The 72,089-nt window shown below is 38.4% G+C and overlaps 1 protein-coding gene across 1 annotated transcript; it reads left to right on the top strand.

The window, feature by feature from the left end:
• The first annotated feature begins 12,946 nt into the window (after positions 1 to 12,946).
• Positions 12,947 to 60,200, top strand: Cad74A (cadherin-74A). Its single transcript, XM_065219519.1, has 7 exons — positions 12,947 to 13,339; positions 49,810 to 49,953; positions 50,194 to 52,186; positions 52,248 to 53,614; positions 57,768 to 58,009; positions 58,228 to 59,654; positions 59,714 to 60,200. Exons 1-7 carry the CDS (start codon positions 13,129 to 13,131, stop codon positions 59,823 to 59,825), a joined length of 5,496 nt encoding a protein of 1,831 aa, XP_065075591.1. The 5' UTR covers positions 12,947 to 13,128; the 3' UTR covers positions 59,826 to 60,200.
• Positions 60,201 to 72,089: the final 11,889 nt, after the last annotated feature.

Consider the following 72,089-nt stretch of genomic DNA (forward strand, 5'->3'; position numbering starts at 1 on the left):
CCCATAATGACCATCAAGATTAATTTTTCTCCCACACATTTCGCACGTCGCCATCGCCACTGGACGACTAGATTAGTGGGCTCGGATTTACTGTGCATTTTACGCGATTATGCTAAAGAGCACACCAAATGGATTTCTCATAATGCAACAACTGTGTTAATTTTAATAACAAATCAAAACGCTCTATTTTTCTGGCTGTCACCGTCTACAGAAATGCAACTCTGTCAGTCGATTTGTTTCCCTCAGGAATGCATCCGATAATTCCGGGCTATGGAAAACCTTGGTTTAAATATGAGTGTAAGTGTAATTATTTTAACTCTTCTGTTTGAAGATATGAACTCTACCCAAGCAAAGTCGGTTAATAATATGAAAGCACATCAATATTGAAGTTCGATGTTCCTATCATATATGAAATCACATTTTGATTTCAATTGTTGCAAAATAAGTCTGACATCACATTAAGCTTAAATTATGCAGGCCGAGTTTCTCAAATGAAAGCAACTTTTGATCAAGTGGAGCAAAAAAAAAGTTACATCGTAACAGCAAATATAGATTTCAGTTTGATTTCCAGCATTGCTCGGGAATGCAAGTATTTGGTATCCAATCAATTATTCTTCTTCAACTTTGAAATGATCCAATCAAAAGACAGAATCAATAATCATTTCTATCTTTGTAATTGAAATTAAATGATACTTTTTTTCTAATACTGTGGAGCTAGTTGATTGAAAATAAAACGTTAAAAAATCAACAATCGCCTTTTCCGAGCAATCACTACTCATTAGCAAGTCATTAATTTGATTGAGCAAGTAGCTATGCTTTGCTCGAATCAGCTTATTTTCAAGTGACAACAGGAAATTATATATCAACATCCATACTACAAACAAATATTACTTCAAACGATGACACATCGAAACAATCTCTCCCGGCTGGTGAATTTTCACTTAAATTCGACAGATGGAACATTTTCAAATAACCCTGCTCTTCTAGACAGACAAGGAATCAATGTTGACGAGCATGTACTTGAAAATCTTCTAATCAAGTATGTAGGGATTTTCACACATTTTAATTTATTTTCGAAGCGCCAGTTTTCTGTGAAAATTTGTAGAATTGAACACAGCTTCCGAAGTCAAATAATTCTGCAGCAAGTCGTTTCGTATGTCAAGTGCTTAAGATCCCATGCGCCTACCGACCAGGCAGTTAATCTATCAACCCATGTTCGAAAGCTATGTGTATTGTGTTGCATAAGCAAAGGCGAAAACTTATCGAATTCGATGTGCATCTCTTGTTTGCTACTTTCCCACCGAAGCATGTTTTACAGAGCAAAGTTGATAGATACATTCAGTGCCAACATTTCATGTGAGCGAAACTATTTTGTGAACAATGACTTCAACCACCGATTTATCGCAAATAAAAGCTCACTTCTGCAAGTTCACGATGCCAGAGGAAACATTCCGTTACCTGAGAGTGTCATTAAATGATTTATTCAATAAAAATGGCACACCGAAAATCTTCTATAACTTGAACCGTATGAGTAAAAAACCTGAACATTTGAGTAAATATTGCTGGCGCCGGTGGTGTAGTGGTAAGCGTGACTGCTTTCTAACACCCCAATGGGCCTGGGTTCAATCCCAGTCGAGGTCGGTGGGATTTTTCTGAGGCATAAAAATCTCTGGTCACGTCTTCCTTCGGAAGGGAAGTAAAGCCGTTGGTCCCGGCCCATGTGTGTTGAATGGGTGCGATATCCTACGCAGGTGTGGAAGCTGCCTTCCTGCACATTCGATTGCCATCAATGGATGGCAATCGATGTCCGTCGGTGATTGGCACTAGATTGCGGAACAGAGACCGACGTTAAATAAAGGAAAGAATTTGAGTAAATATTATTCATAGTATATTGTTTAAATCTGTCAAGTTTCATAGTTATTCAAACAGTAGTTCCAGAAAAGTCGTCGAAACAATAAATTATCCGTGAAAAAAAAATTGTGCACTTTACATTTATAATCCAGAGGCGTCCCACCGATGGATCGCTAAAAAATTTGGAATTGCAAATACAACTGTGTCTTGTGTGATAAGAACCTTCGAGGATCATCAAGGAGTGTCCGAAGGAAGAAAGGGACTGGTCGTAAAAGTGTACGATGGCCAGTAAAGTGGTACAACAATTCATGAACCGTCCAAACATGTCAATTCGAGATGTCGCTAAAAAGTCCAAGGTGTCAGTCGGTTTTGTGCAGAAAACCAAAAAGCCCCAATCCGGAATGAAAAGCAAAACATCACTGCGAAAACCCGCGCCCGGTAACTTTACACGAAGTTGCTCACCAAATCGTGTTGCATCGTGATGGATGACGAAACTTACGTAACGACCGACTTCCGTCAACTTCCTGGGCAAGAATATTTCGTAGCCAAGTCTAAGTTCGATGTTCCGGAGGATGTTCAAGAGAAGAAATTATCGAAATTTGCAGAGAAATTGCTGATCTGGCAGGTGATTTGCAGATCTAGCATCCTGCTACTACGCTCGAAACGTGTTGGAGTGGTACCGAGCCAACGGAGTCAATTTTGTGCCATAAGATATGAACCCCCGCATAAATGCGAACCATTACTTGACCATACCAAAAATGGTTAAAAATTGTGTATAATCCCTGCTAAAGTTTAATTGAAATGGTTATGAAGCTTTACATGAACGTTTGTGTGATAAAGTTTTAACCGTATGTATTGTGGTTTATTGGAAGTGAACCTTACAAATGATGGGCTGTTAAGAACCATTATCATTCCAAATTCTTGTTTTCTCCATACATTTTTGGGAAAAGAATTATATTGGAACCATTTTAATTTATGATTAGAGAACTTTAATGGTAATGATTATGGACCATAATTTATGGTAATCGGTAAGGTCCATAGATAGTTTTGTAACATCGATCAACTTTATGTGGAATATATCGCGAACTGGTAATTAGTTATTTACCGGCAAACAATTCGCGATATATTCCACATAAAGTTGATCGATGTTAGAAAACTATCTATGGACTTTACCGACTACCATAACCATTACCATTAAAGTTCTCAAACCATAAGTTAAAAGGTTCTAATATAGTCCTCTCTCCGAAAATGTATGGAGAAAACAACTATTTTGAATGGTAATGGTTCTTAACAACCCATTATTGGTAGCAGTTTAGCAGGGATTATAAACATGTTTTAACCATTTTCGGCATGGTTCGCGTTCATGCAGGCCCCTCAAATTCAACTTCACTCAGTTGAAAAATTCTGGGCAATTATGAAGACGGAACTTCACAAACATTCCAAAACTATTAAAACAGAGCTGGAGTTGAAAAAAATTTGGGTAAAAACAACAAAAACACTGGGAAAATCGGTTGTTCAAAATTTGATAGGTGGAGTCAAAAGAAAGGTGCGGGCATTCGGGATGCGAGACGAAATTGAAGAAAACAATTTTTTTAATCATAACTCATTAGTAGTTTTTCATTCTCTAAAAAATTTCAAGAAAATCCGATATTTGGTTTAATTTTGGTGAGTAAATATGTGTGTGCCATTTTTATCAAAAACACCCTCTATTTTACATGCGAGAAATCGACGACTAAAGCCATTGGATGTAATCACTGTTACTAACTACCAACCGTTTGAGAGCGAAAGTGGTACATTGATGTGAGTTAATTTTTTTTTATTATTCGAAATACTTGTAAATTTCTTTATCCAAAGTGCACCAATGTGTTGCAAAGGATTTGCTTAAATGTGCTAAAAAGAAGAAAAAATAATGGAACTATGTTCCAAAACTGCGAAATTATCTAAACTTAAAGGAAATGTTCTACTTTGGATGTAAACAAAATGCTGTTGTATCTAGCATCTATCTAACGCTAGTCTACTATACAAAATGAATCACCCCTTTTTGGCATTAGACGCTTACCGTTTTAGCACATTATGGCACTATCTTTGCAAACATTTACTTCACAAAAAGTAGAGCTTCATGATCCAGCTGTCAATTTTCTGATTTCTGAAGTGGGTATATAGTAAATATGAGTTATTTTTTTAGCTCCAGCAAAGGATGACAGATATTGCTTTTCTTTATTATAACTACCCAAATCCGTGCAAGCACTTTGGACTCAATTCATTCACAAATTGCAGTAAATTGCTGCTCGCATTAATTATAGTTTTTCACTTTTCAATAAATAGGCGAAGACAGTTCTGTAGCCAGGGGTGAAATAGTAGCGCACAGTTTTCAAAGTTTAAGAAGGTGTGACAGTGAGATTATCTAATAAAATCTTTCAATGCATGTCAATCCATGTCCCTCGGTGTGATTTTCGATCCTGTCTAGGTTTTATGCATCAATAATATTCCACTGGAGGCAATCAAATGAAGGGGATTGCATCTTTGAGACCAATCTATGTGCATCGAAAAGGATCTGCGAGCTGATGACAGGTTCCAGAACCCTTATCCACCGTTCAACAGATAACACCAGATGCCGCCGTCGAATTATAGAAACCCTTAATTAAACCACCGTCAGACCACCTAGACTTCTAGTAGCACAACATCACCGATTATAGCTGCTGGAAGACAGATCCGGCGAGCAAGAAACATAAACCACGTAGCTTTAGCCAATTTATGGAAAACCTCCCGTCTAATAGAGCACCAACACATGAGTAAATTTGCCTCATGTTTTCCTGTGGAAAACCTCAAAAATCTTTTTAATTCTACTACTGTTGTATCACTTTCACTCACTATCGCTTAAAACACTCGTCGTAGGCTGTTATTGGTGTTAATGTAGTCAATGATCTTTTGTATTCGTTGTTTCTGTGTTTTTCAATTATAACCTGGCTGGTTTTTCTTGGGAATCCGTTTAGTGTAGCTGTCTCAAATATTTAGGCTAACTCTTTTTTCTATGGAGTCTATGGATCATATTATGAAAAAAAGAAGCTGCTTAATGTTCGTGAGAATGGTTTGTATAACTCGTTTCGTATTTGTAGGTTTTCTGTAGATTTCAAATTTCAGTGAAGTAGACTCCCTAATACTAGAACATCCAAGAATATTAACACTTAATATCCCTATGGGTACTGTTAGAGACCTATAGAATGATTGGCAAATATTCTCGCTTAACAATGCTGAAGATATCGTCTACATATCTCCACCATCGTTTTGGAAGCAATCCCATCTCTTTGAGATCACTCTTTAGTTTAGCCATGAACAGTTCACACAAGAAAGGAGATAGAGAGTTACCCATTGGTCGCTTCTTTTTAATTACTGTAGCGCCTCTAGTTGTCGTAGCAAAAAACTATTGACAGCGTTTTGATCCGGAAGGATTGATATTTAGTAGTGAAAATGTCATCATGATTCACATACTTGTTAAAAAGTTATTGAAGATGGAACTTGACCGACGTGAAAAAAAATTCTGCACACTCACGTGCAAAATCCAACGTGGTCAGGAGGAATGATTGCAAAGGCTCTCAAATTTCCAAAATCGACTGTAAATACCGTACTTAATCGTTACCGGGAAACACTAACGTTGGATCTTGCAAAACAAAACAAAACAAACGTAGAAGTGGAACATATGACCGAAAACTACGAGCGAAGGTCGTAAGGGCAGTCCAAAAGAATCCTGGGATCTAAGGTCGTGATTTGGCGAAAAGGTTCAGTGCGGCACACAGTACAGTTCGACGAATCTGTATGCGAGAAGGTTTCCGGTCGTACCATGCCAAAAAACATCCCAACAGGACGCTGAAACAAAACCTGGTTGCCAAAAACCGTGCAAGGAAGCTGTACGAGTAAGTTCTGACCAAGTATGACGGATGTATTTTGATAGACGATGAAACTTTCGTAAAAATTGACTTTGGACAAATCCCGGGCGAACATTTTTACTTAAGGGTTGACAGTACTACCATAGAGGTAACTCTAAGACCACTGGGTCCCGAAGAAAGTCATTATTATTTTTGGCTCACTCAGTACCAGAACAACGGTCCCTAGCAGTCCCAAGCTATTTCACTCACCCCTGCATGTTCTGCATGAATCCACACACCCCTGATGTTATCTGTCAAACTTTCATAGCGAATCAAAACAAACATAGTGTAATAAATAATAGAATTTCAACTAGAATAGGGTACGTTAATCGTTTGCTTGGGACCAATAGGCTACTAAAGTGGTGAGCCAATTTAAAATCGTTAGTTTCGTATTGATTGTTGGTTATACTTCCTCTTCGATGCCTCCGTTCGAAGTTTACAAAATATCTTCAAGGCAGCTCGTTTGGATTACTTCAGTCGCTTGAGTCGGTGGTTGTACCAAGGAGGGCTACTAGATATGGGTGGAGTTTTCATGGGTAAAAACTGATCGATTGCATAGACGACAATATTCGAGAAAACAGAAGTGGCAGCTTTCGTGCCACGATGTTTTCAAAAAAGGTTGCCTTTCCTTCGAATTCAGTCCTTCGGTAGTCATACGAAACGCTGTCCACGGTAACCCGAAAAGTGCAAGTCTGATATAACTGCAGAGGTGAATGGTGTCTATAACATTTAACTAGTGGTTCAGGTGCCTCTTGGACAGAGCAATTAGAGGCGAATTCACGGCAAAGGAAACATAGATCAAGCAGTCTATATTTTTCATTGGAGATCCCGTTCCGTTGCAGAAAATTAGCAGTATTATTGCAATCTAGGAGAGATGCTACTAGAGGTGTACCATATGAGCCATTAGAGCGAGGATGAAAGAACGCTGCTTCATTCAATGACCAGGTGACTGAAGCAATATTGAAATCACCAACAAAAAAGGATCTCGTCAGTCACATTCATCTTCGATACAACCCAAAAAAAAAGTGAATCAATGTGTTGATCGATAAACTCAGAATCGCCACGTCGATCTTGGGGTAAATACAACACGCAAATGAAGACCACTTTTAATGGTAGGGTAACAGCCACCTACACCTGGATAGGTGGATGAAGAAACCGAAAGTTAAAAGTAGAACGAACTGCTAGTCAAACTTCACCGCCGGAAACTTTGGGGCTAGTAGCTCGAGCACGATCAGTGCGGTAGATCGCAAAATCTGAACTAAATATTTGCTTATAAAGTGTGTTGCTGTTCAACCAAGCTTCGATGAAGGCGTACATATCGTAACAAGCATTCGAGCAGACCAATTTGTACTCAGCTACTAACCTACCTACATCCAACGTTTTAGTAATACAGCAATATTTCATCTCCTTGTATCCTGGATGCGTTACGGTTGTTGTCATTAGAGTCATCATGGCGGGGAATGACTGAAATTGTCGAGGGACTATCTACGGATGTGTAGTGATCATTTCCCGCTTTGGCAGGGCATATACTGTTCGTGCAATTACCTGAAAAACCAAGCTCAGTGACTTGAGCATTGCAATTAGAGTCATCCTGGTTCGAAGCGGCTGAAAGTGCGAAAGAACTTTTTACAGCCGTGTAGTGATCATATCCTGCTTCAGCTGAACATATGCAATTTGTGCAATTACCTGAGAAAACAAGCTCAGTACCTGTTTGCTACTTTCGAAGGCGAGGCTCGAATGTGGCAACGCTGATAAAACTGGTCCAGAATCCATTTTTGGTGATGATGTTAGTGAAAATTGAATTATCCAAAACTAGTACTATGAAAGATACAAAGCTCAAAGGACGTCCCTTTCATTTAGCGGGAGTTAGCGGTTGACAAAGGAACGAAGTTTTACTCCAGCCGGTTTTGCTACACATGTAATTTGATAGATGCTCAGCGGTCGTTGAAGGCTCGAATGGTGTTATAAAAACTGTTTAAACTTCTCGACTGACTCGTTGGTGTCAGATAGGGCTGTAGGAGCAACTAGTTTTTGACTAGCTCCAGCATTAGCAGGAGGATGCAAGACCGACATCGTATTTACGTGTGTCGAATGGGTAGCAGCTGGCGAGAAAAAAATAGGAGGCTTGGCATGCGATGCGGTACTAAAACCGTTCGTAGAATCAGTAGCAAAAACAAAAACATTGTACGATGGCGGTAACACGTGCTGAGAAACGTGTGAAACCACATAGCTCGTATACAGGATCGATGATGTAGGAGGTGGTAGATACCACCGACATGTACACTACATTACATCTTCAATTAGAGCTTACCATTTTACACTATCCAAAAATGAAACACGAAGAAGAAGAAGCAGCACTATGGACAAACTTTCGCGTTTATATTACATAGATAGATAGATAGATAGATAGATAGATAGATAGATAGATAGATAGATAGATAGATAGATAGATAGATAGATAGATAGATAGATAGATAGATAGATAGATAGATAGATAGATAGATAGATAGATAGATAGATAGATAGATAGATAGATAGATAGATAGATAGATAGATAGATAGATAGATAGATAGATAGATAGATAGATAGATAGATAGATAGATAGATAGATAGATAGATAGATAGATAGATAGATAGATAGATAGATAGATAGATAGATAGATAGATAGATAGATAGATAGATAGATAGATAGATAGATAGATAGATAGATAGATAGATAGATAGATAGATAGATAGATAGATAGATAGATAGATAGATAGATAGATAGATAGATAGATAGATAGATAGATAGATAGATAGATAGATAGATAGATAGATAGATAGATAGATAGATAGATAGATAGATAGATAGATAGATAGATAGATAGATAGATAGATAGATAGATAGATAGATAGATAGATAGATAGATAGATAGATAGATAGATAGATAGATAGATAGATAAATAGATAGATACAAATATTCATTTGTTCACTTGCGCTGCATAGAAAATAAGTTCTCAACTTGTCTCGATACCATCCCAACGGTTTTGCTCAAATGAACAAGTTTACCGAAGACAGCAATTTTCTAGGTGGCCAAGATATAGCTTTTACAAATATTCACTTGTACACTAGCGCTACGTAGTCAATGAATTCTCAACAAATCCGCCCACCGTCCGTAAGGTCTTGGTCACCTAAACAGCTTTTCTGAATACAAAAACATTCTAGATGGCCAGGATCTCAAGATATGGTTTAATACATATCCACACTAGTGCCACGTTGTTCGGGACCCCAAGGTTTGTTCTCGCTTGATGAAGTCAAGTTTGCGTTTTTTCATATAACGGTGACCCACCCTCCATATGCGTACACACTTGAAAAATTTCATGTAAATTTAAATCTTTTTAGATGTACTCAAAAGAAGCGGCTTAATCGACCTAAATTTACGTCTTTTCTTCAATTTACTCGAACCACAAACTGAAGACATATTTTTACATTTCGTGAGGTAAATTTCTGTCACTGGTGCTCATTTTTACTGATTTTGATAATTTTTCAAAATCCTGTAATTTTACATCTTTTAGACATAATTTAGTGTGGATTCTCAAGTTGTTTGGTGTTGCGAATTGTTTGGTTCTCCGGCAATTCAACGGGCAAAAAATAGGCTCTCCTGTGGATATGTGGTGCATTGCATGCTTAGTGATTGATTTAAAATCGTTTGTTTTGACGCTACAGGATATTATCGGGCATTCGTATAAAATTTCACTTTGCCATTCAATATGGCGCTACCTCAAGTGCTGTCGATATGCCACAAATGACTTAAATATCACTTCACATCCGAACGCGCACTTAAAGACTTGTGAATTCCTATGCAGCCGGATATGTTGTTTTATAAAATGTGGAATTCGCGCAGTCCAAGCCACATATATTGCACCGGGGACTCATTTTTTTCAATACCGTACGTGCGTTACCGATGACGATCGAAGCTTTACTTACTGCTTTCAGGTGCGTTGTCACCGAGGTTAGGCATCATGTAATTTTACATCTATTCGGACATAAAAATCTGCCACGAATTTACTTTTCAGTTTCGGTCATGTAATTTTAGGTTTTTTGACACCTAATTTTAAAAGCATGACATATTTTCTCAGAAGTTGATGTGATATTCAATCATAAGACGCTATTTCACATCTAGATGTGTTTATTATTAAATGTCGACCTTTATTTTTTGAAGTGCGTCTATGTGCACATACAATTAAGTCGTTTGTCGAATTACATGACAAGAAAATTAGATCATACGTCAATTCAAGCTCGTGTAATTTCCAGTTTTTTTTAGAGTGTACACCCACCGCTGTTTCTCGGTTGACCTTGAACCAATTACGTTGAATTTTAGAATGTGATTAATGGCAACCATAAACTACACTCTAAAAAAAACTGAAAATTACACGAGCTTGAATTGACGTATGATCTAATTTTCTTGTCATGTAATTCGATAAACGACTTAATTTTATGTGCACATAGACGCACTTCAAAAAAAAAAATAAAGGTCGACATTTAATAATAAACACATCTAGATGTGAAATAGCGTCTTATGACTGAATATCACATCAACTTCTGAAAAATATGTCAAAAAACCTAAAATTACATGACCGAAACTGAAAAGTAAATTCGTGCCAGATTTTTATGTCCGAACAGATGTAAAATTACATAATGCCTAACCTCGGTGACAACGCACCTGAAAGCAGTAAGTAAAGCTTCGATCGTCATCGGCAACGCACTCCGCAGTTTAATCGCGTTACGGTACGGTATTGAAAAAAATGAGTGTCCGGTGCAATATATGTGGTTTGGACTACACGAATTCCACATTTTATAAAACAACATATCCGGCTGCATAGGAATTCACAAGTCTTTAAGTGCGCGTTCGGATGTAAAGTGATATTTAAGTCATTTGTGGCATATCGACAGCACTTGAGGTAGCGCCATATTGAATGGCAAAGTGAAATTTTATACGAATGTCCGATAATATCCTGTAGTGTCAAAAAAAAATATCAATCACTAAGCATGCAATGCACCACATATCCATAGGAGAGCCTATTTTTTGCCCGTTGAATTGCCAGAGAACCACACTAAATTATGTCTAAAAGATGTAAAATTGCAGGATTTTGAAAACTTATCAAAATCAGTAAAAATGAGCACCAGTGACAGAAATTTACGTCACGAAATGTAAAAATATGTCTTCAGTTTGTGGTTTGAGTAAATTTAAGAAAATACGTAAATTTAGGTCGATTAAGCCGCTTCTTTTGATTACATCTAAAAAGATTTAAATTTACATGAAATTTTTCAAGTGTGTAGTTATCTACAGAAATCAGCTCAATTAGTTAAGGCACAGCCGCCAATAGCGGAGGGTGGGTAGAGCCACCCACCGCATACATGAAGTTATACAAGTTGTATTCTCAATCTAAGTCCGAGATTTGGTGAAATTCGAGCGATATTTGGTTACTTTTTTTTTATTATAGTCACTTTAACGCTCTTGGGTCATTCGTGACTTGTCCGGGGGTGAGATTTGAACTCGTGACTTTGGCGTGAAAGGTATGGATGCTAACCACTACGCCGGGGTCGCCCCCTTAGTGATATTTGGATTTTTGGTAAGCAAATGAATAGGATCATTCCCATACATTTTCCCATTCAAAACATAAACATAAAATTATCCTGCAAATCGAAATTATAACCAAAATACAGTTGTTGGGGACCTCAAAACACACTACCAAAAAGTAATGTAAATTTCCGTGCCCTGAGACCGACACATGCAAGCGGCCCAGATGACATAAGAATCAGTTGAAAGAAACGAGAAAATAAATTCAATCAATCGTACTTTTCGACGAGTTGCGTATGTTTCGGTTAGAGAACACTTAGTTTTACATGACATATTTGTTTACGTTCCATAATTTACGTCAAAGATGGATTACGTCTCGTGTAAAATTAGTTATTTTTAAGTGTGTACGCATTGAAAGAACAGTGGGAAACAGAGGGTTTTAAAGTTGATCCATCCTACTAATCACCCCGAAATTCTACGTCATTTATGGATCTTCCCTAAATGTGCAGCTAACGTATAATGTTCAAAACACTGTACTGTATAAGATTTATTCAAAATATCTTATGGTTTGATACTTTCTTCCAACCAAATGGAGTAATCAGGCGCCTAGAACGATTTGAAACACGCAGACTGAAGGGCTACCTTCCATGATTCGAAACCGGACCAAACGTAAACAAAAACAAGCATTCCGGCATCCAATAACAGCAACAAAAACCATCCTTCTCCGATCATCTAGAGAGTGAGTGCTTTTTCGAAGCAACTCACCACTCGCTAATACTACGAGCGACTTCAACGTCCATCCAGCGACAAACTCGCTTGGCGGGCGCGCACGTTTTTATGATCAAAACAAAACAACACAAAAACGGCAGTTTACCTGTTCGTGGTGGTTCGCTCTTAATTTTGTCTTTCTCTCAACGCGATTCGCAAGGTAAATGCGCTCAGCTCACCTCAAGCCAGCGGGGCACGATCCCACGAACTGGTGGACTCAATCTTCGAGGAACCTTTACCGCGGTAAGACGTTTGTTGGTCGCCGGTCCGTCCCAAGTGTCCATTCGAGTTGTGGGCCCTTGCTTCAGTGTGCAATAACCCACTGAGGATAGAAAGGAGAAAAGGAAGCAGAAGAAAACGATCTTTCGTCTGTTGGGTTCGAAGCTGGAAGATGAAAAGGTGAAAAGTGGCTTTCTTCGTTCGAGATGCCTTTGTAGGTTTTTTTTTTTTCATTTGTGCATTGCGTCGTCTGGAATGTGTTTGGAAATTTCGTGCTGGCCTAGTTTTGTCCCGGATTAGGATTTTACATCCGGATTGCTGTAGTGGTTTTGAAAATTGCTGTTGGAAAGGCATCGAAGAAATCTTTAGGCATCGAGAAAATTCTATCAGTCATGGTGATTTAAAAAAATCTCGCTTGTAATAGTTGAGATCGACGAATGAAGTTAACCGCAAAAAGTGGAGAGCAAAAAGAAGATTGTGCAACGTAACCGGGTTTCGCGCTGTCCAAGAACTGGTACTAGTGTTCGTGTTAGTGTATAGCCCAAGAGAGCCAATGTAAGCCTGGGCGAGTGTATAAGAAATTGATCCACGAATGGGCATGAAATGGCTTAGAGGGGTCACTCTGGTGGGTTAGCCAGTGGGAGTTTTTCTCACACGAAGATTGTTATACGAGAAAGTAAATCCGTGTATACCTCGCTCGTATTCTACATTGTAGAGGAGATAGGGGAAACCACAACTCTCAGTAGTGCATCTGGGAAACCATAAAATATAGTGTGTTCTCCAGTTCACTCATACGAGACACAATGGTAAGCCTGAAGGAAGTCTGCCGAAGAAGGAGGATGCTGATTCGTCGACTGGTTTTTGCCATCGCAACCGCTCTGCTGATTCTAGTCCAACCGGTTAAATGTCAAATCATCAACCGAACACCGCACTTCATACCAGGATCCGGAGACATGTCTCGCTTCAGTCTACCGGAAAACACTCCAGTTGGAAGTGTTGTCTATCAGCTGAGAGGTAGGTTCGAAACATTTCAGAAACTTGAAAAATCACTTTTGTTTTCACATAATACTCTGATCACACATAAGTTGGTTCAGAACTCACCTCGCACCTGCCTTACGCAGTTTGTTCCGGTTCGCTTGCTTGCTTGCATCGACAGCAAACGACCGAACTAGGGATAACGCTCTTTATTCATGGCATTTTCTTTCCGTCGCCGAAGCTCCGGTTTTTCAACTTTTGCTTCCCACATTGGCCGCACCGCCGCCTGTTCGAAGGAGTTGTTTCTTCTCAACCAGCTCCTACACCACTTGTGTGATCGCACTCACATGGTCGGCTGAGTACCGACCTTCAGAAAAGAATAGTGTATCTCGAGCGATCTATGCACAGCGATCCGTGGAACAAAGAGGTTTGGAAAAAAAATAACCAGCAATTGCATCAGGTGTGATTGCCATCGTGAGCTGTCGAAGCTTGTTAAGCAACTTTCCTCAAGCGTGAATCACTCTTCACGAGGAGACAAAAGGAGACAGTCAGGTGATGAAAAATTTGTGTTTTTTAAATCATGGGGATGATATCGGTCAGGTGTCAGATAACGGTCACAGTGAGAAAAAAAAAAATTGTTGCTGTAATTCATGGATTCTGCCGAAACGTGTCCTACTTATAGTTTATGACAACATATGATAGTCCTTGAAATCTAAAACGTGAAACAGATAGGCCATAATCTTGTTGATATTGTACCTCACGTTCCAACTAAACTCAAACAAAGTCAATGATGTGATGTTACCTTCGTTCTAATTTGCTCTAATGTTGAGCTCAAGTTTTACAACTAGAGAAGTGTGCCAGATTTTGGCCCTTTTAGTCCTCTTATTGGCGCTATCTTAAATTTCATACTTTTTCATTCTTTAAAAAATTTATTCCGATACAAAATTAGAACATATGTTACCATATAGATACACTGACCCCACAATTATGGATCACTTCCATTTGATTAACACGCTGTACAGACTGATCCATATTTTTCTTAAGCTGATCCATAATTGTGGGGTCAATGTATATCTACGCAAATAAAAACATGAAAACATATATCAAATTTGATTGAGGCCCTAGACCAAAACCTGCAGCACTAGCGTTAGCATTACCGTTGTTACGGTATACTTCGTAGATTGGATACTAGTGACACTCACGTCTCTTTTGAAATTTTTAGTCAATCTGCGTTCAGCAATAGCTGGGGAGTAACCATTGATTCCAATTTAAACAAGCATACCAAATGCATGACTGTCACTCTTCCCGACCACGCCCATCTTTACCGTAACTAGGGACAGGGAAGAAAATGTTAATGTCAACGAGCATTCGACTCTGCACACCTTAATTCGTGTCGAGTTATTGACCTGTGCCAAGCGCTGTGCCAAGCGTTGGGCCTAGCGCTGTGCCGAACGTGCCTTGCAGGTGTTCAGGGTCTTCCTTTTCTATGTCACAGAATCGACACACCTCTTAAAGTTTTCGTATTAACTTCAAGTGATATTTACATGGACAATTTCCTGTTATCAAACCAGCGGCGCCGGTGGTGTAGTGGTAAGCGTGATTACCTCTAACCCCAGCAGGCCTGGGTTCAATCCCAGTAAGCGCCGCCGGGATATTCTGAGGCATTAACATCTCAGATCACGCCTTCCTTCGCAAGGGAAGTAAAGCAGTTGGTCCCCGGTGCATGAGTTGGTGGGTCGATAAGTAGGGTCCAGGTGTGGGCGCTGCCTCCCTGGCGTCGGCAGCATTGATGCTCAGCACGGAAAACAAGATCGACGGAAAATAATCCAAAGAAAAAAGGATAGATCTCTCCATGATAATTCCATAATTCTTTTTTTTTTTTTGTTCATTAATTTATTTGATAAGGCTCAACCGAATTAACTTTACAGAGCCGAGGATTCTTGGTAACTATACAATACATCTTAAAAATATAGTCAAAAGGTACAACACAATAAACACTTTATCTTCCGCTATCCAAAAAGCCTCCTCCATCAGAACTGGAGCCGCTTCCAGTAGTTTCATTGTATGGCAAATTGTTGTACGCCAACGAGGGTCAGAGCGCGTCCATTGCAGCAATGGACGCAAAACGTGGTCAGCACTCACACACTCATCACGAAACGGTTGCTTTCCAAAGTCGACGACGCATCGACCGAAAGAACTGCTGATGAAGAACAATGAGGAGGACCACACAATGGTTGCTGCCGAGAAAACAGACGATCGCGTAGCACACATCGAGAGTGGTCTGCTTTTGTCGACAGCCGAGTGAACACTGATTCCATAATTCTGTTAGTCATTGAAATGTTCGGAATCATGAACTGAATCATGAATCATCGACTGCCTAGCAATGTACACAGTGTTGGTAAAATATCAAAAAATCAAATCTCACCAATGCCCAAGACACGATTGATTTGCGTAGACAAAAATCAACAAGCATATAGCTGCGGTTGATTTTGCAAGCTGTGATATCGCAGCTCAGATTATCAAACTAACAAATATGACCAGCTGCAAATCTCAACAAACTGTGGTGAGATTGAGTTTAATGATTTTTGCTTACACCCGAATGCAACCGAAACTTCCATAACAGCTGGCAGCAGTCACTTCGTGTGTGCCATCGGTGAACAGTAAAAAGAGATAGCAAACTATACTTTCTCTTTCTAAGAAAACGATGAGCAACGGAATCATTTTTGTGCCTAGTTAACTCTCCGCTTGATTTTTGAACGTTGTGAATAGCCTCGCAAAATCAAAGGAGCTTTTAATATCAATATCAAGCATGATATTTTGTTACAATATCACCAAAACTGAATAGAAGTGTTGCTCCAGTTGGTCTCCACTTTCATTTTTTTTTCCATATCTTGATCCCTATTTTAAGAGAACAAGCAGAAACTCCACAGGAGTGTTCTGGTCCTATGAATTGTTGAGATGGTTCTAGCCTGGCTAACGTGTCGGGTTTTTCATTCACAGTGGCCAGGAACCCAATATAGGTTCACTTGGTTTCTACAAGCCAAGTTTCTGAAGTGAAATTGCACATTCCCATTCAGCCAAGTTTCTGAAGTGAAATTCCATATAGTCAAGTTTCTGAAGTGAAATTGCACATTCCCATACGGGTTTTGAATTGTATGCTGCTGATTTTAAAGCATTTAATGCTGCTTGACAAAATGCAGATATTCTAATGTTTATAATTTCTGGGCAAGCCTATTACAGAGCATTCAAGACTTGCTTGAATTCCTGCTTGGAACACGGATGGTCAGTAACCCATATTTATTGAGATCCACATTTTGAAAAAAAAATCATGTAAATTTAGGTGCTCTGAGACTGACATATGCGAGCGTCAATTTTGACATAAAATAGATACATAACAGACGCGAAATTCAACTCAATCAAACGTACTTTCCGTCGAGTAACGAACTTTTCAGTCTAGGAGCACTTAATTTTACATGAAATATATGTTTACGTCTGATCCTTTATGTCAAAGATGGATTCCGTCACGGTAAAATTAGTTATTTCTAAGTGTGTATCTATCCTTGCTCCCACACGATTGTTCAATCTTGATCCGTCTGTATAAAAAACAGTTGAACCTGGACGGATGTTTGGTCCCCCACTTTCCCAAACATTACGATCAAATTCTGTTGCATTGTATAACCAATCGAAATGGTATTGTTTTTTCATCAAGTCTTAATTTTTTAATACAAGAGAATCAATATCAAATATTTTTAGAATACTAAGGTGTAAGATCACTTTCAAGGTAGTAATTTGTCCGTTGAACCCTTAAAGTGCTTCTTTCAGCTTCTAATTGGATAAATTAATGCAACGGAAGCTGATAAAGTAGAGCATCTAGTGCCATACTCGGTATACTGTTCATTGTATCAGTTAGTGAGAGAGAAGCAAGTATTTGCAGTCTCCCCACAAATTGGTGCTGGTCAGACTCAACGCTTACACTTCGCTGGATCCAGGCACCACCCAATACTTGGCAGACTTGCATCGGAAATAGAATGTCTGAAATTCAACAACTAACACACGGCCACCACTGGAATCATGTTAAAGGAATTGACAACCCAGCGGACCTTGTTTCACGCGGAATGCTTCCTAAAGAATTTGTCGCTAACACTATCTAGTGCTATGACCCACGATGACTTCCGAAAGAGGAAGATAATTGGCTTTAACAGCCGACAGGTACTCCACCAGAAGATCTACTAGAACGGCGAAAAACAGCACTTGTGGTACAGCAATCACCGGAGCATCCCTTTTTGTTTCATCGGTACTCATCCTTGTGGCGTTTAGTTCGCATCACCGCTTTTGGTCTTTCGTTTTGTGAATCGTTGTCGTCGCAAACCTAATATCTATCCTCGCCTATTCGCCGCAGTAGGGGAACACGTCAAGAAAATGCTTACGAAGATTGCACAGCAGGAGATGTTCGCCGAAGATCTGAAAGAACTTGCAAAAACTCGATCCGTTTCTAACAAATCATCACTGAGACTACTGTGTCCCTTCCTAGCTTTCACCAAAACCCTGTCCCTGTCACTGGTCAACTACCAAAGCCTCACACCGTAACGAGCAGAGTCTTCACCGTAGTCGGAGTGGACTACTTCGGACCGGTCTACGTGAAACCAGCACACCGACTAGCAGCGCCACATAAAGCATACATAGCCGTCCACCTTGGATTGGTATGTGACCTTTCAACGAAGGCCTTTCTTGCAGCTTTGCATCGCTTCATCTTCATCATACACATTTTCAAGGAGCGAACAACACTTTAGCCGAGCTGTACCGTCTTTTCGAAAATAAACGCATCAGAGAAGCAATCGTCAATGAATGCAGCATGCACCGGATCCAGTTGCACTCCATTTCTTCAAGATTACCTTCTTTCGTTGGCCTACGGGAAGTGGCTGTGAAGACAGCAAAAACGCTTGGTAACATCAAGCTTTCCTTCGAGGACGACGGGACTGTGCGTGCCCAAGTCGAGGCAAATATGAACAGTCGGCCTCTGACGTCATTATCAAGCGATCCTACTGAGCTAGATGTCCTCTATCTCCGGCATTTCCTCATCGGAACGTCGGTTCTCAGCCTTCCGGAGCCGAACTATATAAACATTTCCACCAATCGGCTGAATCACTATCAACAACTGAAGAAATTGATCCAGCAACACTGGGACCGGTAAAGGAAGTAATACCAACAATCAATACGAAACTATCAATTTTACATTGGCTCATCACTTGACTATCCTATTGGTCCCAAGCAAATAGATTAACGTACCCCATTCTAGTCGAAATTCTAGCACTACACTATGATTGTTTTGATTCGCTATGAGGGGTTCGTGGATTTTCCTATGTTTCGATTAGCTTGGGAACGAAAATAGTACCAGAGCTGAGCCAAAAAGTTGAGCACGTTTCTTCGGCACCTTCTGGTCTTAGTTACCTCTATGGTAATACCTTACGGAATTCAATCATCAGCGCGAAAAATCCTCATCTCTGATGGAAATCCAGTTCGGGCAAATTCCTCTTGTCCAGGAGGAAGGAAAAGCATTAGTCTCTTGGCCCCCCGCACGCATCGTACACATTCATCCTGGATCAGGCGGAGTAGTAAGGGTCGAGACTTTGCGAACTTCCAGTGGAGTGTACAAACGTAATGTGTTCCGAATTTTTCCTCTTCTTTTCGGCCAGCAACCAACCACCGAACTGAACGACACTCCAGGAACCTGAGCAGCTGAAAAGGTAGAAGATTTAGTATTAAATAGTTGAAAATTCCGTTCCATTGTTGCGATTGTTGTTTTGTTCATTTCGGGCACACCATTATTGTAATGTTTATGTAAATTTGAGCTGTCAAATTTAGGTGGCCGGTAAAACAACACTATAAGGAAATTTTAAAATATATTTTTTCGAAAAAAAAAACGGCTTAGTGCTTGTAAACAGTACCACTGAACTGTCAAAAAGGTTCAGCCGATTAACACTGAGTTCATTCGTGACGTCACGCTGCAGAACCTAATAGCAACCGGTGGAAACTAACGATTTTAAATTGGCTCACTACTTGACTAGCCTATTAGCATAGAGGTAACTCTAAGACTAGAAGGTCCCGATATAACGTGCTCAACTTTTTGGCTCAGCTCTGGTACTCTCTTCGGTCCCAAGCTAATCGATTCACCCCTCGAAACATAAGAAAAACCAATAACACCTCATTTTTTCTGTCAAATTTTCATAGCGAATCAAAACAAACATTGCGTAGTACTATAATTTCGACTAGAATGGGGTACGTTAATCGTTTGCTTGGGACCAATAGGCTAGTCAAGTAGTGAGCCAATTTAAAATCGTTACTTTCGTATTGATTGTTGCTATTAGTCCCAAGCACATCGATTAACGTACCCCATTCTAGTCAACATTCTAGATTAGCTTGGGACCGAAGAGAGTACCAGAGCTGAGCCAAAAAGTTGAGCACGTTATTTCGGGATCTTCTAGTCTTAGAGTTACCTCTATGAAAGGGGTACGTTAATCGATTTACTTGAGACCAATAGCCTAGTCAAGTAGTGAGCCAATTTAAAATCGTAAGTTTCCACCGGTTGGTAGTAGGGTAGGCGTAGCATAAAAGCTGTAGTGTAACTTGCGCTGAACAACCGCTGTATTATAGGAAAGTTCACGAAAGGTACCGACCGTACCGAACTTATAAGAAGTGGTCGTATCCTCTCGATATTGCCGACTGTAATAACAAAAGATATCTCACTCATTTGTACCAACAAACTGAATGCAACTGAACATCTGAAAATTGTAAACAACGTAAAATATCGTCAAAAGGTGACCCAAAATTAACATGGCCAATAGGGGTGCATTTACCCTTGTTAGTGTTATAAATGTAATATTAATCGTTCAATAAATTGTTTGCCTAAATGTAATAAGTGTGTTAAGCGAATACAGTGGTTGTAAGTTATACGAAAGACTATGTGTGATTTTGTGTAATAATCGACTGTTGGAAAAGAAATTTCCCTTCAAAGAACTTTTGTATCGAAGAACACAACCTGCTTATCTGCTAAAGGGAGAGCTCAATTCTATCACCTGAAAGGTGTATTGCGTGACAAATTTTGTGTAAGAACGTTATTTCCGGAGTCCATAACAACATGCATTGTTTTAAAGGACACTAAACTCAAGGACTTTACCTCGGATTTGTTTAATTCTCTCGAGCTAATATCTAATTTGATATATAGGGGAAATGGATATAATGTCGGCCTAAGTGGCCCTAATCTGGGCACATGCATAAATTCAGCAATCGATTAAATTTTCAATAGCACCCAAAAATATCCATAAGTACCGTCCCAATGACGCGTTCATCTAGATAAAATTGATAAATAGCAGATTTTTAGCGATGGGCCAAATTTAAATCCATAGGCCAACATTAGAGCAATTTCCCCTACATTCCTAAATGTACATTTTTCTAAAATTTGACAGAAAACGAAAAAAAGCTTTGAATATTAATTTTTACACGAATCCTACGATCACTTCTTCTTCTTCTTATTCACATTTCAAACTTATTGCTTAGTGCATATTAGCTTATTGTGTGGTCTCAACTTAGTGTTAGAAGTGAATTCACTTCCACAGTTATTAATTGAGAGCTTTCGATGCCAATATCAATGCATGAATTGGTATATTGTGTGGCAAGCACAATGAGACTCTATGCCCAGGGAAGTCAAGAAAGATTTCAATCCGAAAGATTCCCTCCACTGAACCGGGAATCGAATCCGCCGCCTCCACCGAAATCGCCGAACTCATATATCCCGTTTAAGCCTGTGTGTAAACATTGGGGGATTCCCCAACTGTCCCCTAACTGAGTTTTCAACTTCTTATCAATCTGAACAAATATTCAAACGAAACATCACCCTTTCAATAATTTATAATCGATTCTTCTTATTCACAGCTTTGAGCTGTGAATTTATACTTTTTGAATGAAGTTATAAAGGAATTCCATGTTGACTAAAAAAAAGTCGAAGGGAGTGAAAACATACGAGGTGCTCTCAAAATTATATTCGTTCAAAAATCTGACGCAAATGTCAACAAAACATGATCTTTCGTCTAGACGAAACTTCTCCCCTACATATCAAATAATCAAATAATTTAACTCGATATCTCTTAACACCCGTGATTTTGACGGTTTTATTTTTTATAAGCGTCCTTTTAAAAATCCAATTACTCAGCATGCGACAAATACACACAAATTTTAAAGGAAGCATTTGAAAGCATTACAAAACAAAGTAATAGATATTTCAAAATGACTTTTCTTAAAGATAAACGTTAATAACTCGTGATAGTCGTGATCGCTAAAAGATATCAATTCACTTTATCCATCAAAAATAGTAAGAGTTACCTCCAAGTGAGCTTCACTAGCAAGTTTAATTTTAAAAAAATCTTCACCACAGCAGCTTGAAATTAATTCAGCTACAATTTTCCAAAGAACTTGTGTCTTTATATTAAAAAAAATAAGAACATTAGGTTTTGGATATCAATTAAACTAAGAACCATAAAATTACATCGACCATAAAAAGGAGCTTTCTGAGCAAATAAAATGTGCGGGAATCGTGATGAAAGAAAGAAAGTGGGGTAATTTTTTCTCGTTTTCTCGTCACATAATTAAGGCACAGCTCCACAGAACAGAAGGGAAACAGCAAAGAAATCAGCGAAGCAAAAAGTGGCAAAAGTTTCTATTTAGCAAGCGTTGCGTTTCAAAGGGGCTTTCTATAGAAATAAATGAGCACTCACATTATCAAGGGATCCTGCCTATGTTAACTACAGGTAAAAGGTTGCCTTTCACCGCAAAGTACGCTTGAATTCGTGAATGGCAACTTCTCCACTTTTGGATCTGAAGTACTCATTTTTTTTTCTGTGACAAGCTCCTCAATTGTTCAGCCATTTGGATCATATCGAATATTTAAAGCCCAAAAAATGTAGCAACGAATTTACCTGCAACTTCATCTTTATTAACTTGTTTTGGGGCCTCCCTTAGCTCAGTCGGTTAAGGTGCAGCTACAAAGCAAGACCATGTTCGATTCCCGGTCCGGTCGAGGAATTTGTCGGGCTGGAAAATTTCTCGACTTCCCTGGGCATAGAGTATGATTGTACTTGCCACACAATTATACTAATGCAAAAATGGTACAGGCATCGAAAGCTCTCAATTAATAACTGTGGAAGTGCATCTAGAACACTAAGTTGAGAGCAGGCAATAAGCTTGAAATGCGAAGAAGAAGAAGAAGAAGAAGAAGAAGAAGAAGAAGAAGAAGAAGAACTTTATCTTTTTAGATGGTGTGACCAATTCCATTCTGCTTGGATAGCCTATTCACTAATTATTGTGGCAATTGGATCTCGTTTCATATATTCGGTGTGAGCCAAAGCTCCCTAACTCGATCTAATTTGCCATTAGAACAAATCAAGAAGCGAAGTAGGTAATAACGTGCAAAATGAATACAAGCAATCTAGCGGTTGTTAGCTATTGTAAAAGCAAGCCAGCAACTCCCGCTCGTAATTCAGGTGCGAATAATGGAAAAATGAAAGATTTCATGCTAAACGAAGCGCATGCACACCTGCGAAGGCACATGAGAGAAGGCTTGAGAAACACCACAAAGTTCCGCGCCCTCGAAGGCCATCGAGATGTGGCGCACTGATATTTTGGGGAGCCCATATGTTACCTTCATCAAAACCCATGATGTGCCAGCACACGCAAGGTAGTTGGTTGAATGATACCGAGAAACATATTTTACGACGTAGACCACATAAAGCACGAATAAAAGCAAACCGAAATGTTTACACTTAGTTGCATGAGGTGTGTGCGGTGTGACTGCAAAACGTGGTCATGGCGCGGCTGGCAGATGGACTGCTCATACAATGTTTGAATGCGTAGCATTAGAGAAGATATTTGTTAAATCAGATAGTTTAGCGCAATGAACCCAGTGTGTAACGGTAGATTATGGGTTTTTATATATAGAGTTTGTTTATTTGTCAAGGCTCATTCGCAGTACCTTCACGGAGCCGGAATTCAGCGTTTGTTTAACAAAATTTCATGAAACTAAAGTTAGTAGAGCGGGGGCCGATTACTCGCGGCTTGCTTGGTTAGGGGTGACAATTGAAAAACAGGAGGAAGGAGGCGAGGATGGTGGAGTCCATACGAGCTCGACGAGTACGAGCATTACGAGTTCATTTGATCGCTTCCTCGTGTTGCCTTTAAAGGAATCTATGACAAAAGTTCGATGGTCAATAGGTCGAAGGAACAAAAGATCAAATCAACAAAAAAGCAATAGGACTAAATGTCGAAGGAACAAAATTACAAAGGAATAAAAGGTCGAAGGATTTATATGTAACCGTAATACGGGGTAGCTTTGATAGTTTGTTTTTAAGTATATTCTTCATATTTTTAGAACCATTAATGTTTTTTTCAAATATTATTGTGTTAAAACAAGTACTGAGGATCGTAAATTAAATTCGTAAGCAATATGTTTAACACAAATTATTGCTTTTGCACTATTTTTTTTTGTCTTGGGACCAATCATTAGTTTTTTGTTTTGGGGTTACTTTGATACTTTGATGCAGTGCTGGAAAATATAATTGTCAATGAACAATTCCACGCGATATTTACAGAGGAGGCTCTGTCACTATCATAAGTCGAAAATGCAGCGACAGAGATGTTCGCTAAATTCTCATCGATTTTTTTGTCATGACAGAACATGATAGTGTTGTTAACAATGTAATAACGAGCTCGTTTATTAATAAATATGTTACTTGTGCTGCAGAATTTTTAAAATCTTTTCACTCTCACGATAACATACTATTGCTTGTGGCAATCCATCTAAATTTACTAGTAATTTGGTTTCCAAAAAATATGAGAATTAATCTCATGAGAGCTTCGTCATTTAAAATGACAGGAATGCTCATGACATATAGCTTTGTCTCATGATAGTGATAGGACCTGTTTTGTCATTCTCACATGACGGACATGATATTTACCAGCACTGCTTTGATGATACTCGTTGAATGTAGAAAAACATGCGTGAATTCCAAACAATTGAGTTCAAGAAATATGAAACTTTGAATGCGTATATAATCAGAAATATCATAAGCAATAAGAAGCCAGCATTGAATTTGTGATGGCTATATCGGAAATATATTTATATACATTTAATATATAATATATTTTAGATTTTTGGAAAATATGTTCAACATAGGGGAAATGGCTCTAATGTTGGCCTATAGATCTAAGATTGGGCCCATTGCTAAAAATATGCTATTAACCAATTTTATCTAGATGAAAATTTAGTCTATTTCTGAATTTATGTATGGGCCCAAATTCGGGGCATTAAGGCCGACATTACATCCATTTCCCCTACTATACAAAAACTCTATACTCTAGAAAAACTCTAGAGTAAATTGAGTTAATATATTCTACTATCAAAGTTACCCGCATTATCAAAGATACCCCGTTTTACGGTACAAAGAGATATCAAACTTATCCAAGTACCTACAGTGTGAGGAAATACAACATACATATTTTTCGAACTGTGTTACTCATAAGCAATACGATGGATCAAAACGAGATATTGAAGACAGTTAAAAATAACTACAGGTACAATTGAAATCGTCATATATTATGCATGATTAAATATAAATATTAAAACTTAAGTTGTGGTTCTTTTTCGCTCAAAGAACTATCAGAGATACATTTTTGATCATTTTCAGTTGGATATGGCATCAGATTTTGCTAAAAAGCTGCTCAAGTTGGAAATATGGAGTCAATTCTAAGAGGGCTTAATGGATTTTTAGCATTACCAGTTAGATTGTTAATCTTTAATTTTATCTATCAAATAACTATTCATGTTTGAAAAAAGGAGTCAACTCCAAGAAAGTTCAATGTATTTTTAGCACTATCAGTTGTATTCAGAGATGTAAGATTTTTCTTTCAGAAGTCTGTGAAAAATGTCTGTGAATTTCAGAAATGTCTGCAATTGGGCAGCAAATCATATGGGTGGTCATGAAATGGTTGCAAAATTTGAAAATCATGTTCGAACAAAAAAGACCTGCTTTTAAAGAACCTACACATACACAACAAAAAAATAAATTTTAATATTACATCTTGCACTTCAATCATGTCTAAAATCTCATGTAAGTTTCACAAAAATAAACAAATGCAGTAAAAGCAGCGTAATGTCAGTTCATGTACTGTATTAATGATAATTTTGTCCTTTTTGACAAGTAATATTACACCATATTTTCAACATGATTGCAGTGCATCCACATGTAAAGTTCAAAAATGAGTAAATTTTTCGTCGATTTTTGTCATATTCGAAAATATTTATGAGGCTTTAATTAAAATTTTACTCTGTCTACGGCACGAATGGCATATAACAATATACCCATCTCAACGGGATCGGAAAATGTTTCTGTATGTGTGTATGTATGTATGTATGTATGTATGTATGTATGTATGTATGTATGTATGTATGTATGTATGTATGTATGTATGTATGTATGTATGTATGTATGTATGTATGTATGTATGTATGTATGTATGTATGTAAGCTCATAACTCACTCAATTTTCGCAGATATGTTTGAGAAAATTTGAGTGGAACAAGTTCCATATGATGTGTTTTAAATCCCCATAGATCGCTATTGATTTTTTTCACGATCGAAATTATAGTTCCGAAGTTATGAACAAGAATGTGAATTCCAGATTCCACTAGGGAATTCGCAAAAGATTGATTTATCAAAAACTCATCTTGCGACCCCTCAAATCACATTTGAATTTTACTATACGGTCAATGGTGGACATATTCAGACCCAATGATCACAATGGCCTCTTTCAGATGTGCTGGATACCCCCGGGAAGTGGACAGATTCTGACATGCGCCAAATTGCATCGTATCAAGATGTAAAACAGTGTAACCAAATGAATTTAAAAATTTTCCCTTGGTAACAAAATTCTGTAAATATCTGTGAAAAAACTAAAAAGTATGTAAATGTCTGTAACGAAAAAAAAAACGTCTGTGAAAAATATAAAAGTCAGTAAATTCACAGACATGTTCGTAAATCTGGCATCTCTGGTTAAATTGTTCAGTTCTGCTTATTTTTGAAAGAATAAGTCAACTCCAAGAAACGACGTAATCTATCAAATAACCGCTCATATTTGAAATAAGGTGTCAACTCTAAGAAGGCTTGATAGATTTTGAACACTATCAGTTGGATTGTTCATTTGATTTTATCTATCAAAAACCGCTTATGATTTGAAGGAATCAACTCCAAGAAACGCAGCAATCTATCAAAATAGGCTCATGTTTGAAAGGAGGAGACAACTCTAGGGCTTAATGGATTTTGAGCATTACCAGTTGAATTGTTCATTAAATTATATCTATCAAGGAAATGCTCATGTTTGAAAGCAGGTGCCAAGTAAACATAAGCACGTTATTTCGCCTTTTTGGCTATACACGGGTCTCATCAGAACTTACAAACACTGGCATTGCCGTTCTTCAGCTCCAAGAGGGAGAAATAACAAAATGACGTACCGGATTTATTGATCAAATCGCGCGAATTTGTATCCCTTTAATGTTTTAATGTTTCGGAAAACTTTCCCTTTGACCTATTGGTCCTAGTATTTTTGTTCCTTTGACCTTTTGTCCTATTTGATTTTTTGTTAATTCGACCTTTTGTCTCTTCGACCTTTTTTTCCTTTTGTCCTAAAACCATTAAAGACAAAGGGACTACCCTCACCGACCCCAGAGTCAAAACACTGATCAAATTTTATTTCAAGATAAATTATTTGCATTTTACATCACAATTGGGTTCTTTAATTTTGAAAAATGTATCATTTTTTATACATCATCTGAAAGAGCTTCGTTTTCTGAGCACAGCGATATTTTTTTTTTTCGAAACCACACACTTTTATCTCGATTTTTAAATCCAGATTTAAAGCAAAATAATAACTTCACTGTTTGACACTAAACTGACAAACTGACAGCTCGCTCCCATACAAAGTGACACCGAGGGGCGCTAATAAGGTGATTTTTGTTAATGTAATCGTACTTATTTAAAATAGTTCTAGTTTACCAAAATTGATGAAATTTTGGGTTATGGTTCCATTTTTAATGCAGATTACGAATATGCATTTACCCCAATACCCTTAAAGAACCCAATTGAATTGAATAGTGTTTTGAGTTTTATCCCACTATTACATGAGTTTGGTTCTGCGAGATTATGAAACTTATAAACAAATGTTTCAAATCCTGTTCCAACAATTCAAATCACCCCTGCAGGCCTGGGTTCAATCCCAGTCAGCGTCGCCGGGATATTCTGAGGCATAACATCTCTGATCACCCACGATCTTCTGCTCAAGTGGCAGCCGCCAAGCTAACCGAGTTCAGTGGCACTGGTGGTGTAGTGGTAAGCGTGATTCCCTCTCACCCCAAAAGGCCTGGGTTCAATCGCAGTCGGCGCAGCCGGGATTTTCTGAGAAATAAAATCTCTGATCACGGCTTCCTTCGGAAGTAAAGCCGTTGGTCCCCGGTTCATGAGTTGATGGGTCGATAGGTAGGGTCCTGGTGTGGGAGCTGCCTCCCTGGCATCGCTAGCATTGGTGCTCAGCACGGAAAACTAGAACGACGGAAAACAAATCAAGGAAAAGAACGATTCAAATTCACTTTAAGGTGTACATTTAATTTTGGACTGGTAGAAAGATTCTTCGTATAATTGCATACATTTATTTTGATTGTTAAATTGTGCAATTGATTTATTATTATATTTGTAAATTATGACGCAGTGGTGAATGTCCCGTCCCCTTCATTAGTTGACAAATTAAATTGTCCATGTTCAAAACTCAAGGTATTTTTACAGGTCGAAATTTCGAAAGTTTTCATAGTACATCTCATTTTTTTTTATTAAATTTTGAGTAACAAAATCATACAAATTTTCAAATATATTTACACACTTAGAAATAACTAATTTTACACGTGACAGAATCTATCTTTGACACAAAGGATCAGACGTAAATAAATATTTCATGTAAAATTAAGTGCTTCGAGACTGAAAAGTTTGTTACTCTACGAAAAGTACGTTTTATTGAGTTGAATTTTGTGTCTGATATGTCTCTATTTTATGTCAAAATTGACGCTCGTATATGTCAATCTCATAGCATCTAAATTTACATTATTTTTTTTCTATGTGTGTATGTTGAAAGCTATTGAGACAAGAAAAAAATGAGCTTAAGATTTTTCGACTTTTTCCAAAAAACCTCCAACAACAACAAAAGAAAAAAAAAATCAATCTTGAACATCCTATATTTTATAAAATTAAGATTCCGATTTAAGTTCTCGTGGCTCATGGACTTTAAGTTCTCGTGACTCATGGACAAATTTGCAGAATATTTAAGAATATGTCTATGAAGATTTCACATAAATTCACATAACGACAGCCTGGCAGGGTCTGAACCAGCTGGCCCCGTTACACCAACGAAGTGCCACTACAGGACATAAAGCGATGGATAGTTAGCTAAATGTGGGAAGCCTGGGAATCAGAGTGGTACCAATCCCAATCCCTCTTCATCCGAAGAATCAAAGGAACGACGAGCAAGTGGACGGATATGTCGAAACTACGCGACCAGAAGGTGGTTTCACGTCTTAGGACAGGCCATACAAGGATCTCACATAGTTTTGGTGGGACGCAGTTTGACAGAATGTGCTACGTTTGCGGAAGCACTGCATCGGTGGAACACCTCCTATGCCTGTGTCCGCAATACCAACATCTACGGGAGCAATACGCACTTCCTAACAGCATTAGGGACATACTGCGCGACGAACCTTCCACTTTAGTAACAGCTATTTATTTCCTCAAGTACGCTGGGCTATACAACAACATTTAGGTCCTTTTAACTTTCTCTTGGCTGACGAGAAGTCTCTGCCGGACGGGGGATTACCCCTCCTACGGTGGAGCTCCGATCTCTTTCAAAACCCTAGCTAACTTTGATGTACCAAATTGCATTTTTTTTTTGTTGCCTGTATTGTTAGTCTTTTAATGGAATCTGTTTTAACGGCTAAAAATCTCTCTTATAAAGACAAAAAAAAATATTAATTTTGAGAACAATATAAAATAATTCTGACTAGAATTTAAAGTAAATTCTGATGAAAATTCTAGACAAATTTATAATTCCAATTTGATTTTGAGGAAAAAGTAAAGGAAAATAATTCTAATGGTTTTTCCAATAAAATGTAGAAAAGAGTTCCAAATGAATTAATCATATTGTCTAGTAGTTTTAAGACGACTTTCTACCTTCGCAACCCAACATCTGTCGGTGTGGAAACGTCTGGTCGAACTCCAAACGAATCTAGAACCACACTACCATTCATACTGGCGACATTGCTCTGATGAGACAACGAAACCCTACCCCCAAGCTCCTCCCCTTTTCCTATCCTTCGACAATGTACCTCTCTTACCTCTGGTAAGCCGCAAGTATTCGGCCCAACTCCTACTAGACATAGAACTAAGTGAATTTTGTTACAAACAAAGAACAATGAATTATCGGCTCCGTAAAGCTAACGCGATTGAGCCTTACAAATAAACGAACTAGATAAAAAAATGAGTCGCGACCCATTAGTGGGTCATGGGCTGCTCTATGGTGGATCGTGAAAATTCAAACAATCTAGTCAGAAGCATTCAAATTTTCTTATGCTCTTAACAGATTTGATCTTCTCTAAATATATAGGCGCTTTAAAATCATTCAAGAATTGCAATGCCATTTTGCAATCAAAAGGTTTATTATGGCGTTTTCAGGACTGTTCTACACACTTAGAAAAAATCATATAAAATTAGGTGCGCTGAGAGTGACATATTACGAGCGTCAATTCTAACAAAAAATTGAGTCATAACCAGGCATGGAAAATCATTTACATTCATTTCATACATTCATTTACATTCATTTGCCTCTATCTTTTTTCATCAACAGCATTCTGCAAAATTATGTATAGAGTTTTTGTAGGTTTTTGCACGAAATGAATGCAAATGATTTTCGATGCCTGGTCATAACAGACTTTTCGTCCAGCAACGGATTTTTAAGTCTCGGAGCACTTAATATTACATGACATGTTTGTCTACGTCTCATCTTTTATGCCAAAGAGGATTCCATCACGTGTAAAATAAGTTATTTCTTAGTGTGTATCATTTAATTTCAGGGCTATTTGGAAAGTTTAAATTTGACTTATCCAGTTTGAAGATGATTATGAGAGATTATTCAATGTCATTCTAAACTTCTTGGGTGTTTTTTAAGCTATACTACACACTTAGAAATAATCATGTAAATTTAGGTGCTCTGAGAGTGACATTTACGAGCGTCAATTTTGACATAAATTTAAGTCATAAAAGACGCGAAACATAGCTTAATCAAACGTAGTTTTCATCGAGCAACGAACTTATCAGTCTCGGAGGATTTAATATTACATGACATGTTTGTTTACGTCTCATCTTTTATGTCAAAGACGGATTCCGTCACGTGTAAAATAAGTTATTTCTAAGTGTGTAGTTCATTTGAGCGAGATAAAGCCATTTTGGTAGTTATTGACTGATTTAACGACTGTGAGGCCATTTTGGCGTTTTTTTCTTTTTGATGTTATTTTGAAATTTTTCATATTATTTTGTGAGCTATCAAAACGATAATGAGGCTTTTTTTTAACCACTTTTAGTTTCAATACTACTCTGTTGTAATGTGGCTACTCATGCGCTTCCATAATCCTTGTGTTTATCGACCAATTTTCACATTATTCTAGGCCGTTTTTGGACTGATTTAGCGTTCTAGCGCAATTTTGTCGTTTTTACGCGTTTATCTTGGACGCATCGATGCTATTTTGTTTTTGGATTTCTGGCTTTTTCTGGCATTTTAAAAACCATATGGGATTGTTAAGGTCATTTTTACCTTGCAACATCTACATACAGTATTGGTGGGTCGCGAGCATATGAAACTTTTTAAAGTGGGTCGCAGTCAACAAAAGTTTGAGAAACACTGTCCTAGAAGAAAACATACATCACAATATTATTCCAAGGGCAAAGTTCGAGTAGTAGGAAACGTAATTTTGAACTGTTCAAGTTATGTGATCCATTCCGAAAAGTGTTCGTAGGAATCGAACTCTGCATATAGATCTAAAGAAATTCTCCGGAAAAGTGCATGATAATTCTAAGATGATTTTTTAAGGGAATTTTCAGAATGTATCTGAACTTAATTCTAATGCGATTCTCAAGATAATTCGATGATTTTTTTGCAGGCCGTATCAATAGACTGATGCAAAATTTGACTTTTTCGCTCCATAGAGCTCAAATGGTTTCAAATCGGGTCCTGATTAGCCTCCCAAAGTTACAACTCATTTGGTTAGAAACAGACTTCGCACAAGCCATTTGAAGTTTACATGTAAATTACTATGGGAAATCTCAACTTTTTGTTCATTGCCTTCTAGTCTTTTTCCATATTGAGCTGCGAAACGGTTCGATAGCCATTCTTAAAGAAAATTTTCTCAGCTACAACTTTGCTCAAGATCGTTTCTATGTAAAACGAGACAGGAAAAAGTTATTAATTATTTAAGAGATTGGTAAACTTATGACATGATCAAGCAGCTGCTCTGTAGGCAACACTGTATTTTGCACTGTGACATAGCAGCCATGATTTTTGTGTCCTATTCAACGCTCCAGAAACACCAATGTTGCCTGCTGAGCAGTTGATTGAGCATGATCATAAGACATCAGCGCATTGAACCATTGATAACTTTCTATCCTTGCATTTAATCAAAAAGTTGCCTTGAGCAAAGTTGTAGCTGGGAAAATGTCCTACAAGTACAGTTGAAAGCTTTTGAAGCAGACAGATATGGTGAATTATTAGATAGACATGAACAAAAATCTTGGTTTTACCATAGTAATTCCCATACAAACTTCAAATGGTTTGTGCCATCTCAGTTTCTCACCAAATGGGTTCAAATTTTGAGAGGTTAGTCAGGATCCAATTTGTAATTGTTTAAGTATTGTGGAGCGAAAATTTCAAATTTTGCATCACTCTACCGTATCATAGATATTCAGAGAAATACTTTACAGAAACTTTACAGAAATTTTCAAGAACCGAAGACGAACCAGTGTTCGGCTGAAAGTCTCCTTAATAAAGATAGCTAACTAACTATCCAATTTTATAGAAATCAACTCAAGCATATTCTTGGTTTCTAGGGAGAACCATATTAAAGAATTCCAAAACGTGCTCTGAGTAAATTTTTGAATAATTGTAAAGAAATTCTTGAGAATATTCACCGAGTGAGTGATCCAGAAATTTAATCCTTATGTTTGGAAATTTTCTTAGCTTGCAGTTTATTTAAACTTTGATCGATTCTACGACATAAACTTATCCGAAATTCTGGATACAAATAGCAATATCTTGAACATGGATATATTTTTTTAATATGCCGTGGACATGAGGGGCAGCCCCTCTTCCTCGCCACTACTACGCTACGCCCCTGAAACATGGGACGATAAAAACTTTTCTCCTATACCGGGATGCCGTGTCTTCCCGATGGAGAAGAATGCGATGAAGCAGAAGTTCCTCAATTGATGTTGCCAAAAGCACGTGCTGACGAATAAAGACCCCCGTTTGGATGAACCGTATCTGTTGCTGCGTGGTAGATACGGTATATGGATGATGACCTTACTTTTGATCGATGCACAGATGCGATGCGCAGTGCATTGTGGTCTGATATGGCAATTTAGCAGAAATTAATTATGTACTCCATTTCTATTAATTTTAGAGGATTGGTGTCTTCGTAGAAGTTGTTTATAATTCAATAAACTTTCTTTTCATAAACCTCTCTCACTTAAACTTCAATCCAAAATCTATTTTTTTTTTAAGTTAAACATACACACTACTAAAAAGTCATGTAAATTTCGGTTCCCTGAGACCGACACATGTAAGCGGGCCTTTTGACATAATAATCAGTTGAAAGAAACGTGAAAATCAATTGAATCAAACTTTCTCTTTGTCGACTAGCTTATGTTTCGATTTTAGAACACTTAATTTCACATGAAATGTTTGTTAACGTTCTATGATTTACGTCCAATATGGATTACGTCTCGTTTAAAAGTAGTTATTTCTAAGTGTGTAGTTACTTTCAGCACAAAATGAACTTGCTCAGTTGAACGCTCGATATACCATCAATACATTATGGGTTATAGTGCAATTAATATGGTCAATAGACTGATGCAAATTTTGACATTTTCGCTCCACAGTGCTCAAAAGGTTCCAAATCGGGTCCTGATTAGTCTCCCAAAATTTGAGCTCATTTAAAAAGAAACTGACTTGGCACAAACCATTTGAAGTTTATATGGAAATTACTATGGGAAATCCAAACTTTTTGTTCATTGTCTTCTTACCTTTTTACATATTGCACTGTTCAAAAATTCAAAAGCTATACTTATGGAAAATTTTCTCAGCTTCAACTTAGCAGAATATAGTTGTTGAGCCAAACGTCAAATAAAATAGTTATTAATTGTTTAAGAGATTGATAATCTTATGGCATGATCAAGCAGCTGTTTTGTGAGCAACACTGTATCTTGCAGTGTGACATAGTAGCCATGATTTTTGTGCTCTATTCCAAGCGCCAGAAACACCAATGTTGCCTGCTGAACAGTTGATTGAGCATAGTCGTAAGACATTAGTTGCTTGAATTATTGATAGCTTTTGATGCTTACATTATATTGAAAAGTGGTTCAGGACAAAGTTGTAGCTGAGAAAATTTGCTACGAGCTCAGATTTCATTTTTTAAAGCAGAGTGATATGGTAAATTGTTAGATGGATATGAACAAAACATTTGGTTTTTCTATAGTAATTTCCATATAAACTTCAAATGGTTTGTGCCAAGTCAGTTTCTTATTAAATAAGTTCAAATTTTTGGAGATTAATCAGGACCCGATTTGGAACCGTTTGAGCACTGTGGAGCGAAAATGTCAAAATTTGCATCAGTCTAATGGTCAACCAGCTCATATGATACCACATTGATGCATTAGTTGGTAAAGTTGGTGAGAAATTATATAAATATGGCCTACATCCGCTACTCTGAATCATTCCAACCAAACATTGTAAAAGGCAAATCCCTGTATAAATATTTCCCAAAACTAAAACCGGTATTGACACTCTTAAGTAGATGTCAGTATCGAATGACTCACGACACGAGCTCATCTCATTCAATTGTGCTGTTCGCGACCGCGATCTTGACTCTCTCTATCTATCTCTGCGTGCTTCGTGTACCCTAACTAGCTGTTACATCTACAAAAGCACGAAAGAAAGAGATTTCGCGACACAGTAGTATTTGTAAATATCCGTGCTGCTGAAGCTGATGTTTTGTCCACACTACCCGCCTACCCACCCTGACAAATGATCAACCTGGTCGAGCTTGAACTTCCCCCCGCCAGCCTATTGGTGTAGGGAAACGGTTAGCGTAGTTGCTTACCCAGGTATACTAGTATGCAATGCAGTTTATTTTTCTTCCGCTTGTTTCCATATTCAAAGCTGCTCCCGAGGTGGCCGATGCTCTCTCCATAGGAATTTATATTTGCCTTTTTGCTTACCATGTATTTGAATAACCGATTGGTAGACAGCTTGTGGCTTTATTGTTCAACCACAACGATGGTTTGGACTCTGTGGTGGATTTTTACTCTAAACCCTTAGTTTGCACCAACAATCCGATAAAGTCCTATGCCAACCTTGCATGGCGATCGTTCTTGTAAACTAAGTTTGAAATGTATTCTTTTTTATAAAGAAAATATTAGGGAATGCTCCTTCAATCCTTTGCAGAGCCTCACCATTAAAATCAAGCAAATCACCACGCTACTCTTCCCTAGCACGAAAAAATAACTTATGATTACCAAATTCAGGTATGAAAATAGCATTACTAGCAACCTAAATATTTATTGGAGACTTAGAAAACTTTAGATGTGTTCACTAAGCTGAGAGCATGCTAAAAAAATATTTTGAATGTGATAGCCAAAGAAAAAGTAGAAGAAGATCATCCGCGCTGTCAAAGGATTAGTTGATTCAAAAAAATTTCGAAAACAAATCAAAATACGTTATCGAGGAAAAGGACACTGTTTTCTTCTTCTAGGCTTTTTACGCGTCTATTGCGAGCGTTTTACGGGCTCTCAACTTAGATGCACTTTCACAATTATTAATTGAGAGCTTTCTATGCTAACCAATCCATGATTTTTTATATTGTGTGGCATGCACAATGATCCTCTAGGAGCAGAGAAGTGGAGCAAACCGGTGCCTTCATATTGGTAATACCGTGCTAAAAAAAGACACTATGTATGTGCTCAATCGATAATTATACCATATGGAGTAGAAACTTAACTACAAAGACTATTGCATTCTATAATATTTATTCTAAACGTGACCCAGCTACCATCCGATCATTTAATATTTACAAACACTCAATTCCTTTTAGCATTTATATCATTTCATAGTCACGGGTGTTAAGCTTTACCTCTTACACAATAATTAACAACTGTAAATAAACATTGATCATAACAAACTATAGGGCAACCCAATTCACCGTGAAATTCAGTTCATCTCCTAACCCGATAGCTGCAGCTAACGAATAGCCTCAACATACCGACGATGTTTACGCAAGATATTGTGTAAACCGAAATTAATACGGCCACGAGTTAGCCGACTAAAAGCCATCAGGAAAAAAAACTCCTTTATTCCAATTTCGCCACTCACCACCACCAATATCATCACCATCACCGAAAACCTTTGCACCGCAGTGTTGCGTCCGGACAGCGCACCACCGCGACCGTACCCAGCAAAACGTCAATGCGTAGAAAATTATCCACTAGACTCTTCCATAAACGTTCGTCGATTTTCCCAGGCTAAGGCAATTCAAGCACGGTACTCACGATGCCCGCCATTCATCCGCTGAAATCACAGGCAACCAACGAAAACAAAAGACTTTGCATACCGCGTCCACTGTCATTTGGCAGGTGAAAGCGATGAACCTTAACTGCTGCTCAGTAGTAACAAACCCATTCATATCTTGGAAAGTTATAGCTAAATATCACTTTACGAGCACCATACAGCATCCCTACGTTTCATTTACTATCATTCGCCTCAGGTCAATTGACCCAGTTCCCGCCGAGATGGTCGTTTTGGCGGCTGCTGAAGTAATTATAACAATCAGCTGACAACACACAAGCCACAAGCGGCCGAAAGAAAACTCCTCGGAAAGTCAATAACCATGAACCACACAATGGACAGTCGCTTTCATTTGTGGGTGCTTATCTTTCTACAAAATAAAATACAAACTCTCGCGGGTGCAACAAATCACCAACACGCATACAGTCACATACACGCGGATGGTCCAGTACCAAACGCTACATGGAAGCTGAGCGGGACAGTTTTTGTTCACGAATTCAAGTAGATAGGCATATTGCAGTGGGAAATTCCAATGGAACCATCGTCATCTCTGCGTCGTTCATCCCATCACCTTGATAATAAATTCGGTACCGTTTGCCAGGGTGAACGTGACGGCGTCGTCAAAATTTGATCTGTGAAAGTGAATTTCTCTTGCGGTGGTCTTGAAACTTGTTTTTGAAATATGCGTTACGAGAGAGCGAGAGACGGGGAATTAAATCAACGACGGCTTGTCAGAGCGCGGACACAATGGAGTAATTTTGTTCATTTTTGAATAGTTCCTATGTTCATTTGTCGATCAAACAATCGATCAGCATGATTCGCTTTCTACCGCAGTATTTTCGCTTTAAGGATACGTATATTTTTTGGATTACGGTGAACGACTTGTAGTCAATTGAGACCGGTGCCCTTAGTTTTTTTCACAAATTTTCTCACACACACACGTCTCTTACCGATGATATGTGCTAACCTCTCAGTATCTTCTAACTTTCGTATAAACAAATAAAATTGACTACAAGTCGTTAACCGTAATCCAAAAATAAATTTGATGATAAATCATCACTATGGCCGGTGGTCGAAGGTGAGGCCAGCAGCTCACTGCTCTATTCATACTGCATTGGACATCCCTTATCCAACATGTGTGATGTAGAACACATACGAACTGTGTTTGTTCACATCGACAAGCACATATCGTCGATCATAGACGATTGGTTTGTATTAGAGAATTTATGCCTCAGAAAATCACGGCGGCGCCTGGGATTGCAACCAGGCTCTTTGGGGTGAGAGGCAATCACGCTTACTACTATACCACTGGTGCCGCTAAAGAGCTTACGTAATTATTCAAAATATTCTACCGGTGGGATAAGAACAATATTTATTCTTTTCGGAATATTTTTTCTATAAATCACGTCCAAAAATCATATTTTAAGCCAACAAAAAAATAAAAATTAAACCTGATAATTTTTTTTGAAATCAGCCTCAAATGAAAGAGGAGCGCCTAAGATTTCATTTGATGGGTGTATCACCGATACTGATGTTTCTAAAAAAATTTTAGCTCTTTATTTGTTCCAAATTCAAAATAAATTACATTTCATTTGAACCTAAGTGCTCCAGCTACTACAGTAACTTACCAGCAGCCTTTAGATTTATTTGAACGAATTAAATCGGTAACTCTTAAGAGTTGATGAGTAGTTGAATGCACATAACGAAATCCAAACTACGCATCTGCAAAAAGTTAGTTCGTATTGATGTGAAGTATCATTTTATGCAAAATTATCTTCACGAAAAGTTTACTTATTGATGAAAGCAAGCTTATTGAACGATATCTAAAAGCATCAGCTCAATTTTTATCAGGCTTTAAAATTGGAACAACTTTTGCATTTTTCCATTTATCAGGAAAGTATACCAAATGGAAACATCTGTTAAATAGTTTTACATGGTTCTCTTTTGGAGTTTTTTATGAGGATGTAGAAAATTGCATCATCACCTAGAGCTTTCATATTATTAAACTTTTTAGGTACAGATCTTACTTCATCCAAATCAATCCCCCAGGAATAATCAAAAATGTTTTCCCGAGAGAAAATAATCAGATAATCCCGAGGAACCTGATTCTCAATAGGACTAGTAAGACCCGAACTGAAATTTTGGGAACTCTCGAATTGCGTAGCAAGTTTCTGAGCTGTTTCCGAATTTGTGAACAAAATGTTATCACCTTCTTTAAGCGCTGGAATAGGCTTTTGAGGTTTTTTTTCCAAAAATTTTGTGAGCTTCAAAAAGGGTTTAGAGCTCGGGTCTAATTTCGAAACATCATTTTCAAAAGTATTGCTCCTCAGGGCAGAGAATCGCTTTTTAATTTGTTTTTGCAAATCCCTCCAGATCACTTTCATGGCAGGATCGCGTGTTCTTTGATATTGCCGTCTAAGGACATTTTTCAGACGGATCAAGAGCTGAAGATCATCGTCTATTATAATTGAAGCGAATTTAACCTCACATATTGGTACTGAGGCAGCTCTTCAGCTATAGAAGTGGTCAGATATTCAAGAGTATAATTAACGTCACCTTTGGTTTGAAAAGAAATATTTGGATCGAAGTTATGTTCCATAAATGCTCGAAATTGCTCCCAATCAGCTCTATGGTAATTGAAAGTTGAGCTGTTGGGATTAGAAATTATTTCTTGGGATATTTCAAAAGTTACTGGAAGGTGATCAGAACCGAAGTCAGCATGGGTAATAGACTAATGCAAAATTTGACTTTTTCGCTCCACAGTGCTTAAATGGTTTCAAATCGGATCGTGATTAGCTTCCAAAAGTTACAACTCATTTGGTTAGAAACAGACTTCGCACAAACCATTTGAAGTTTACATGTAAATTACTATGGGAAATCTCAACTTTTTGTTCATTGCCTTCTAGTCTTTTTCCATATTGAGCTGCAAAACAGCTCGATAACGATTCTTATAGAAAATTTTCTCAGCTACAACTTTGCTGAAGATTGTTTCTATGTTAAACGAGACAGAAAATAGTTATTAATTATTTAAGAGATTGGTAAACTTATGACATGATCAAGCAGCTGCTCTGTAGGCAACACTTTATTTTGCAGTGTGACATAGTAGCCATAATTTTTGTCTCCTATTCAACGCCCCAGAAACACCAATGTTGCCTGCTGAGCAGTTGATTGAGCATTATCATAGGACATCAGTGCATTGAACCATTAATAACTTTCGATTCTTGCATTTAATCAAAAAGTGGTCTTCAGCAAAGTTGTAGCTGGGAAAATATCCTACAAGTCAAATTGAAAGCTTTTGAAGCAGACCGATATGGTGAATTATTAGATCGACATGAACAAAAATCTTGGTTTTACCATAGTAATTCCCATACAAACTTCAAATGGTTTGTGCCATCTCAGTTTCTCACCAAATGGGTACAAATTTTGAGAGGTTAGCCAGGATCCAATTTGGAATCGTTTAAGTATTGTGGAGCGAAAATTTCAAATTTTGTATCACTCTAATGGGTAACCAATTGGCTACAAAGTTGACATGAATCAGTTAAGCATGTTGGGCTGTTTGGATATTGAATAGTGTAATAACCTGCAGAAGATTGCATTAAAATCACCAATAATGAAGAATTTAGATCAATGAAGGGTAAGTTTCTCAAGGTCACCCTTGAGAAAACATTTTTACTGACCTACGCATTGGATTGGAAAATAGCAGCTTTAAACGTAAGTTGTCCAAATTTTGTTTCGACATTCACAAAGTTTCAAAAACATTGGTATCAAATGTAGATAGAGTTTGATGTTTGATACGTCTATGAATTATAATTTGCGTCCTCTTTAACCTTATGGCCAGGTTTAAGGAATGTTTAAATAATAACAGCAATATGTACGTTATGAAATCTCAAAAAGTTAAATAGCTCGTCTTCATTATCATCGAGTATTGTTAGTATGGAGTATGTAGTTAGTTTTAGAATATTAGCAATCATGTCGATTAATGATTTCTGTAAAAAATCTATTTTAGGAGCTGTAATGCTACTTAAATCAAAATCATTACAATTTCCTCAAAAATTGGAGTGTTTCCTACCTGTCACTTAGAACGAGATTGTAGGATCGCTTTGCAAGTCTTACATTCCCAAAAATTGTATATGTGATTTTCAACACAATTTGAACATTTAAATTTCTTAGGATTTTTCTTCATAGGACAGTCGTCCTTTGCGTGAGTGGAATCACCACAATACATGCATTTAGCTGGTATGTAGCAGGGACTGGGTGAGGTTTTGGAAATTTCCTCCAGCCTTCCTGAAGTGTTCCCACTTCACTCGGACATGGAGCGTAAGGCAAGCTTTTTCTAATGCCTTAATGTTGTTTAGTTTACTAGATTTGAAGTGAACTAAATAAAAATTATTATAAATCCCGTTGTGGAAATCCCTAGGACGGGATTTCATTTTCATTTTGATTAGTTGGATTCGTTCAACCCCAAGTATTTTTTTTTTTCAATTCATCTTTGATCTGATCCAGAAGTCAGAAGTGGGGATCACAATACGGGGGACCTTTTTCCTGGATGATGGATAATTCTCGACATCCGTGAGCATATAAAATTGATTGCTCAAATAAATTTCATCAGAAGGGGGATCAAGAGATTGCCCTTTTCTTTTTGTGGCAGTAAAATGTTTCTCCAAATTGACTTCCAAGCAGATTGCTATTAGAATCTGATGGAACGAAGAGGAATTTCCTAAACTGATATCCAAGCAGGATTACCTCGGGTAGGGTCCAAACAAGGATCGTAGGGGAATAAGGTTCGAAAAAGGTAGAAAATATACAGGTAATATTGAACACTGAAAAGTGTTGTTTGAATGTATTGTAACTTTAGGTAGCAGTAACACATTCTTCATTAAAATGCAAATATTTCCGCACGGAAAGACTGGATTTTTCTATAATGATGTTGTGCTACCAGAGACACCGTGCCGGTCGTTGTAATTTCAAAGTCTGGGTAAATGTTAATAAAAACACAGGTTCAATTGCAACATAGTGCTCCTAGGCAACCTAGATCGCAGACATGAAATCGATTTAAGATTCCAAAAAATATTTTTCAAGACTGAGCAAGCACATGTCACTTTGGCTGAAACCCCAGTGAAATTTGTTTCCCGAAAGATCAGCTGTGCAAATCTTGGCAAAAATTGTTGAGATTCGGCAAACAAAACTAATTATGTACCGTAAAGCTTCAAAATCCAGACACTAAGTCCATAATAAACTGATTGCAACAGTCTACTATGCTTAAAACAGCACGTAAATTTTATCATGGTCTTTTGGTATCGTTCAGAATCATCACACATGGATAGTTATTTTGTTGCAAAGTTGACGTATGATTTAATAAAAAAAATCAAATTCTCGGACTCCAGTCCAGTATTTGGTGCATTAGGGTACATACTCTCAGAACACAAAATTTATTAAGCTATATGTATTCACAATTCGATGTGTTTTCCTGTTATATAACATTAGGTTGCCTCTGGTTGAAGCGGTAATCCTCTTGCAACCTGTTTATTTAAAATGTTTTGTTTTTACATTACGCTCACTGTGTTTTACGATTTTGCGATATTAATCTTTTTGCAGATGATACTGATTCATTGCAGCTAAGGATTTAGATGCCGTTTTACACTTGAATGAAGATTTGCGTTCTCTAAGTAGATGAATGAAGTGCAAGCAGTTGAAATTGAATACAAGTAAAACTAAATTTAAGGTAATTTCACGGAATCGATTAAATGAGAACGTCGCTATTGTAATTGATGATGAGACTATTGGTCGTATTCGACAGATTAAATATCTTGGCGTGATTATTGATGACAAACTTAAGTTCAACTCTCACATTGACAATGTCATCAAGATACACATCTATACAAATCAATCATCTCTCCTAATCTAGACTTTTGCCCTTCCATTTTATATCTGGCCAATGAAACACAAATATCGAGATTACAGTGCTTGCAGAATAAAATAATGCGTTTGATTTTGAGATGTAATAGATTCACTTCCTCAACTCTGATGCTAGACGCATCATGTCGGTGAAGCAAAGAATTGTGTATTTGACTATGGTGTTCATTTTTAAAGTAGCTAACAGATTGCTTCCTCGATATTTGTGAAAGAAAGAAGAAGTGACATTTATAGATATAACACTAGAAACGCGGTTGAAATAAGAACACCACATTTCTTGACTTGTGCTTCACAGAATTCATTATATTATAAAGGAATAAATGTTTTCAATTCGATGCCTAGACATATCAAACGTTCAGCAACACTTACAGAATTAAAAAGACACTGCATTTCACACGTTAAAGCTGTCTTTTGAACATTTATCCAATTTTTTTTTTTATCAATTGACAAATTATGTATCTTGACGAAGGTATCTCTAACGGATTATTTTATGTGGATAGCTGTCATGACGACTTTTTAATAATTATTGTAACACTGCAAAAACTATTTCTGTTCGCCACGATGGTGATGATGGATTTTTAATATTTGATTTAATAGTAGATTAATTAAAAAAAAAAGTAGTCTACACAGGTTTGAGCCTCGCGCGCGTATTACGGATATAGAGGACTGAATTTAAAATTTGATAAAAAGAATGCAATTTTTAAGCTAATTTGGAAGACACCTTGAGTTAGTAGTAAGTTTTCTGGTAAATGTTGGGGGTTCGTGAGCATTCTTGACATTGCTGAAAATTATGATAGCATCAGATTGCGAGGTTGCTATTGTAATAGAATGCTTTGTTGATTGTTCATTAACTCTTGATTGCTTGTAATACTCAAATATATTTTAAGTGAACAAAAAGGCGAACTAAGAGGTTGACGCCTGAGCTTTTCCACATTTATATCGCTGTGAAGCAACTGTAAACTCGAGAGGGAATTTATATCTGTAACTGTAACCAGCTCGATTTTCTTTGCTAACCTGGTTAAAATGTCATATTTAATTATCTTAAAGATAAATCGTCCAGCTCAAACCTTTGTAGGGGTAAGAGGTGGGACCATCATCATCATCATCATCATCACTGTTGCAGTCTCTGATGCAAGAAATACAGTCGTTGTCATTGACCTATAACTTTAAAAAAAAATCGGCGATAGCCGTTCATGTCACATTTTTTGGATCACCTGAATGGGCGTAAATAATTATCTAACTATCGTTAACTAATTCTTCATGCGCGCATACCGCGTCTTCTTGCCCCTAGGCACGATTGCCAGACCGGAGCAGACGTGCCCTTCATGTGCGGGAGCTGCATGCATAAATTTAGTGAGTTTCTGTCAAGTGCAACTAGCGGGGAGCGTGTGGAAGCAGGAAAGACACCCAGGGATGGAGTGTGTAGGTCATACGTAGTTATGATCTGGTAGTTGGTAAGCAACGAGTATCTACCGGCATGCAGGCAGTTGTGAGATAAATAATTGTACTTTCATTTCTGTTCATACAGGTCGAGCCCTTTTTGAAGTATCTACATCTAGCGCCATCTGATCCAGTGAACTAGTTTCTCATGACATTCAGCCTGTGTTTGCGTACGGTGCACCGTGTCTGAAGCGAGGCTGTGCAGCCTCATGGGAGCCGCGATGATTCCTACTCAGTGCTCAACAAACGTTGAATATTAATAGCTAATTGAAAGGTGTTTAGCCTTGACTTAGTTCAATGATTCTGAGTCGCCTGTGCGGCATGATACGGTTATGCAATGGCAGTTAATTGTTTTATGAATGACCAGAAAGCTAAGATATTGCCACAGCTGAATGGCGCTAGGCTATGAATTCGATTTGGTCTAAAAACGTGACTGAATGGGTGAATGGCGATCTGGCATCAACTGGCACTAATTTATATCTCGAGTGAAGCAGGACAAGATCAAGTTGTGTTTGTGTATTTAGCTTTGGTTCAATATGTCCAGTTCTTGTGACATTTCAAACAACTTTAGACCGAGAGTTGACCTTTAATGTGCATGTATGCATTTCAATGCATCGACTCACTCCACTCATTACATTCTTCCGGCAAAGAATCTCACCTCGTGCGAGCTTACCCAAGCTCCTCGCTTCAAACGAAACACTTTCGATAATTTGGACCTTGCAAGCATTTCCTCATTATTTTTACTGCATTTCACTTTCATTCCGCCGAGCCCGACTCGAGTGAATCGACCTCCGACACAAGCGATCTGTTTGTGGCCGCATGGTGCGGTGCCGTGGTGAGCTGTAGTCGCACTTCCAATCATTTCGTTTTCCAATTCGTTTCACTCAGTATGAAGCAATTATCGTTACCTACCGGCTGAGATTTGAAGCTGGTGGTTGCGAGGAGGGGTGACGATTGGAGCAAGAGAATATGGCATAAATGTGCCACCCGGGCAGTCAGTATGTTTTGATCAAATCGTGATTTGATTAGTATGTATTACCTGTTATCAGGAGTGCCGTAACAACCGACCGGTCAGCATGGGGGCGACAAATTGTCATCAACCCCACTCATCCGAATTTGATTTATGATTGATTGCATTTTTTTTAATTTGTTAGGTTTCCTCTTCATGTCCAAAGAAATACACAATTCATATCTTGGTCTGTTGGTATCCTCGAAATAAAACACAGCATGAAGGACAAATCGATGCCAACATTTCATCAGGGTGAAACTTCTTTTGTAAACCATTACTTCATCCACCGATTTCTCGTAATTTATACCTCATTCAGGTAAACTAACCATACCAACTGGAAGAGGGTGGATGATTGCAAAAGTAAGCTTTTATTCGCGTTGGCCAACGCTATGGTTTACAAAAGCAGTTTCACACTTTTGAAATGTTGATGAAAAAATAATATACGGAAAACTACTACATGTTTCAAGCACACTCGTTTAAAGTTGCTCTAAACTGAGTTCAAAACGAATCCGTTTTGTTAAAAGTGGAACTATCCTAATGAGTGTAATTATGCTGTAACTCTTTATTGAGTAATGTATGTATGTATATGTCAAATTTAGAGTAGCTGTTACCCAGTTATGTTTTTCACAGAATTAGCAAGGCCACGCTGGAGGTGACTGGGTTTGATTACCGGCCTTGTCTAGAAATTTTCAAGTTGGAAAATTTCTCGACTTCCCTGGACATAGAGTATGATTGGACTTGCCACGCAATTATACTAATGCAAAAATGGTACAGGAATCGAAAGCTATCAATTAATAACTGTGAAAGTGCATCTAGAACACTAGGTTCGAGAGCACGAATCAAGGTAATATGCGATACGCAATAAGCTTGAAATTCAAAGAAGAAGAAGAATAAGACTAACAGTTACTCATTTTTGTTAATTTTACATTTTATCATAATGGTGGAATCAGACAAATAGTCGCTTAATTAAGTTAATTATAATAAGAGAAGAGTAAAATTGAATTTCTGAAAATACTGAGCTGTCCATCAGATTTCAACAAAGTCCTCTTCTCCAGTAATTTGTGGCATTTTCTATCTGTAAAGTCATACTTGCTATGACTTTGACATGAACTTAGCTTCACCCACTGTTCAGCAGTTGTTGGATCAACAACTTGCTCGTTTATCATCAGCACCATCAGTCTTCCATTTTACGTAACTTGTGTTTATTAAGTCCAGCGTTGCTATCTTAAGAAAGAATGGACTTACTTGTGCAGCAATATAGATAAAGATAAGTTGAACTGTGACCCATAATACCTAGCAAAAGATTGATGATTTTTAGGTCACCTGCGACAACGGCATCGAAAGCTCTCAATTAATAACTATGGAAGTGCATCTAGAACACTAAGTTGAGAGCACACAATAAGCTAATACGTACTAAGCAATAAGCTTGAAATGCGAAGAAGAAGAAGAAGAATAAGAAGAAGAAGAAGAAGAAACGACTGGATCCAATATGGTGCATGATCCGTTGCTGAAAGAATTTGAAGCTTTCCTTGGCGAGAACATGCGAGCCGTCGGAAAATACCAGCAGAAAATCGTTCATTGTCCGCATCTTTTACCGCCCACAAAAACTTCCGGAAATAGCAGCCGACACAGATTCGAGTGGTAGAAATATTCCGTTTCCTTCAACCGATTGATTTCCTCTACCGTCGGCGGGTTGTACAGCTGCTTTATGGCTTTCATATTCAGTTGGTGTTCTTCGTCTGTTCGTCGCTTAGCGCCTTTCGATTCCGAAGATCCGACAGTCGTGACTAGCACAAAGCGTCCATCACTTTCTTGACCGCTGTCGCTTTCCGGCTCCGACCGCCCAAAATCGTCGTCGTCAATTGAGTTCTCAGGTTTCGAAAAACTAAATAAAATCAAGAGTTGTCAAAATAGGGAAAGGCCTCTACTTGCATGAGATAAAATATCAGACTAGCCGATTTTTTTTTTAAAATAAAGTTCACTTTAAAACACACCGTGCGGCACTTTTCTTGAAGACTAGGGTAGAGAACTACTTCGGCTTAATAGCCCATTTTGGGCCTATCGAGCAGAAAACTTCAAATAAATCCTTGATTTCAGAGTTAACAAGTCAATTGTGCGTTTGGTACGATACTTTAGTTTTTAAGCTACGGCACGAAGTCAATGAGAACGCGTGATATGAAGGTTTGCACCCATTATTCCCAAAAACAAAAGAAGCGCTCCGAACGATTCACGTTTTATCTTCATCCGATAGGCCGATGTGAATTCATTGGCGTTTCAATGGCGTTTCAAAGCGTTAGGCCGAGTTTAGAATCCGTAGGCCGAGTTTGGTGTCAAGAAGCAGTGTTAGACTTTTGACAATATCTCAACGGTTGGTTTCTTTTTATCAAATCTTACGGTACATACGGAAAGGTAAATAAATTTGGAAGCCATCAGTAATAATAACATTTCGTTTGGTGCTAAACTGCGCTAGATTAAGTAATTAACCCTACTTAAACGTGTGAGGGAGAAGCAGACTCGAAAAATATGAACGTCAAAAGGACCCAGAATCCCGGAACGGGACTTGACAACCGAGCTTCTCACTCTTCTTAATGTTTTTGAAGAATGCCCTTCAGAAAGTTGTGCGTGGTATTTACCGAAGTTGACCAATGTTGCCGGGAAAGTATTTTTTTTCTATTTAAATTTGGATTTTATTCGGAGATTCTACCGCAGTTTAGCAGCTTGTACATCATTTTTGCTCAACACAATAAAAACAACCATAAAGAAATAACAATGTCCATTGCTTAAAACACGCAGTGCACTCAATTTTTCAACTTTCCTTTCGCAAATGTTAACAATTAACAACGCCATTGACGTCTACATTGATTCTGGCATCACTGCCAGCCTGATTGATGCAATCCCTCTGTTCTTTTTATTCTACGATTGCTACTGTCAAATCGACCAAGCAGAAACTGGCTCGGATTTGACAGCAAATTGGCTCGAAATCGCTACCCGATTGTCAAGTCCCATCCCAGCCAGAATCAAGCTGTCACGAACCGTCATTGGGAGCCAAGCAGTTTGATGATGCTTTTCGTACAGATGAACAAGAATATACAAGGCGGTATTGTAATCTTGCGTAAAGTAATTTATGACAAACTGTCGTTTCTACACAGAAAAAAAAGTTGTTGAATATTACATTAAAATCTGCTGCAACCAGGTTAATCCATCGGTTGTGTAATATAACGTTGTACGATGTACATCGATTTTGCGAACAAAATTACATCCATTGATGTAATATTGTATCTGCTTTTTCCTATTACATCATTATTTCATACATCAGCTTGAATTAAATTGATCGATATTACCTTTTTTTTGCTTTATAGCTATCTTATTCAATGGGACATCGTTTTTTTTTAATCCATTCATTTAATATACACAAATCAACATTGAAAGATACCATTAATTAAGTTTTTTTTCTCAAAATATTTAGTGGCATAATAAAATACAGAACAGAAAAGTACATTTTCTCACTGCACACTGAACAATCTCAAACAACCACTACACCCTCAAAGCAAAACAGGCTATTTTGCTACGCTTATTTTGATTTGATTTCAATCGCACAAATTTTCATGAAAAGAAGACAAGCTACAAATTAAATTCCGTGTGTGCAATATCTGCTTCTACCTTCCCAGGCTTAGACAAAACAAAACATGCAATTTTTATAAAGCTAATTTCAAAATACCTCCAGTTACATGATTTTGTTTTCAGGCAGTAAATTTCTCGAAAAAGTTGCTGATAATATCTATTAATAGTTGCTTGAAGCTTGAATGAAAATCTATCCGCATCAGTTACAGAAATACTGTAGACTTAAAAAAAATAGCTATAAACATGGCTGCACATTTTTTGATAAGCTTTCCGTGAAATCCGCATCAAACGCGAATTCAACGTACACGGTAAGAAAACAGTACTCAAAAGTAGGTTCTTTTCACTCATCTCGGCACTATAGTGCAGGAACCCAAAAGTAGGTAAAGCGTGTCAAAGTAGTTTGTATTTACTTGTGTGCAATTCGTATGGAATTTTCCACTCGCTTTCTACCCAAGAGTAAGTTAGTTGTACCCAAAAGTAGGTATATGTGATTATACTCAACGTTGGGTTCCCACACTTTACTACCCCTGTTGGGTGGAGCAACCGTTTTTGACAACATTAGAAGGAGAAAAGGAGACAAACTAGTCAATAGTAGGTAAAAGTGAACTGGCCGTTGGGTACTTTTTTCTTACCGTGTAGAACGCAAAATACCTACCAGATGTAACAGCCGTGAAATTTGTTTAATCATTTTTATCGCAGCTGTTCAAGTAGGATCGAAATTGATGCAGGGCTGATAACTTATATGTAGACAACTTACCATCATAAAAAATACAACTTTTTAATTCTTTGGAGAAATATTACGTAAGAAGTGATCAACCCCCCTCCCTCTTTTCCCTTCCGTAGTTAGTGCACGGCCCCTATGTTTCAAAAATCCTCTAATGGGAAATGCATTCACTAAAAGTAACCCACTTTCAACCATACACGCAGACACATGATGCTCTAAGTCAGATCTCCCTCAGAAGACGTTCCTCGCTACTAAATGAACCGGTAGCTCCATTGTATGCGAAAGTTGTCCCATTTCTCATGATTACCGCCACTGTCTCGCGGAAAGAAGGAAAACAGCCCACAAGAGTACAAAATTCCCTTGCACGTTCACCATTCAGTGGATCAAACGGGTCGTTTTGAAATTCATCACCCGGTTGACCATAAATCGTGAGCAACATTAGTACTATACTGAGCTGAGCCATAGCCACCTGACCAAGTTGGTCTCTCGACCGTCATCATCGGTTGGTTGGTATGTGGCATCTTCACGCGCGACCAGCAAACAGAAGTAATGATGGCGAAATAAATGCTCGTATTAGCATTCTTGGCCGGCTTCGACGTGGCTGGTCCCCATTTTTCACTGCATGACCCGTTGGACAAAACCGTACACGACGAGCGGTTGTTTTTATTTGGACGCCAAATTGTAAAAGTTGTTTATGACTTGCAGTTTAGTAATGGATGTCGAGATTAAATTATGACTTTAAATTCATCATCCGTTAGGTTACTAGCCGTTTGCCTTTTTCTCCTATTCGCTGAAGTTCCCTGAAAACTGACATCTTTCACCTTTCCCCTTTTTGCAGGCATTGACCCTGAGGGAAGTAAGCTGCGGTACAGTATATCCGGACCAGTTTTCAGCGTCGATCGTGACAGCGGCGTGGTGCGATTACGGCAATCTCTTGATCGAGAGCTGCAGGATAGCGTGGAAGTAATCATCAGCATAACAGGTATGCAAAAATCGACGTCATATGATCGCTGACTTAGAGACTTAATCGTCCGATGAACTGGTTAAACTCATGTCGAAGTAAACGCTTTAGATGTTTGCAATTAATTACCGAAGCAAATCGCCTTACATCACCTTGTATACCGGTTCGACATGCTGTTACTAAAACGCTTTCACAATCGTTAATTTGCAATTTTTCTGTTTCTGTCCTCTCTGCATGTGTCTATCTTTTCTTCCCATACAGACGAAGGCTTGCTTGGCACCGAACCGAACACCATCTCGCTCAGGCGTGAAATTCCTATACGCGACTACAACGACAATGCGCCAACGTTCATCGGACGACCGTACAGCGCATCAATGAGCGAGTCCACCAAACCGGGAAGCACAGTCAAGATTAGTCCGGATATAATTGTCACCGATCTTGACGAGGGTATGAATGCAGATGTGAAACTTTCTTGCTATCTGGATCCCACGAAAGAAAACGACGACATCTGCGAGGTATTTGAAGTAAAGACTGAGAAGATTGCGCAGGGAAAGTATACTGCGTCGATTGTATTGAAAAAGACCTTAGATTTTGAAACCAGGCCGTCCTATATCCTGACCATTCAGGCCAAGGATGGAGCTGTTTCAAATCCCCTCAAATCGTATGCCACCGTAGCCATCACAATTATAGACGTTCAGGATCAACCGCCTGTATTTATCAACGCACCCTACTCAGCGTCAATTCCTGAAAATACCCCTGAAGGGACGGTAGTTCTTACGATAAACGCTACGGATGGAGACACTGGAAGTCCCCGGCCCATCGTTCTAACACTCGAAAACGAATCAATGGGACATTTCAGGCTGAGATTTGTTGGAGGTCCTCGTACAGGAATAGCAGAACTGGTAACAACTGAACGCTTACTGGATCGTGAAAATCCAAAAATCACCAAAAATGGAGGAGCTTACACATTTTCTGTCCGTGCCACCGAACTGATCAACAACGAAGTTCCTGGAGATTTTACCAGCTCCCAAATCACAATCGTCCTGACGGACGTCGATGATCATATTCCCGTGTTCAATAAGCCTTCATTCGAAGTCTCCATTCCGGAAAATCTCGAACACTACACACCGCTACCGGATCTAGTCATCATTGTTACCGATATGGATCTTGGAGTAAACAGCCGATACTCACTGTCCCTGAGGAACATCCACAACTCGGAAGGAGTGTTCACCGTTTCTCCAACGCATGGTGAAGGAAGAACTCCCATTGTGGTGAAAGTTGTAGATCCATCAAAGCTAGACTATGATGTAGCCGATGGCGACATGAGGACCTTCATATTTGACATTGTTGCATCAGTCAATGGAGAGGAAAAGTCCAAGACTACGGTGACCGTGCACTTACAGGATGCCAATGATAACTCCCCAATTTTTCCTCATACCAATTACAAGCTCCAGGTCAAAGAAAACTCTCCAAAAGGCTACAAGATAGCAGATATCGTTGCGATGGATCATGACACCGGCATGTTTGGTAAACTCACGTATTCGGTGAAAGGTTTCGGAGCGGAGTATTTCTATACTGACCCGGAAAAGGGTGGAGTGTATGTGAATCTCAATTTGGACTATGAAGAGCAAAAAAGTTACAGTCTGGCGCTGGTCGCAACTGATGGCGGTAAACGGGAAACCAATGCAAATCTATTGATTGACATTATGGATGTCAACGATAATTATCCAGCTTTCGAGTGGTTAGAGTACACTCGAACTATTCGGGAAGGTGCAACTGATTTTGAACCGCAATTCTTCGTCCACGCTACGGATCTTGATGGTCCTCAACAGGGTGGCGGAAAAGTCACTTATTCAATTGAATCCGAAAATAGCATTTCCGGACACGTATTCACGGTAGACCCGAACAGTGGGGAGATCAAGATAACCCGTCCAGTTAACTCAATGGACACCAAACGAGGACAGTACGAGTTGATATTGGTCGCAACGGATCATGGAGTACCTCCTTTGAAGAATAACACTAGGGTGCTGGTCAGAGTTGGAATCTCCGGAAATCAACGACCGATATTCAAGGGCTTGTTCATGAATGGAAAGAACGATATCCCCGGACCACCAAGCTACCGAGTTAGTATTCCGGAAAATGCTCCTGCAGGCTATTACGTAACCAATGTCAGTGCAACGGATCCAGATGGTATTGATGACCTTCTGATGTACAAAATCGTTGGAGCAAGTGACAACTTTGAGATAAATGACCAGTTAGTATTTTATGATTACATTTCTATTTCACTAATTCAACACACGTTCTTTTCATTTCAGAACCGGTCAAATCAAAGTTGCACGAGACGCTCGGCTCGATCGTGATTCCAACCCTGAAAGCTACTCCATCGTCGTCAACGCGGTTGACGCTGGCTTTCCGATCCCAGAAACGGCAACCACCACCGTGTACGTTAAAATCCAAGACGTCAACGACAAGCCACCAAAGTTTACTAAGCAATCCTACACTGCCTATGTTTCTGAACGTAGCAACATCGATACCGAAGTGCTGCAAGTGACCGCAACGGATACGGATGTCAATGCCCGAATTCTATACTCGATCGTCGATCCAATCACCGCAAAAACAAAGGCAGGAATTCCGCTCCATACGACTTCATCGTACGACTTTAAGACCGCCTTCCGGATTAGCGAAGACGAAGGAGTGATCTACGTGAACAGTACACTGGATTATAACTACGCAGCCGTCATAACGCTAACGGTTCGAGCGGTGGACGTCAACGCCGAATACAATGTTGACATGCAGCAGGATCGAGCTGAGGTGACCCTCTTTATCCAATCGTTTAAGGACATCAACCCCGTTTTCAAAAACAAAGGCTGGAATACGGTTAGACCTACGATTGAGGTTAAAGTCAAAGAAGAATCCCCGATCGGAAGCGTTGTGATGAAACTCGAAGCAAACGATCCAGTGGCAGATATTCCGATCGTACATTTTGAAATGGTTATGGCTGACGTTGATGGGTACTTTAGTTTGAACGAGAAAACAGGTGACATCATTCTGAACAAGCGATTGGACTACGAGACGGCTAATAAGACTCATATTAATTTCGTCGTTCGAGCTATGACGAGTAATCGAAAGAGACAGTCGCTTGCTTACATTAATATGACGATTGAAAACGTCAATGACAATGCACCGGTATTTGAGAAGGAAACTTATCGGGTAACGGTCATGGAGTCGGATCATTATCCCCATCAAGTTATCACCGTCAAGGCAACGGATGGAGACGCTGTCTTAACGGAAAAGGATAAACTGTTGGGATACAATTCCGTTTGGTACAGTTTGGCCGGATCCCATGCCAATTTGTTCATGATTGATAATAAATCCGGTGTAGTAAGTATAGCGAAAGGTCAATCATTGGATCGGGAGAAGCAATCCGTACTAAAACTGGTGATCACTGCGGAGGATTCACCCGGGAAGGCCAGCGATGCCAAGCGGGGGTACAGCGAAGTGATACTCGATGTTCTGGATGTGAACGATAATGCGCCTGTTTTCGGACAAAAGTCATACACAGCGGTCATACCGGAGAATGTGCTGGCGGATACGTTCGTGATTGCAATTACGGCCAACGATCCGGATGAAGGACCTGGTGGGGAAGTGCGGTATGATTTTCTCAATGAAGGAGAGGCAAATGGTGAGTACTCTGTCGTCTCTTGAGACGTAATAGTTGCGTACTATGTTTTAAGTTATGAGCACTGCTGGATTTACAAGATGCCAAGTGTGTATATGTATCAACGTTTGGTTTTAAGAGTATGCATCTTTCAGTTAATTTTCCCAAAAGAAAATGCAAGCATCATTTTATTTGATGATCCCATAAAATTGATCTTCAGTTGAAAAGTTGATGAAGTTGCTCACGTATTGCACAAGGTTAAAAACCTCGTCTAGCACTGGAGACTTGGCAGCTCGTCGATCGTCTCCAATGTATTTTTTTCTGTTTCTTCATGCTCTTTTACCTTTTCTATTCAATAGCGTCTCAAAATAGTGCGTTTCCTGATTAATATCAATCTTGTTGGTATCAAATGCTTTAAAAAAAATCGGTATTTCTCGGTATGCACTATTTTAATGAATTTGATATTTATATTTGCCGTTTTTTTAGGCAAAAATTTATACTTTTTGACTAAAAATGGAAAATTTACTTTTCATGATAAATCGGAAGAAATTACCGGGGAATATTTGAATTAGCTTCTTAAAGAAGCCGAAAAAATTTCCACAAACAGAATACTGAAGCTCTCCTGGAGGAAGTTTGAAGACAGTTCTAAGAATAGTCGGAATAACATCCAGTTTATTTCCCAGACAAATATTGAGAAACTTATGGCAAAAATTTGACGAAACTTTCAGAAAAGTGAAAGGAAGCCTGAAATGTTTTGGAAAAGGGAAACGAATTCCTGGAGTAGCCATTCAAAAAAAACTACGGAGAATGGCTTGTGGAGAAACTTCCCGAGGAAGCCGTAAGAATCATGTGGGAGAATTCGACACATACATCCATTAGAACATTAATTGAACTTCCTGGAAGTCACGGAAGAAACTTCCAGGTGACGCTGGATGAATCTACTGGAGAATGTCGGAGGCCAAAGAGCTAACGGAGCAGCCGAAAGTAACTTCAAGGAGAAGTTGGAGAATAAACTCCGGATTCTTTCAGATTTCTGGAGAATGATAGCACAATATTCTTTGAAGTACTTTACATGTTCAAATGATCCAGCAATTGTCTTAATATTTATAAACATCCCTGAAAACCCCACAATGCCCCTGAAGTTTTCGGAACATTCCTGAAATGCACTTCGGAATATCCCATAATTCTTCGGAAGTCCTTGGAAGTTCTTGCAATTGTCGTGCAGTTAATGAGGCTGTTTTAAAGTTCTCTGATAATGATCGAAGTACTCGGAACTTTCCTGATTATAATGAAACTTCCAGAAAATCTCTAATCTTCTTTGAAAATCTCTAGACTTTCTTAAAGAAATCGGAACAGCATTAAAGTTTTGTGATCATCCTTATTTTTTTTTTACTATTAAATTTCATCGAAGCTGTCATTAAAAAGCATGGAACTTCCCTGACGTTTCCAAAACTTGCATGAACCTCTCGGAACTTTCCTGAAGTTTTCGAAAATCAGAAATTTCCTTGAAATTAATTGATCTATCCTGATGTTCTCAGAGCTTCTCTAAAGTTATCTCAATCCTCCTGTGACAAATGGAAATGTCCTGAACGCCATTAAATTTCCCTGCCATTCATTGAACTTGTGAATATTCCAAAATATTTCTGATGTTTCATTCATGAAGTTCACTAAAGTTCTCTGGACTTTCCTGAAATTTCCGGGCTCTCGAATTTTAACTAAAGTTAATGAACTGTCTTTAATTTATCGGAACTTACCCTTACACATCTTTAAACATACCCAAAATTCTGAACTTTTTGAAATTTCAGAACTTGTTAAAAGTTCTTGCAGTTTTTCTGAAGCTTAGTAGTGCTTAGTAGTTCACCTTTTCGCTGTTTTAAAAACCTTTTACAGTATGGCGAGAAGACAAAACTGTCTTGTTTTAAAATTAAATTTAATGTAACTCTTAATCCCACCATAAAACCAACCGGTGGAAACTAACGATTTAAAATTGGTTCACTAATTGACTAGCCTATTGGTCCCAAGCAAATCGATTAATACCCTCCATTCTAGTCGATATTCTAGTACTACACTATGTTTGTTTTGATTCGCTATGAAAGTTTGACAGATAAAATGAGGGGTTCGTGGATTTTCCTATTTTTCGAGGGGTGCATCGATTAGCTTGGGACCGAAGATAGTACTAGAGCTAAGCCAAAAAGTTGAGCTCGTTTCTTCGGGGCTTGCTGGTCTTAGAGTTACCTCTATGATAAAACTGTTCTATAAATCAATCATAAATTTCGTTAGCGATTTTTTATTAATGTCTTGATAAAATACTCTATAAACGTGTTCTATCATTATAAAAGCAACCATAAAACCATTAGGTTTTAAATGAGAGCAAAAAGCATATATATTGTTGCCTTTTAGGTTTTTTTTTTAAATTGTATCATAAAATCTCCTCTGTTTACAAATTGAAGTTTAAAGATGGATCCTCATAGTGAATAAAAGCCAAATTTATGACTATGATATCTCGAAGAAAACGAATTAGGATGAAAAATTCAAGCGATGCTAACGACCGAAGGGAAGTTGATTTCAGTAAAATTTAGTTCTTTAGAAGAACCAGCACGTCCGGCTGAACGGGTACCATCAACGACTGAGCATCTGGTGGAGAAGAGTGAAGTGAGCGTGATCTTCAAATTCATGAAACATTGTCAAAACAGACCAGCCTTCTCCAGACCTTGCGAATAGATGACGATTGGAATAACTTGCGTCAGTACCGACAGCAAACCACTGAAACTGTCCTTTAACGGACACTAGTTAGTTTCCGATCCATAGCAGCAATTTTATTCGGCGAAAGGGTCATCTCTTCGAAAAATTTCATTCAACCGTACATTCCTGTATCGTTTGATGGTGCACTTCCAGAACCATCAGGAAGAAGGGAATCTTTTTCGGGAATTAATGAGGATGCAGCTGTGCGAAATGCGAAATGTTGTAAAGCAGTATCGCACACTTTCTGAGTAACTGCTTCCAAGCCATCGGGAGTGAATCGTCTGGAAGAACGTTGGATCACACAGCGCAACTATCGAAAGATAAACAAACTTTGACGTTTAACATTTTGTAGGCAACATTGCCGCCATAAATGCTGCCATAAATCTGAACGTGTTAGGATCAAGCAAAATGGCTTTAGATAAATACAATTCAGTCTACAAATTTTGTCCATAAAAGCCATTTCAAAACCTTATGAATTTGTTAAGGATTTCTTGAAAGCAAAATAACTTTTTCACAAATGGCCCTTGCCTTTGCCATAATTCAATAATTTTGTTCTTTTTTACAAGCTTCGATTTTCAATCTATATTTCCTCAGATATAACTTAATCTTAGTAAATTTAGCAATGAGAAAATATTTAGAATGCAAAAATCATGAAAAACCAAAATCTCGGTTTAGCTTAGTGGTCGATCGAAGATTTTTTTTTTAAATGTAAAATAATTCGTAATATCGATGTTTCCCGTGGGCGGACTCAAGTTTTTCGATGTTTTCACGCACATTTCAAATCAAATTTTATATGGCACCTTAAACTGGGCCACTTCATGTGAACAATTTTTTTTTTAATTTTGGAAATCTACAGGATTTTTATGCAATTAGTTTTTATTTTAATTATCTTGATAAGATCCGATGGTATCTATGAATCCTCTTTTATCTTGATTGATGTTTTTCTAGTGGAATTAGCAAGCGGCTAGGGTAAATGACTCGAATAATGGTTTTATTTGTTGCTAAATAGCTTTTATTGTGGCTTGAATACGGTTTTGAAATGGTTCTCATTGCGTTTATCATACAACCATTTTGCAGTGAATCAATCTTGAAGAGCTACAAAATTACACCATCAATACAAACTGATATTTGTACACACTTTAAAAGAAAAATACTTGAACATATACCCATTTTACCCATTGAGAATTGCATTTTTGTATAATCGAATCACCCTGTACATTCAACTGCAATCAAAAATCATACTATTGATCGGTGCTAACTCAGTCAAAAATTGAATATGGAATTTTGAAAAAATAATCCAACAATACGGAATGTCTTCGGGACCGGAAAAGTACAACTGCATCCCTAAATTTAAACTGAATTCCAGAATAATAATCCAAATGAAATGTAAACTCCTCTGAAATAACACTTATTATAACATCATCTCCTCCACCAGGTCTCCTTCATATCAACCCAAAAACGGGTGAAATCAAATCCAAAGTCCTCCTCACCGGCAAAGGACGTTCGGATCCGTACGAGATGGTCGTCCGTGCCCAGGACAACGGGAGTCAACTGCCGAAGCAGCGTTCCCTGTACAGTGACGTCACCTTCACGCTCTACATCGGTGACATTAGTGCGAACGATGGGATTCCCTTCTTCATTGCACCGAAAGTGGGACAAATAGCCAACGTGACCGAGGTAAGTTCACTTTGCCGTAACGATGATAAAGTGCACACTCATATGGCGCTTGAAAGTGTCAGGGACTTGACAACCCGGATTGTGCAAAGTCAATAGAAGAAAATTTTGATTGATTGTCCTATAGTCACTGGCCATGTGGGACGAAGCACAAGAGTATAAGAGGGGAACAAACAACTGTTTTGACATGTAATTGATGAGCGTCTTTCTTCTCTCGACAGAATGCAACGATCGGTGCACCAGTATTTCAGGTTGTCGCTAGCGATCCAGATAGCCCTGCTACACCCAGTGGGACATTGCGGTACCGCATTCAGTCTGATATTGAGGATGCTAAATCGTTCAGAATCGACTCCAAAACGGGACTTATTACTACGACCAAATCACTGGACCGCGAGACAAAGTCAATGTACAACATAATTATTGAGGTGAGCGATATGGGTGAACCTCCACAAGCGTCAACAATTGTCCTGCGGATCAACGTTCTGGATATCGACGATCATAAGCCTAGATTCCTAAGAGATGTCGATGCCCAGCCCATTGAGATGTTGGTTCTTGAAGAACAACCAGCAGGGTCGATCGTGGGTAATCTTTCAGCAGTTGACGAAGATATAGGTGATAATGGTGCCATAGACTATGAATTCATCGACGGAAACGAACAGGGACTGTTTAAAATTTCCCGAACTGAGACAAATGCTGCCATTATAACAACTACCGGGCCGCTAGATCGCGAAAGTCTAGAACACGTTAGTCTCACTATAAAATGCTTCAAGTATAAGATTGATCCTGTCCCCACTGTAATGAGTTATAACAAGTACGATAAATCAGAGCAGAGGATTATCATTCACATAGCAGATATTGATGATCATTCTCCTCAGTTCGAAAAGGAAAATCAAACGATTGGTATTCGCCACAACGTACCCATCGATACGACCATAGTGACATGCAAGGCTCGTGACATGGATCCAAATGCAGCACCAATTTTCTACAGCCTTGAAGACGTGGCATTCGTTCCACAATTCTACAGAAGAGATAATTATACTGAAAACTATATGAAAGTGTTCAATCTTAACAACGCTACTGGGGAGATCCGTACCACTCGATCAATGGCGGATTACGTGGATGGTTTCTTCCAAATGACCGTCAGTGCCAACAATTCTCACAACATAGAACGCATCACTGACAACCAACTCAGAATCTTCGTTATTCGTGACAAATCCCTGCTACGATTCGTCTTCTCCAAACCTCCGTCGGATATCAACGTGATTATCGGAAACTTTACTTCCGATCTGCAATCAAGACTAGCCGAGTACAACTTGGAACTGTCGATATTCGATGCTCAAGTGCTTGCCAAGCCAGATCATAGTCTAGATTTCACTTCAACAAGTTCCTGCTTCCAACTGTCCCGCCACGGATCGGCCCTTCCTCCGATCGAGATGATGAAAATCATGGACAGCCAGGAGATGAAAGATGTTCTCATAGAAACCTACCTGAAGTATTCGGTTCATAAAATCGATTCCTGCTCGGTTTCTCGAAAACCGCAGACGGCGGCACTGATAGCCTCTTCCGGAACGTGGCTGGTGATTCTTGCCGGGTTGATCGGATTCGCTGCCTTTTCTTCCACCATGACTGCGTGCTGCCTAGCTAGCAGGTAATTCTTTGATCATTCACCACTACTTGACATTTTATAACAAACAACTGCTATTTCAGGTACAAAAAACAGATTCGATCAACGGCAACGTCGCAGCGCATTTCAGGATCGGAAATTTACGGTAGTGCGACCCCCGTCCTATACACCGAACCCATCTATGGTGCCTTATAGTAAACCTCAGAAAAAGCATAAACAACCTATAGTCTGTACAAAACAAGTCAAACACAAGTCATGATAAAACGCATCGCAGAATGAAACATTTACGAAAACATAGATTTACGTATGTCGTCGGTACGTGCGTTCCGTGTGTTCTAAAGCATGGCCATCCAACGGAGCATGAACAGCAACAAAACAAGAATGCGATAACAATTTAGCGCCCATCATACGCCCAATAGCCTCGACGTTGCTGTGCAGTTGAGTTTAGTATGTTAAGTTTTGACTAGTAAATTTGGTGGGACAAAAATTGAAACGTAGTTAGGAGAAATCCCTATTTATTATTATTGTTTTAACGTAGGCAACCATGATCGTGTCAACGAACGAGTGCGAGGATAATCAAAACACGACGTGAGTTAATTGAGTACATGCGAGTTTTAGAGATAAGCGTTCGAATTCTAGGAAAATGTAGAGTTTAGCAGTATGATTGGGACTGATATGTTGTTTGTAAATAAAATCAAAAAATTAATGAAAAATAAAATATTTTACGAAAAATGTAAGCAATAAAATTATTTATTGAACTTTTAATTAATTATTATATCAACAAGCATTGTGACCCGAATGCTGATTCCTTAAACTTGTGACGGAGACTGAAAACAAAACCGGACGAAAAATGATTGTCATTTGATGAATACGCTAGAGTTGCGGTATTTGATTCTTAGACGAAGTAAGAGAAGGTCCATAAATTATGTCACGCAAGTTTTGCCCATTTTCAAACCCCCTCCCCTCCCCATTTGTCACATTTTTTGTAAGGACCTTAATTTTTTATGGCTCGTCACAGTTTCCAAAACCATCCCTCCCCCCTAAAAGTGTGACATAATTAATGGACGATCCTTAACTTCAGTGCTGTTACTCAGATTATCCAGATATTTTTATTTTTCAATATTATTAAATTTTGGCAATTAACAGATCTGCCATTCCACATCAGGTCACCTAAAAACCCACTTTTTTACAAATATGTAGAAAAGTAAAACAGAAAACAGTTAAAGGGAGAATAAATTTGAAATTTCACTATCCGGATATCCGGATAGTTACTTTCCGCCTGATAATGATCTCAACGTTTTCTCAATTCATTTTATTTCAATATTGGGCACTAGAAAGCATGATATTCTGTATACTGAAAATCATTTTAACGGTATTTCATTTGTCTGAAAGTAATTTTATTGAAAAAAAAACTGATGTATCCGAATAGTTGAAGTCCCAGCTCAATCCCTAACCACCACACCGATCCGCAAGATACAAGACCGATGTTGAAAAAAATTTCATCTCGTGGTTTTTCCTCATTATGTCAATATATCATGGTCAATATATTCGACGGATATACACTGATACCTCCGTTTACGAACCCAAGTAACAATTTGGGTTTTAAGAGTTCTGTAGACCATGATTTAGACTTCTAGAATGCTTTAAACCCATGATAAAACCTTAAATGTTACTTGGGAAGTCTTTTTTTCGCCGTATTCAATTTACGTCCCTCTTTTTACAAAATATAGTAAATCCTAATTAACGAGTTTTTTTTATGAAGTAAATTCCAAATGACGAGTTTTTTTTTCGATTTTGGGAACTGGGAAATACTGTGAGTATTTTTAGAATAGAAGTGTCATGTAGAGACCGGAAATGAATATCTGACGCCATATTGAAATCAAAAATGGTGGTTTCTGCTTACAGAAAAGCTTGGATATTCTGTCAAATACCTCACAATTTGTATATTTTTGGAATCAACGTGACGTTTAGGGACCAGAAATCAATGTTTGACGCCATTTCCGGTTATATAAAAACATGGCATCCAATATTTGACAGCATTTTCAGTTTTTCTCTAACTGAATTCAAAACTGGCATTAGACATGGGTTTCCGGTCCCTTTACCTAGCCCTCTTAAGTACTCATCCCCTAGGTAAAAAATTCAAAATCACAGGTATAAAAATGAAACTACAATGTGTTATGTGCTTTGCAACATATCAAGACCAACAATTGAAATGGCCTTAACTCCAACCTTGTAAGGCCATTTTCTCGCTAACCGAAACCTTCTTTCGCAAACCTAAACCACAATCGGGTAGAGGAGAATTTCCCTTACCTTTTCAATATGTTGGTTTGCCTTTGCGAACTTCGTATGGACTCGAACTGTGTATGGACTCCGAGTCTAAGTGCTTTATCTTTAAACCTTCAAATAAGAGAAAAATACGGTTTGATCTAAAACATGAATGTGGATGAAAGTCTCGCATCAAACGAGATGATCATCCTTATTCTGTATTTCGTTCGAAACGAAATTCCTAAACAATTTTTTTTTGTATGAGAATTTCGTTTTGAACGAAATACAGAATAGGGGTGGATACGTGGATTAGCGATTGTTATCTACCCAAGGGTAATCTCGTGTGACGCTTTCATTAAGTGGAGCACTAATACTCACCTTCCTCAATTGGTCGGATGATCCGTTGGAATGCCGGATACCGGAAAACATTTAATGGTAAGCCGTTTGCAGTGACTAGCTCAACCATTGACTCCATGTATATCTACTGATCGATACGAACATCAATTTTTGGGACCTTCCTGGGCGTAGACTGAGTGTCGTCCTCCTCAAGAATTCCTAGTTGGATAGCTAGAGGTTTGTGTACAAGCCTGTAGTGCCGCTGGTAGCTGAATTTTCTCAGATCTTTTATTTTCTTCCCACATGTTCTGCAAGCAGCTTCTTTTCCAGCAAGATTTATATCAAAAAAAAATTCGTCCTTAATGTTACTATTCAAAGACATAACTTAAAACACATGCCGGATACGTGATAAAAAATAAACACTATGCTCAACAGCATTCGATTGGCAATAACAAACAAGCTGTCGGAGTAAATTTACAAAAAGGCGTATTTCAACTGGTCAATGTATCATCAACTAATGCAGTAATAAATAAGTATTATCTACAGATTTAAAAAAGTTAAATTTCAACGGTGACAGTGATTTATCTAAGGGGCTGTTCATAAACTATGTAGACAGTTTTTTGGGATTCTTTACCCCCCCCCCCCCTGCATAGACAATTGTTTATACAAAAAACTACAAGGGACAGCCCTATGGGGTTGTACGCAATGGTGACGTAGGACTACGTGGCCTTATATAATAAATCTTATTTGTTAACTGCAGCAAGAGCTTGTGTTTTGTGTAGGAAAAGGAATTCGAGCGGGGTTCTCGCTGTTTATATACTTTAGTATGACGCGCTTGATATAGATGGCCTACAGCGACTCACGAAGAGCTATTGATTCCGATCAATAGCGGTGAGGCTTATTCCTCCTTCTATGGATGCTCATGTGGGCTGCTGCTCGCTGATTGCAGGCAGCCTTTCGTTGTGTACTGGAGAACACCACCACTCACCACATGGTGATTTAATAAATACCATTTGGTGAGACCGGATGGATTTCAACTTTGAAATCTGTGTTAGGGAAATCGCTTTTCGCAGGCAATCGGTGATAATTTTAATTAACATAGCACATTCGTAAAATTTTCAATAGTGGTCTTTTGTAAAATGATAAAATTTTAAATTTAACAGATGCGTAGGAATATTTCTAATAGATTGGTGATAAAATAATTGAAATTGGTCCAAGGACAGCTGAGTTATTAACGTTCAAAATCTTTCATAATTTTGTTACATGTTCCATTTTTGGTTTTCTCAAAGTGTACCCCCATATAGAAATCACAGACGTAGTCCTACGTCAAAATTTAAATTTTTAAGGTCCGTGAATGATTGCCAACAACCCCCTCCCCCTAAACTGTCTACGTAGTTTATGAACAGCCCCTAACGTTTAATGAAATTAATTTGGGATTAATTTGCTTGGATGTGTAAATATTCATTTCCAGGAAATTGAAAATTATTCAGTAACACACGCTTTTTTCAAATGGTAGCCTTGCAGTTTAATTTATTTTATTTGTCATTTCAAAGCCGTATAGAGACGTTGCATTGAGATGTCTCATTGAGATGTCCCATATATTTTTCTCACTATATTCCACATGTATACATTGCGAAGGAAAAGAGATGAGACAACAACTTGGGAGGTGCACGACAACAATATGTGCGTGTGACGTGTCCCTCTCACAATAATAGTGCCTTGTGTTGCTCTTGACGAGACGAAGAGAAATTAGATTTCCGGAAGCCTGATTTCGACTACACATTGTAGTTTCATTTTTATACCCGTTGTCTTGATTTTTTTTTTACCTTAAGGGGGTTAGGTTTTGATAAGTTCTTTAGTGGGAATGACACTGATGAAGAATTGTAATTAGTGTACGACTCCTAAGCAGTGGAGCAACTGCTTCTAGAGGAGAGGTTTTTTCAGTCGAGTATTAGTACAAGACACTGAAGAGGTGTGCACATTGTAGACGAAATACACGTATCTGTCAAGGATAAGCAAATAAGGTAGTCGATCTAAATGGAAATTACTAATAGGGTTAACTACCCCATTTCCGGTCTGTTAAGCACAACCCGCACTTAGTCGTTCTTAATCTAGCGTAGTTTAGCACCAAACGGAATGTTATTATTACTGATGGCTTCCAAATTGATTTACCTTTCCGTACGCACCGTAATAATTTATAAAGAGAAACAAATTGTTAAATATTGTTAAAAGTCTAATATTGCTTCTTGACGCCAAACTCGGCATACGGATTCTAAAATCGGCCTAACACATTGAAACGCCATTGAAACGCCAATGAATTCACTTCGGCCTGTCGGATGAAGATAAAGATTGATTCGGTCGGAGCGCTTCATTTCTATTTGAGAATATTGGGTGCAAACATTCATATCACGCGTTCTTATTGACTTCGTTTGGTAGCATTTGAGCTAAAGTATCGTACCAAACGCATAATTAACCTGTTAACGCCGAAATCATGGATTTATTTGATGTTGTCTGCTTTATATGCCCAAAATGGGCGCTTAGGCAGAAGTAGTTCTATACCCTACTTATCTTTTTCTTTATATAGGTATTCCACTAAGACGCCCACATTCATTAGGATTCGACCAAAGCTGTTTTGTCAATACCGCCGTGTATGGTCGAGATTTTACAGCACTCTACAGCATACTTTAAGCACATAAGTTGAATTGATCTGCTGTCTTGAACTAAGTTGTTCTACAAGCATATGAATTTCCGTATCCGATACATTTTTCCATATAAGCTTTAAAGTTCTCCAGCAAATCCAGACCGTAATTAAATTCGTTTAAGCACAGTTGTTGAGGACCTCAATACAGATCGAAGAAGCAGTGGGGAGCAGGGGATTGTAAAGTTGACCCAACTTACTACCTATGTTTTGGCAGTTTAATCGATGGACAGTAATTTCACAGAACTCTCAAGTGTTTTCAAGTGTCGAAAATGTCTGGAGCGCATGGAACTCCAAGTTTCAGCAGTTCCAAGTGTACTAAATTTCCATGACAATCAGAAATTCTTAAAAAAAATAGAAAATTGATAGAAGATTCAGTCAAAATATAACACTTTAATTAATTGAGTTTGACGATGGTCCTCCAGAATGGCCTGGCTTTATAGCTGGTCGCTTTACACAAGCAGCTGATTGAGAACCCTGCTTATTTTTATGTACTGCTAAGCATTGTTCCGGTCATAAAAAAGGATTTACATTCAATAACCACAATAACGCATCGGGCTGTGATTACCCATATTGCATCAGAACGCTGCGGGATTGACCATGAATGGTCCACTGAAACATTGCTTAAGGCAAAAAATCACCAGAAAAACACGCATCCGTTCAAACAAGAAAATCCGTTAACCCGCTGCCATCGAAATCTCCGCGTGCTTGCACCGATTATGATTATGACAAAATTTATGACGTTCTACCCCTGTTCCGATCTAATGTTCCTGAACCCCTTCTCCGCGTTTCCCTCGTTCTACGCCATCCGCATAGCATACAAAACCTTATGAATAATGGTTATCGCCTTTCGCGAACGCCAGTCACCTTGGTTGGAGAAAAACTAACATAATTTTTTCAACATTAAACTGAAACGTAGGATCTTGCCTTCCTGTGTGGTGCGCATACTTGAATGGGTGGTAGGTTACTCTTTTTTTATAACATTATTTTTGCTTCCCGTTTCGCTGAGTGGAAGGGGTGGTACCAGTCGGTGGTGTACTTTTTCAAACAGGCAAAAGGGGTTAGCAATTTTATGCTGCATTTGTTTAACTTTTGGCATTACGGTTCTTATGGGAATAATTGAAAACGTGCCTTTCAAAGCGGGACTCGTTTGAGCAGTTCAAACTTTGAGCCAGCTATGCACAGACATCACATAACACGTGCATTTCTAGGCGAGCTAAGTTTACAGCAGCAAATTGCAAGCGCCTCTCGTCGTCCACGAGATATCCTTTATCATTCAATGAACCTAACTCTCGGCGCATCGGTTGAACCTTCATCGCCCATCAAGGAAGAAAGGGGTGGTAATTCACTGGTTCCCTCCATTGTCCTGCAAATAACTGTAACATTTATTTTGATACTTCCCGGTTTGTCTAACGCTTGGATTGGTGAAGGGGGTAAGAAGTTTTAAACTTTTTGCTTTATGTCATACTGTAGAGACACGGCGGGAGATCGGGCGGATTAGCTGGTGAAATGTATTTATTATTGGTTCGGTCGATGCAATTTTGAACAGCGGATTTACGCTTGTAATTTGAATTTTATTTGTGGCGTTTTTTTTTTCTTGTTTCCTAAAAGTTGACAACTGGGCATCGGTGGTGCGTATCTGATTAAACGCTTTGAAATAAACGGCAGAATTGTGAGGGATGGGTGACGTGAGAGATTAACGTGCGTTTGTATTTGCGATCCAGATGATGAGGTATAATCCTTTTTATGTTGATAAATAATGTTATTTTAAAGTATTTTCAATGTAATTAATGACTTGCTCTCATGAAGTGTCCTATTTTGTTTAATATTATTGCGATAATCCTCATCTATTGATGGCAATAATGACGTGTTAACGTTAAATCGAAAATTTGCAAGGATACTTTGCAAGCTCTTTTAGATTGCCCGAAGTTCATACAAGAGGGAGAAGAATTTAAGCAGTCGCTAAGGGATCGCTCCCGACTTTCCTTTGTAGAGATCTTGAAACCTTCTGATGCGTCTTCCCGAACCACCCCCCAAGTAGCGAACTCCTTTGATTTTCTCCTAGTTGATGATCAGAGCTCTAACTCAAAGGTTGTTGAGAGAAACCCTTTTGCCTTCAATGGCAACACAAGAAAGCGACCCAGAAAAAAATATTTCATCAGCCTCGCATGGTCTCTCGTACGGATCCCCAAGCCACCTTGGAAAAATCAAGAACTCGCGATGATATTCCGAAAGCCCTTTCACCGTGTTTTAAGACTTTTAATTTCGACAAGAATATTCCGCGACATCCAGAACTCCAGATGTCCCCGTTGTACAGCCAGAACAACATGAACGTTTTCTGGAATTTTCGACAACATCTTTGAAATTCTTAATGTCTCTGACTCCATGAGGAGCATTATAAAAGTAATGCTTCTTTAGTAGAAAACTCTTCTGAAACAGGTAGCTTCTAAGTGACCCTTGCTTGCTTCGGTCATATCTCTTGATGGCTGATTTTCAAAAACTGTCCATAAATAAAGAACTAATGTGCCTTGCACATCAAAGCTAGAAAAATGCTACTTTAATAATATTTTTTTTACTAGATAAAAATAACTTTCAAATTGTGCATAATATGTTTCATCTATGATGATTAGAAATGCCATTGAATAGAAACAGGGAAACTAGCCTATTTTCATTTGTGCATAATTTTCAACGCAGCAGCCATATCTTCATCTACATCTGCAGAAAATAAAAATTACCCAAAATTTTAGTTCTTTTAACTGAAACATAGGTTGAGCCTCTCGCTTGCACTCGTTATTGTTGTCAAAAAAAGGTACAAGAGATTCAATAAGGTACTAGTGAGTAATTGAGGTATTATCCAATTTGAGTCAATACAACTTAATTTTGAATAGAAAAACTTTATGAGTTAGCAATTTTTATGCCGGTGTTAAACGCAAACTTAAGCTGCGTGCTCAAATTTGGAAAATGGGTGAAAGAACTTAATTTAAGGTTGTTTCTCATTTCCGTGTGGAGAGATTATATTATAAAGGCAACTTTGATATATTTGAAAACGACATATAATTTTTCAAAATATCATCGAACATATTTGAGTATTTTCAAAAACTAATACATGCAAAAGTTAGAACTTTTTATACAGAACAATTGTTGTTCTACGGATACTTTTGTTTTTAAGTCTAAGTCAAGAAAATTAAAATATCAAGAAATATTTCGATAAATTACGTACATACATTTTCATTGTCTCGAAAATTTGCGTATTAAATGCGGTCCTTTTAAAGGCTAAAAGTAAGAACACATTGAGGTCTTTGAGAACTGTAGCGGAAAATCACGGTTACAAACTAATGAGCCATAGTAGAACAAGTTTATTTCTATATCGTAAGGCAGTATAAAAATCAGTTGGAAAAGAAAACAGGATTAGAACTCCAACCCTAATTTTAAGGGAAGTAAAGTCGTTGGTCCCCGGTTCATGAGTTGATGGGTCGATAGGTAGGGTCAAAGTATGAGAACTGCCTCCCTGGCGTCGGTATAATTGGTGCTCAGCACGGAAAACAAATCAAAGAAAAAAATACTAGACTTCAATTATAGTTCAGAAACATCTCTAATAACAGCACACCGGTTGCTGGTTCTAAGTCATGTTGCACATTAGACCATTCCTCATTTATATGGCACATTACACATAAATCCGCGCACTTCTTTAGAGCATATGGTGATCACTCAATTCGCGCAATGTACTGATTTTCTGAAATAAATAAAGTGAAAATCAAGCAAACACACCCTGCGCAAGTGTAAAGCAACGAAGAAGAGAAGACAGACACACACCCAGAAATACCAAAAGCTCAATGTGTATTTAGCCATCGGTCCCACGGCTCCGACGCAAAGAGCGCCACTCAGTGTAGGGTTGCAAATGGGAAACACAGCAAAAAGACAAAATTCTTCTTTGTTATGCCCATCTTCATCTCCTATTCATGCAGTCGTGGAATGCAAAGTCTGCAAAGCATTCAAAAAAGACATTAGCGCTTGTTGTTGTTAAAATTTGTTGGAAAAGAGTGTACGAAGTAAATGGGAGAACCACACACTTTTTGTCGAGTGTTGTGAAATGCATGCACAAAGTTGCTTCCAGCCCTAAAGAGAGTGTATCCAACCAGATAAATAACACTTATTTTATTTAAAAGGCATTGCAAATTATTGGGACAGTCCATCAAAATACATGCATTATGAACATGAGAAATTTTAATTTGGATCGCTTTTATTATGAACGAGTGAAGTCAAATTCTGGTCAAAAACTGGACCATTCACGATGATCCATGATCACATTGTGCATCCCGGAAAAATTCCGGCGCCCCCGGGGATGTGGCCAATTCTCAACAAGAACCAAAACCCGTCGTGCGACATATCAAACATCATGATTTAAAAAAAAAAAACTTGGACGGTATCGGTCTAATTGGTACTTCACGGTCACACTAACACTCCCGGGCATGTTCCGGTGCCCCTGGAAATGCTCCAGTACCCCCGGGGAAGTGGTCAATTTTCAACAATAACCCTAAAACCTGTTGTGCAACATATCAAACTTCATGGGTTTTCAAAACATGGCCAGTAATGGCCTTATTGAGCGTCCATGGTCACATTGGCCCTCCCGGATATGTTACGGTGCCCTCGGGTAAGTGGTCAATTCTCAACTAGTATTAAAACCCGTCGTGCGACATATTCAACTTCATGACTTTACACAACTTGGCCGGTAATGACTTTATTGACAGTCCACGGCCACATTAGCCCTCCCAAGGATGTTCCGGAGCCCTCGGAAAAGTAGCCAATTTTCGACTAGTACCAAAACGCGTCGTGCAACATATCAAACTTTATAGTTTTTCAACACCCGGCGGGTATTAGCCTTATTTAGACGCTACGGTCACATTATAATTAAATTAAATTGAAAAAGAATTTAAACTTGTCGTGCGGCATATAAAACTTCATGATTTTACAAAACTCGGATGGCAATGACCTTATTGACAGTTCACGGTTACACTAGCCCTCCCGGCCATGTTCCGATCTAGATGAAATATGACTTCATTCGAGTAGTTTGTAGAAGGACGACGTTTCAGTCCTGTGTGCCAAATGTGTTCAGTTGCCATTTATATCATAAATTGTGGCGCAAGTTCTAAGATCGATGTTGATACGCTTAATGTTGGAAATCATCCATTTCCCCGGGGACATAGGAATATTTCTAGTGGCACTGGAACATGCCCGGGAGACCCAATAAGACCGTGGACTCTCAATAAGGCAATTATTGGTCAAGTTCTGCAAAATCATGAAGATTGATTAGTAGAGTGATGCAAAATTTGAAATTTTCGCTCCACAATACTTAAACGATTCCAAATCGGATCCTGACTAACCTTTCAAAATTTGAACCCATTTGGTGAGAAACTGAGATTTCACAAACCATTTGAAGTTTGTATGGGAATTACTATGGTAAAACCAAGATTTTTGTACATGTCTATCTAATAATTCACCATATCGGTCTGCTTCAAAAACTTTCAACTGTACTTGTAGGAAATTTTCCCAGCTACAACTTTTCCCAAGACCACTTTTTGATTAAATGCAAGGATCGAAAGTTATCAATGCTTCAATGCGCTGATGTCTTACGATCATGATCAATCAACTGCTCAGCAGGCAACATTGGTGTTTCTGGGGCGTTGAATTGGACACAAAAATCATGGCTACTATGGAACACTGCAAAATACTGTGTTGTCTACAGAGCAGCTGCTTGATCATGTCATAAGTTTACCAATCTCTTAAATAATTAATAACTTTTTCCTGTCTCGTTTTACATAGAAACGATCTTCAGCAAAGTTGTAGCTGAGAAAATTTTCTTTAATAGCTATCGAACTGTTTTGCAGCTCAATATGGAAAAAGACTAGAAGGCAATGAACAAAAAGTTGAGATTTCCCAAAGTAATTTACATGTAAACTTCAAATGGCTTCTGCGAAGTCTGTTTCTAACCAAATGAGTTGTATTGGGAGGCTAATCAGAACCCGATTTGAAACCATTTAAGCACTGTGGAGCGAAAAAGTCAAATTTTGCATCAGTATATTGATTAGTCTTGTTGAGAATTGGCTACGTCTCCGAGGGCACCAAAACATTTACAGGATGTCCAATATGATCGTGGCATCTCAATAAACCCATTACCTGCCAAGTTTTGTAAAATAATTATGTTTGATATATTGCACGACGGGTTTTGGTCCATTTTAAGTATTGGTATGTTCCCCTGGGACTCCGGAACATGCCCGGGAGTGCTAATGAGACCGTGGACTGTCAATAAGGCCATTACCGACAAAGTTTTGTAAACTCATGAAGTTTGATATGTCGCACGACGGGTTTTGGTTCTTGTTGAGAATTGACCACTTCCTCTGGAGCACCGGAGCATTTCCGGAGGCACCAGAACATGCCAAGGAGGGTTTGTGTGACCGTGGACTGTCAATGAAATCATTACCGGGAAAGAAAATATTATGAGAGTTGATTGGAAATGCTATCTAACATGAAGCTTTAGTGTGTGATAATTTATTAACTAGATAATGGTCTTAGGAGAGAGTAGGTAGATAGTTACGTTAGAGTACGGCAATATGAAAATTGAATAGAAGTTGAAAATGAGCGAAAGAACATTAATGCGACAGTCCAAAGTCAAACGCACACTTCTTTGCCTATCCCGTACGATGTACGTGGAAATTTGAAGTATTTTTTCAACTCTACAAGTGAACCCCACACGGTTAGAAATATTGTCAATATCGATGTATTCACGTCAATATAGAATGTATTGACAAAACGATTATTGTCAATAAAAATTGTCGTGTGGGGTGCACTACAGGTAAAAAAGTGTGTGCCCACCTTTGCTCATATACTGTCTGCGGTTATGGAATAGTTCTAGTGACGTTTCAACACTATCTAAAGCCCCACGTTGCCGAAAGCATTTCCAGTCGATGGTGTGTTATAAGTAACATAAAAACACTTTGAATGTAACAATATTTAATTGATGGCATAATAAGACGTCTACAAGCTCTACAAATTGGTAATGAGTCCAGGGATTTTTCTTTAACTACTGGGAACTTCGTCAAACTTCAAGGACTTCTAAGAAGTTCAGGCAACATCGTAGAAATTCAGGAAAGTTATTATAAATT

Source organism: Ochlerotatus camptorhynchus, unplaced genomic scaffold (assembly GCF_037179485.1).
Source record: "Ochlerotatus camptorhynchus isolate MF236.1 unplaced genomic scaffold, CSIRO-AGI_Acam_v1.1 ptg000105l, whole genome shotgun sequence".
In the NCBI taxonomy this organism is placed as follows: domain Eukaryota; kingdom Metazoa; phylum Arthropoda; class Insecta; order Diptera; family Culicidae; genus Ochlerotatus; species Ochlerotatus camptorhynchus.

Bases quoted from the DNA above. Each gene is read 5' to 3' on its own strand.
- Cad74A (XM_065219519.1), top strand. From the start codon at position 13,129: ATGGTAAGCCTGAAGGAAGTCTGCCGAAGAAGGAGGATGCTGATTCGT. The intron at 53,615-57,767 runs GTGAGTACTCTG...CTCCTCCACCAG, and splicing joins CAATGAAGGAGAGGCAAATG to GTCTCCTTCATATCAACCCA. The intron at 58,010-58,227 runs GTAAGTTCACTT...TTCTCTCGACAG, and splicing joins AAATAGCCAACGTGACCGAG to AATGCAACGATCGGTGCACC.